This window comes from Caretta caretta, chromosome 6 (genome assembly GCF_965140235.1).
Source record: "Caretta caretta isolate rCarCar2 chromosome 6, rCarCar1.hap1, whole genome shotgun sequence".
NCBI classification, from domain to species: domain Eukaryota; kingdom Metazoa; phylum Chordata; order Testudines; family Cheloniidae; genus Caretta; species Caretta caretta.
In genome coordinates this window covers 76,270,245-76,342,333 of record NC_134211.1, presented here as the reverse complement: position 1 = coordinate 76,342,333, position 72,089 = coordinate 76,270,245, and the positions used below count along the sequence as shown (strand labels likewise).

General features: G+C 41.3%; 1 long non-coding RNA gene across 1 annotated transcript; it reads right to left on the bottom strand.

Moving 5' to 3' along the window:
- Positions 1 to 42,948: 42,948 nt before the first annotated feature.
- On the bottom strand, positions 42,949 to 44,202 carry LOC142072350 (uncharacterized). Its single transcript, XR_012668745.1, has 2 exons — positions 44,092 to 44,202; positions 42,949 to 43,507 (listed from the first exon to the last, which is right to left on the bottom strand). It is a non-coding gene; the product is annotated as an uncharacterized LOC142072350 (long non-coding RNA).
- Positions 44,203 to 72,089: the final 27,887 nt, after the last annotated feature.

Below are 72,089 nucleotides of genomic sequence, written 5' to 3'. Positions count from 1 at the left end.
CTATAATCCTCATGAAGGGACTTAAAACTACATTGTGCAGTGAATTCTAAAGACATGAAACAAGGGTCACATTTAAAAAAAGTATTTAGGTGCCTAAAGATGCAGAGAGGAACTGAGAGGGATTTTCAAAAGAGCCTAAGTACTCATCTCCAATTAAAATCATCTCTGGGCCCCTAAATGCCTTTAAAAATCTGACCCTAACTGTTTGGGAATACGTACACTGAATATTACTTAGCTGAAGTTCCCAAAATCTCTGCCTTCAATTCAGGGGTCATTTATTATTTGTATTACCATTGTGCATAGAAGCCATAGTCACAGACCAGATCCTATTGCACTAGGCAACACAGAACAAAAATGCAGTCCTTGCCTCAAAGAGTTTACAATCTAAGTAGAAAACAAGAGACAGCAGATAGATACAGACCAATGAGGGCGAACAAAGAAACAATAAGACAGTACTGTCTAAATAGACAAGGTAGATCCAGGGTGGGGACAGGGACAGAACATACAAGCAGAGTGTGTGATGATGGCAAATAACACGGTAGTTCCATGTTTGTTTGTTAGAAGTGGGTCAGCTAAATGGAAAGAAAAGGGAAGGAAAGCGAGGGGGACAGTAGAGGAGTGACACTGAGGTGAAAAGACTGATGAAGGGGGTGCAGGGTTGAAGCAAACAGCCAATCAGCACAGGGCAGAGAAAGTCAGAGAACATTGTACATTTTGGACTGAAATGTCTAAAAGATGCCACTTCTTTCTTCCTTTTAATTAATTTAATTAATTTTCTTGATTGCTTTAACAAAGGACAATCTTTGGTTTTAGCCCTGGTACAGACAGATGACTTTTTGAATTTTTTAGAACACTGCTCTCTAGTTTGTCATGTCGTCTGCTTTGTCTGCCCATGTATTTGTATCCTCTGAACTTGAAAATAAAATAAATTAAGCAAGGCAGATTTGTTACTATGCTTACGATCTCATAACTGTACATATAATCAAGGTAGTGCATTACAATATAAGGACCTGATCCTGCAAAGATTTATGCATGTTTTTAACTTTACACATTAAGTATGTGTGTAAGTCTTTCATGTCCAGACCTTAAGGATGTGAGTGGTATGTGTGAGAAGAGCCACAAACACATTCTGCAAATAAGTACAACCTAGCAAGCTAACAACTTCATCAGCCAATGAGGAAATTCCACTTTATTCTAAGAATTACACAAAGGAATTGTTAATACCACAAAGGGGCTTCAGAATGTTGGGGAAACCTGGATAATTAATGGCTGATGTGGGAGTGATTATCCATAAATAACCCAGGACACAGTCATATTGTAATTTCAGAATACATTGGAATTGACTGTGCAAAGAGGAATAAAGATCAGAATATGATCCCCTACACTATGCAATACAGATTCTGTTTGCTCAGTACATTTTACATGTACTGAGATCACCAGATGTCTCAAACGTTCTTACATATAGTATCTCAGTGAGTTAGTCTCAAAAAGACTATCAGTAAATTGCCATGTATTCCAGATGGAAACATTTTCATTGGTTTTGACATAAGCCTACACTTCTGAAGGTTTCAAGGTCAAATCTGCTAGTTTTTCCTCATCCTATGGGTGATTCTTAAGGAATTTTGAGGGAGGATCTCCTAAATAGGTAATGCTGTTTCACTTTCCCCAGAAGCTTTTGAAGAAAACTGTTGAAATGAAAGATGGAGAAATCAAAGCTCTCAGGTCACCTCTATGTATCTTGCATGTACATGCAAGACTATAGCCATCAGAAAATATGGGTACATTTCTTTTAAAATATCCTTTGCATGGTAGTTGTTTGAAACAATGATCTGTTGAATTTAATTCAGAGATCAAAGAGGAAGGAAATTAACCAACACAGTAAATTGATTATTTCATGGGTGACATAACCAAGGCAATGATTTATCTTAATAAAGAGCAACATCCCTCTAGTCCTTAACTGAATTCCAGCCAATGCAATAATACTCAGTTGTTAATGACTTTGATGTTGATGTGGAAAAGTGAATGACTGCATAATCACTGAAATGGGACCTCATCACAGTTGGAAATGTTTAAGCCAAATCATTTTGGACTGTGAAAAGAGCCCTGAGTGGTGGAGATTGGCTCAGTCCCAGGTTTTCAGCCTTAACTAAACAGGGCCTGAAAACTTTATCATACTGCTACACCCCAGGCTGGACTGTAACTCTGACAGCCCCAGAGAATTGAGGTTTAATGTACATGCCCATGGACTCACTGTGGAAAAAAAAATTCAGGACTTAGAGCACCAATAATAAATACATGTCTATCAGCATTCAGCTGAAAGAGTAATTAGTTAAATCCGTCTTTAGGAGAGGGAATAGAAGAAAGGAAACAGAAGTCAAGTAGAAAAAAAAATTGGACTGAAAGCTTATTTTTATACCCCACATTACTAAATATGGCTTAAGAGCCTGAAATACAGCATTAGTCATTCATAGCAGCCTCCAGCTCCTTTCTTCACCCTTCCCCACCAACCCTTAAAATAATGAAACAGGCTAAAATTAGAGCTGCTTTCTAGTATGTTCATTTGATAACCATTGTTTTAGTTCTGACTGAAACGTTCATGCTGAAAGGAAATATCCCACGGGCAATAAGCACAGTTTCCTTGAAACCCACATTTAACTCTCAGATTAGGACATGGAAACCAAGCTTTTCTCTCTGCACATCCCCACTTCATGTTTTCTTTAAAGCTAATCAAATCCTGGATAAGATCAGCTGCCTAGAATTAAGTTCTTGCATAAATTTTTTAAAATCTTTTTTTGGAGGGTGTTAAAGTTTTCATTTCATCCCCTCCTCTCCCTCTCGCCCCTGTGTTCTACAGAAATCAAGGGAAGAGGAAAGAGAGAGGCAGGAGGGAAATAGCAGAAACTCTGAAGCAAGTAGGTTTTCTAACCTTACCAGAAACACAGCTGCAGGTATGGTTGGAGGAATGCCAGGCACTCACCCAGTTTAAATACTACATAGCCCCCAGGCTCCAGAAACATGATACTTCTGATTCTGATCATTTAAAGAAAAAAAGGAGGAGGGGGGCCTAAGGATTGTTAAACTGCTCATCCCAGCCTGCAGCAGAGGTTGACTCAGAGTGCAGAGTTGGAAATATGCCCATGTGGCAAGATTAGAAACTCATTTGTGTAGTTTATGCAGCCTTGCCAGGAGCCTCCCTTTTTTCCAAGCCTCCTTCAGTTTATTAACTTTAAAAGCACTCCTTTCCTGTTGGGGATCTGGCCTGGCTGCAGTGAGGCAACTCTCTCTCTTTTTGCATTAACAACACTTGGAGGCTTTCTTTCCTGTTCAGCAGTCTACTTGTGTGAGATCATCTGTGGAACTTTCAAATGGTCTAGTTCTCCCTCTCTTTATTTTTTTTCATTTCACTTCTTATCCCAAAGTTCAATCTACATCCAAATGCTTTTAAACTTTAACTGTATTAAACAAGCCAGCACTTTCAGGAATATATGTTATGAAAGCAGGAAAAGAAAGGGCCTTCTTGTCATCAAAACCATAATAATTATGTGTCAAAGGTAATTACTGCTCTGTGGATAATACATCTAATACTTAGTGACAGAGAAAGCAGTTTGTAGAAGTAGAGAGTAACTGCTGGCTGGGTGAAATCTGATACAAAATTAACCAGCATACTTAAATATTCTGTCTGCTAAATTCTACCAGTGGAAGCAAACACAGAAAAAAGCCAGACAACCTTTTTGTACATAAACTTCTTAAACTCTCCTCAACTCTGTACACTGAATAACAGTTGTTTTAAAATAAGATATGATATGTGAGATATGTATGGGCCACTAGAAACAAACTCTGGTAAACAAGCCCTTCCAAGATCAAGAGACTAAGGATGGGAGTTTTCCTCCTGTTAAACTGTTAGGCTCCCTCTTTATTATCTTAATATGCAAAGCTGGCTCACATGATAAGAAACTAACTTCCCTCCTCCCCCTCCCCCACCACACACACACACAAAAAGCTATAACAACCCCCAGGATCTTCTACATGCTTCCCAAGATACACAAACAAGGGAACCCAGGCAGCCCCACTACCTCTGGCCATACCATTCTTACTAAAGGAATATCAGGACTAATAGAAACAATCCTCAAACCACTCACCACAAAGTGCCAGCTTCCTGCAGGACACAACAGGCTTCCTCCAGAAACTCTGCAACATTAACAACCTCCCTCAGAACACCATCCTTGCCACCATGGGTGTCACCTCCCTGTACACACCAACATTCCAACAATCACGGCATCACTGCCTGTTTCAAATATCTATAAGACAATGGACAACACTCAGATATCCACCCCAAACACATCACCAAAATCATCAATTTCATTCTCACCCATAACAATTTTAAATTCAACAACAAACGCTTTGTCCAAACCATGAGAACAGACCTGGATATTATGATGGCTACCCAGTATGCCAACATCTTCATGGGCCACCTTGAGGAAGAAATTCTGGACATATGCACCACAAAACCAATGATATATCTGAGATGCATTAATGATATTTTCATCCTGACAGATAACCTAATCCTCTTCATAGATTTCCACCACAACTTCACCAACCATCACCCATCCATTAAACTCTCTAGATTCTAGAACACTCCCACACTAGCATCAATTTCTTGGATAACATGATCAGCTTCAACAATGGAACCCCATAAACAACTATATACGAGGCCCCTACAGACCACCACACCTACATTCGCAGATCCAGTAACCACCCCAAACACACTATGAAATCTGTTAACTATAGCCAGGCACTCAGGTACCATAGGACATGATCTGAGGAGAAAGTCTGGGATATATACCTTAACACACTTAAAATCATCTTCAAACAAGGACACTCCACCGGAGAAGTAGTTAGCATCATGGAATGGGTCACCCAAATACCCCTGATTCAAAACAGAAATAAACCCTGTTCTGACCACACACCCTTTTCTGTCGCCTACCACTTCACATAGGAACCCATTCAGGGTATCATTAAACAATTACAAACCATACTTGATAGGGAACACATTCTGAAAGAAATCTTTCCTGAAATCCCTCTTCTGGCTTTCAGAATCTCCCCTCCCCCATCCCAGCCTTTATAAGCTCATCACAAGAAGCAAGCTCCCCATAGAGCAGGACACACCAACTCAAAGCGGCACCAGACCCTGCCAGAACAACAAATACAAAACCTGTAGACATATCTCCGCTGCTACAGTGATCAACACCTCCTACAATACACCTTTAAATATTCATGGATTCTACACATGCCTATCACAACACATGGTGTACCTCATCCAGTGCACTAAATGCGACCATTAACAACTATGTGGGTGAAAACAGACAATCACTACATTTTCGGATGAACTCACAAAGGAAAATGATAAAAGACAAAAAACACTGTATCACCTGTGGGTGCACGCTTTTCACAAAATGATCACTCTATATCTGAACTCTCAGTCTTCATTTTCAAAGGAAATCTGCACAACATCTTCAAAAGACAAGCCTGGGAGCTTATATTCATAACTTTGCTAGACACTAAAAATCATGGACTAACAACTTATGCTACACAATCTGTTCCACATTGTGTTTAGCTGTGACACTTTGAATACATTTTCCAGACCTAAAGAAGAGCTCTGTGTAGCTCGAAAACTTCTCTCTCTCACCAACAGAAGGTGATCCAATAAAAGATATTACTTTACCCACTTGGTCTCTCTAATAACAATTAACAAGCAATTGGTGGGGCTTATACGCACTGCAAGTTTAAGGGCTACTGAAATGAAAAGTAATATTCTGAAAAGGGAAAATATAATACCTGCATCAAGAACACTCTTCTAAATCTGGCAGTAAATGTTAAGAAATTTGTATCTGTCTTGGTAGGCATGTAACTCAGGTGCACAAGAAAACTTCAGGTCTAAGGAGAAAGAGTATCATTTTGCTAACTTGGGCTCTGATTTTGCAAACACTTATGCCTGTGTTTAACTTTACTACTGTGAGCAGTTTCACTGAAATCAATGCAACTACTCATGGTAGTCAAGTTAAGCACGGCATAAGTGTTCGCAGAACAGAGACTTTATGCATTACTTTATGTGTGAGTACTTCTACTGATTTCAGTATGCTTGGTCACATGTGTCAAGTTAAAAATACGCAGAAGTGCTTGTAGAATTAAGGCCTTAGCACTCTCAGACAGCCCATACATGCTGTAGTGTAGCAAATACAACAGAAACATTTCTGTTGGTTTTCATCTTAATTTTTAAACATATTCACTGATTTGTATTTAAACCTCTTTTGTCTTCATATTCTGAGAATATCCTAGCAAATGAATTTATTAGCAGGAATGTTTAATGAAGTATTTATAAACAAAAGATGGTTGAAAAGTAAGACTATTTTGTGCAAGTTTTCACAAACAGTTGCTCTTGGTTTTTCATTGAAATTTTCAATTTTTTCAACCAGCTCTAATAAATTTTGTGAATTTTGAGTGTAGATTATTTATGTAAAGAGAATTTGAAATTTACAAATGCAATTATTTACACTGGAAACCTGATTCTAGAAGTTAAGGTCATCTAATCAAGCAACAGAAACATACATGTGACCCATGTGGACAGCTTAAATTTTCAATTTCAAAAATCAAATTCTTACAAGGAACTGCTCAAAAATAAACTACAGACTAAAATATTTGTTTATTATTTTGAACAAGAATAATTTGGAGAAAATACCTTTTAGTTCACAGGCAACTTCATTGGATAAATTATTTATTTTGCAGTATTCACTCATCTCTCTCTCACACACACACACACACACAGAGTTTTCTTCCAATTTTGCCTGGGCTAGTGAACACCTACTTTTTGCTCAATGAAGCCAAAAGTTTTGCTCTAACGGGATGTGAGGGAAGAGACAGGCAAATATCAGATTTGGTCTTCTGCTTTACTTGAATCATGATAGCAACCTCCCTCTGTAGTAAATTGCAAAACTCCCATTGATTTCACTGGGCATAGAATTAGGGTCTTAATCTTATTTTACCCAACTGATCAGCAGCTTTTGTGGGATACCAGGAGGAAAAACAAGGAAGAGATGCAGCACAAAGGGCCTCCTGATTCACATTGAGAAAGCAGGGCAATCGGCTAGTTATCTTAGGTGTGTGTACATGAACGCAAGAAGCCTGGGAAACAAGCAGGAAGAATTGGAAGTCCTGGGACAGTCAAAGAACTATGATGTGTTTGGAATAACAGAGACTTGGTGAGGTAGCTCACATGACTGGAGCACTGTCATGGATGAGTATAATTGTTCAGGAAGGACAGGCATCAGAGGAAAGGTGGAGGAGTTGCACTGTATGTAAGAGAGCGGTATGATTACTCCGAGTTCCAGTATGAAACTGGAGAAAAGCCTGTTGAGAGTCTTTGGGTTAAGTTTAGAAGCAACAGCAACAAGGATGATGTCGTGGTGGACCACTGGACCGGGGGATGAGGTAGACAAAGCTTTCTTTGGACAATTAATTGAAGTTTCCAGAAGACAGGCCCCGGTTCTAATGGGGGATTTCAATCACCCTGACATCTGCTGGGAAAGCAATACAGCAATTACAGACAATCCAGGAAGTTTTTGGAGAGTGTTGGGGACAACTTCCTGGTGCAACTATAGAGAAACCAACCAGGGGCCATTCTCCTCTTGACCTGCTGCTTACAAACAGGGAAAAATTGGTAGGGGAAGTAGAAATGGGTGGCAACCCGGGCAGCAGTGACCATGAGATAGTTGAGTTCAGGATCCTCACAAAAGGAAGAAAGGAGAGTAGCAAAATATGGACCCTGGACTTCAGAAAAGCAGACTTTGACTCCCTTAGGGAACTGATGGGCAGGATACACGGGGAGGCTAAAATGAGGGGGAAAGACGTCCAGGAAAGCTGGCTGTATTTTAAAGAAGCCTTATTGAGGGCCCAAGAACAAACCATCCTGATGTGCAGAAAGAATAGCAAATATGGCAGGCAACCAGCTTGGCTTAACAGTGAAATCTTCGGTGAGCTTAAACACAAAAAGGAAGCTTACAAGAAGTGAAAACTTGGCCAGATGACTAGGGAGGAGTATAAAAATATTGCTCGAGCATGCAGGGGTGTAATCAGGAAGGCCAAATCACAACTGGAGTTGCAGCTAGCAAGGGTTGTGAAGGGTAACAAGAAGGGTTTCTACAGGTATATTAGCAACAAGAAGAAGGTCAGGGAAAGTGTGGGACCCTTACTGAATGGGGGAGGCAACCTAGTGACAGATGATGTGGAAGAAGCTGAAGTACTCCATGCTTTTTTTGCCTGGGTCTTCACAGACAAGGTCAGCTCCCATACTGCTGTCCTGGGCAACATAGTATGGGAAGGAGGTGAGCAGCACTCAGTGGTGAAAGAACAGGTTAAGGACTATTTAGAAAAGCTTGCCATGCACAAGTCCATGGGTCCAGATCTAATGCATCTGAGGGTGCTGAGGGAATTGGCTGATGTGATTGCAGAGCCATTGGCCATTATCTTTGAAAACTCATGGCGATCGGGGGGAGGTCCTGGACAATTGGAAATAGGCAAATATAGTGCCCATCTTTAAAAAAGGGAACAAGGAGAACCCAGGGAACTACAGACCGGTCAGCCTCACCTCAGTCCCTGGAAAAATCATGGAGCCAGGTCCTCAAAGGATCCATTTTGAAGCACTTGGAGGAGAGGAAGGTGATCAGGAACAGTCAACATGGATTCACCAAGGGAAAGACATGCATGATCAACCTGATTGCCTTCTATGATGAGATAACTGGCTCTGTGGATATGAGGGAAGCAGGTGGACGTGATATATCTTGAGTTTAGCAAAGCTTTTGATATGGTCTCCCACAGTATTCTTGCCAGCAAGTTAAAGAAGTATGGATTGGATGAATGGAATATAAGGTGGATAGAAAGCTGGCTAGATTGTCAGGCTCAACGGGTAGTGATCAACAGCTCAATGTCTAGTTGGCAGCCGGTATCAAGTGAAGTGCCCCAGGGTCGGTCCTGGGACTGGTTTTGTTCAACATCTTCATTAATGATCTGGATGATGGGATAGATTGCACCCTCAGCAAGTTCACGAATCACACTAAGCTGGGGGAACAGGTAGATATGAGGGAGGGTAGGGATAGGGTCCGGAGTGACCGAGACAAATTGGAGGATTGGGCCAAAAGAAATCTGATGAGGTTCAACAGGGACAAGTGCAGAGTCCTGCACTTAGGATGGAAGAATCTCATGCACTGCTACAGGCTAGGGACTGAGTGGCCAAGCAGCAGTTCTGCAGATAAGGACCTGGGTATTACAGTGGACGAGAAGCTGGATATGAGTCAGAAGTATGCCCTTGTTGCCAAGAAGGCTAATAACATATTGGGCTGCATTAGTGGGAGCATTGCCAGAAGATCGAGGGAAGTGATTATTCCCCTCTATTCGGCACTGGTGAGGCCACATCTGGAGTACTGCATCCAGTTTTGGGCCCCCGACTACAGAAAGAATGTTGAAAAATTGGAGAGAGTCCTGCAGAGGGCAACAAAAATGATAAGGGGATGAGGAGAGGCTGAGGGAACTGGGCTTATTTAGTCTGCAGAAGAGAAGAGTGAGGGAGGATTTGACAGCAGCCTTCAACTACCTGAAGGGGGGTTTCCAAACAGGATGGAGCTAGGCTGTTCTCAGTGGTGGCAGATGACAGAACAAGGAGCAATGGTCTCAAGTTGCAGTGGGGGAGGTCCAGGTTGGATATTAAGAAAAACTATTTTACTAGGAGGGTGGTGTAGCATTGGAATGGGTTACCTAGGGAGGTGGTGGAATCTCCATCCTTAGAGGTTTTTAAGGCCCGGCTTGACATAGCCCTGGCTGGGATGATTTAGTTGGGGTTGGTCCTGCTTTGAGCAGGGGCTTGGACTAGATGATCTCCTGAGGGTTTTCCAACCCTAATCTTCTGTGAGTCTATGATTGCAATGTGTAACTTTAAGTCTCCAGCTGCCTAATGGAATCCATAGTCCTAAATCAGGCACCAGGGCTCCTTATACAATACATCAGAACAGTTAGGCACATAAGAAGGGCATCCACAAAAGCAAGTGAATTAAACCAACAGGAAATGTGGAGGAGAGGGGTGTGGCCTAAGCTTCATTTCCAAAGGAACTTAGGTGCCTAATTCTAAATTGGAGGTAGGTGCCTCTCTCTGCTCAGGAAGATTCAGACATGAACTCTTTCCTGGAGTTTGGCATCTAATCCCTTTCTCACAAAAAGTGGACGTAGCAGTGCCACCCATGATATGGGATACCCATCTTCAAATTCCTTCTCCATCTGATGTGGAGCAGGGATTTGAACCCACATCTCCCAAGGGTGTGCCTGAACCACTGTCCTTTGGGATATTCTGGTGTAGGCTTCTCTGACTCTCCTGGTGACACTGTTCCATTTTATATAGAGAATCATCAGAACAGGGACTTGGATCTCCTCTATTTCCAGTGAGTGCCCTAATCGCTGGATGATAAAGTTATTCTGACTTTTTCTCTGACCCAATGACTAATTATTTATACAGAATGGAATAGCTTCTATAGGGGAGATTTATAAACCCACCCCACTATATCCCATAGGCCAATGGTTAGGGCCTCTCCTGAGAGGAATGAGATGTGGGTTCAAATCCCTCCTCCGTATCAGACAGGGAAATTTAAATCTGGGTCTCCCACATCTTGGATGAGTGTTCTAACCCCTGGGCTACAGGGATGCAGCAGCAGGGGCATTTTTTTGTAGGCTGATCTGTTTGGTGGCCTCTGAGTATGCCTACCAGATTGAGCCCCACAACTGATATAGATGAGGGAATACATATTTTGAGGATCCTCCTGGGGGTTTGATGTGAAATAGGAACTGACTATCAGGACTTAGGCAGGTGTGTGGATGCCTCTAGACAGATTCTTAGGCACCTAGAGGACTTTATTGGTGGAAATTTAGGTGTCTGCAGGGGTAGAGGGCAGCTAAACAGGAGTTTTGAGGATCTAAATTTCAGACTTAAGTGCCTAAAATGGCAGTTAGGTGTCTAAAACCCTAACTATGGATCTAGCTATGTGTATTTAGTTAGTATGAGAGAGCTGAAGAGGATTATGTGGTCTGTTCAAGAACTTCAATAAAAAATCCCTTTTATAGTTTGTGTATCAGAGTCCCGTCTCTTCTGTACCAAGAGGATTCAAGAACAGGCAGAGAGGAGGAATGGCTAAAGGGGAATGAATTAGGGGAGAAATATGATCAGGGGCTGGGGCACACGACTTATGAGGAGAGGCTGAGGGAACTGGGCTTGTTTAGTCTGCAGAAGAGAAGAGTGGTAACTTGTAACTGCTGGCAAATACAACTGTCCATAGCCTTCAAAGAGAAAGCAAAGCACAGACACTGGCCTGTTTAGGCAGTCTGGCTTGCTGGGGATGTCAGTGCAGGCAGTGAACTGGGAAGCCAAGAAAAACTCCAGTCAGGAGGGAGAGAGACATGGGTTTCTTCCCAGGAGAGGTGACACCCGAGGAGATGGGAGTCTAGAGTGGGTGCCCTTGAGGGACCACAGAGCTGAAATATACATGCAGTTGCCTTGAACTGTGACAATCACATGCATGTTAGGTCAACTGACCAGAAATATCACTTTGTATCAAACAGGAATATATCCTGATTCTTTGTAATAAGTCAAGGACATTTGGGAAAATTTATTATTGAAAAATATTTCCTGCCATCAAGCTGTCTTCCCTTTATACTGACCGCTGAAAAATCCCAGAAACATATTTCCCTTGAATGTGGTCTACCTTAATGGCAAAAAGGCAGAGAAGACTCCACACTATTAAGTGTTGTCACTGAAATTCTGGGGCAGCACAACAATAGCCATAAAAGGAGGTTGGGGTGGGAGAAGGCCGAAGAAATGTTTCTTCACTGGAGGTGCTGTTGCTGGATCAGATCCAAAACATAAAGGTAATGTCTGGATTAGCTTGTTCATTGGACATATCTGGGTCTATTGGGGGTGTTTCTGATTTAAATCAAAACCATTTGCCCAATCCTATTGTGTACATCACATAATACAAGCAGTGCTGTCTATATGTATAATTATCAGCACTTATGAAAAACAGGCCCCAAAGTAACCTCTGACCTTATGCTCATAAATATGACTGAAGAAATGAATGGCTCAGAACTGCCAGGCTTGGTTATGGTTTCTGAAAAATTAAGTCAAAGCGAAAGACAAGCAAGCTTCTGACTAGCACAGTTCTCAGTGGACAATACTCTAATCTATTAAACTGTCTGTTCCTTGCATCCCTGGTTCAAGCCCTACTTCTGCTCAGTTACCACTTAGTTCCTTGCACAGAACACCACATTTGTAATTCTCAGCATAACTACAATTAGCTCCTGGAGGAAGGGGAAAAAACGGTTCAAATAGTTCTCGATGGTTTCTAAATCAGAAACACCTGCTAGAGTAGTATTGCTTTTTTATAGAATTTAGTGATGAGGGAGCTCACATGAAAGATGTGGAGAGAAATGAAATCAGTATTAATAAAGCTCTTGCAGGTAACTGAAAAGAAATGCCACTATTGGATAGATATGAGAGACTGGAATACCTGACTTCAGCCTGCTGCCTGTATGTAACACCAAAAGAGATGGCTAGTATCCTTGTGGAATTAAATGAAAAATGACTGCCTGGAGCAAGATCAAATGTCTCATTAGCACTTATAATCACTTCCATAAGATGAAGGTGAAAAGAGAGGAAAGAAGAAAACTAAGCAGTGGGAAGTAAAAAGCCTGATCCCTTCTGTTGTGTGGATTGGGCATTCCCTCCAATGGATTCCTCTTCTAATTAACCTGAAGTCAAACAACAGGCAAAGTCAGCATAAAAAGACAGTTTTAGACATCTTTCTAACCTAAATATTGATGGTGCTTGTACATAAAATTGTGTATAAAATTTGTTAAACTAGCTGTAAACACAGGTAGCTGAAACTCATGGTATTTCCTTAAAAATATTAATAAAAAAGTATCTGTGTGTGTTTCCTCAAAACTGAACATGAATTTTTTACCCATTATTCCCACCTCTCCTGTCCAAAAACTGATGCTATGTAATTGGTGAAAATATTATACAAAGCAGTTGAAAGCAAGTTCTCACATTGCAGCTTCACTGTTTGCTGGGAAACAAATCTGCCTCGATTTTGCCCACTGTTTAAAAAGATGCCTTAGGGTATGTCTACAGTGCAATTAGACACCCATGGCTGACCCGTGCCAGCTGGCTTGGGTTCATGGGGCTCTGGCTAAGGGGCTGTTTAACTGCGGTGTAGACATTCAGGCTTGGGCTGCTGCCGGAGCTCTGGGATGCTCCCACCTCACAGAGTCCTAGAGCCCAGGCTCCAACCCCAGCCTGAACATCTACAGCACAATTAAACAGCCCCTTATCCCAAGCTCCATGAGCCCAGATTAGCTGGCACAGGCCAGCCGCAGGTTTTTAATTGCAGTGTAGACATGCCCTTAGAGCAGTGGTGGGCAACCTGCAGCCTGTTAGAGTAGTCCACTGGCGGGCCATGAGACAGTTTGTTTACATTGACCCTCTGCAGACATGGCTGCCGGCAGCTCCCAGTGGCCGCGGTTTGCTGTTCCTGACCAATGGGAGCTGCGAGAAGTTGCGCGGGCTGCAGGGACCCTAAGACTTCAGCTTAACAGGCAAATTAGAAATTAGTGGATAGCACTAGGCTATACACACTATATACCGTGAGTTGTCTAGACTGTGCATAAGGTACTATGGGAGGTTCACTCCCCTAGAGTGTGTGCAGTTGCTACAGATCTGCTCAGGTTTCTACCTAATCTGCTAAGGATTATGGGGCAAAATCTGTTGCTAGATCAGCAAAGCCAAGAGTTGTAGTATGAGCCAGACTGTTTTCCTGCTTTTACTGTCCTCTAAGATAACTAAGCATTCCCTGACTCCATGAAGATCACAATGGATTTGGAGGACTAGTGGAACTTAGCTTACAACCCTTGAAGAACCTCATAGATACAGTGAGCACCCACTTTCTCCTTGAAGACACTATGGAAGTGGGCTACCATCTCTCAGAAGAGATCAGGGCTAGCCACCAGGTCTCTGAAGTCAAGAAGGGACCCCAATACATGGATGGAAGAAGCAACCACGTGTAGATGCTTTGTCAACAGATTACAACATGTTCTGTTTAGCAGTTAGTGAGCTAGAACAATGCTCAAGGTCTCAAAAGAATGCCCAAACCATCTTGATTCCTGGTGGGTTCAGCATTGAACCTTGCAAACAGTCCTACTTAAAACTCAGAAATAATCCTGACTTTAACTCATTCTTTTCTCCCATTCATAGATTCATAGATATTTAGGTCAGAAGGGACCATTATGATCATCTAGTCTGACCTCCTGCACAACGCAGGCCACAGAATTTCACCCACCATTCCTGCAAAAAACCTCACACCTATATCTGTGCTATTGAAGTCCTCAAATCGTAATTTAAAGACTTCAAGGAGCAGAGAATCCTCCAGCAAGTGACCCGTGCCCCATGCTACAGAGGACCCGTGCCCCATTGCTTTTGTCTCCTTAGACTATCTTTACACATGAGTGATGAAGAGTAATTCAGTGTTCCATTATAAAGCAAGCTCCCTAACCTGCTCAAAAATCCAAGGTATCCCAGGACTATATTGGAAGTAACCTCTCTTGCATAGAGACAGATCCTGAATTAGTTGCAACTCACAAGCAAAAACAAAAATAATAATAAAAAATCTAGGAATCAATGAGACAGCTTGACAAAGACATCTATTCAATGTGTGGCAATGATCAAATAGGCAAATAAGGTATTTGACTGTATTTAGATAAGAATACAATGAAAAACAATATGAGGCAATTATATACATTGAAAGTATGTCCTAGTCTTAAATACCGTGTTCAGTTTTGGCCACTTTGTGTAAAAAAGATATAGCACTAATTACAAGTGACCAGAATGTAACAAAAGTTGTAAGAAAGAGTGTAACCTTCCAAACAGATGAAAAATACCAAAACTATTTCATATGGAAAGAAGAGTAAGGAAAGATACACCAGATATATATGTAATAATGAATAGTACATCAGGAGCTCTTTCTTAAAGTGCACTCGGTGCAGTTAAAAGCAATTGTAAAACAAATATATGAAATATTATTTTATGTAATGTATAATTAACCTATGGAAATGACAGCATAAGGATACTAATCAGACGAATAATGTAGGCGCCTTTGAATAAGAATAGCATATATCCTAGTTATACTAGCTAACATAACATTACAGGGGCTTACAGTCATCATTCTTCAGGAGAGGATAAACTAATCATTAGCTGGTGACACAAAAAAAGGTCCCCTATGATGTAGTATTGCACAAGTAGGTTCATTGTGGGTTTTTCCCCACATTTTTTTTCTTTCACTAGGACATCCAGCAATTAACACAGTCAGAGACAGGTTTCCAGACTAGAGGGACTTTTCTGATATGGATATTATGTTCTTCATAGCTTAGGGCAACTTTTCTACTGCTACAACAATGGCCTTCAAAACTTGTACACTGAATGTTCCAACTGAAAATTAATTCAAATAAAACAGATCTGACATTCATTAATCAGTTAGGCACCCCTTCCTGTTCAAATTGTAATAGGGAATCTTTTACATGGTGATAAAATGCTCAGTGCAGTGTGCACTGTGAGGAAAGAGAAATATATAAATAAGGAGTCTCTTTCCCTCTAGTTTTTCGTGGTCCAGTGCTCACAACATGTTTAGGAAACAATGGGTAAGTCTTTTCTTCTTAAAACTTTTATGTTCTTACATTACATCAAAGTTATAATGTAATCATTTGAGGTTTCTCAACAGCCACTCTAAACATACTAACCTCCATTCCCTAATGTTAAAATTGCTAAGGGTCAGAAATCTTCAAGTTCGGTCCTTGGCCCAAACCCTTAATTATCTTGGACATTACAAGAACTAATTACCATTTTATGTTTTTAAGATGCTGATCTTAGTTACTGTACATCAAGACATTGATCAGTGACTGCTGTGCCAAAACCAGCATGTTATGCATTTTTCTAGTTTTTCTCACTGTAGGGAAGAAGGGTTCCTCTACCAGATCATAAGAGCCAAACGTACTGACTTGAAAAACTGAAAGTACTGTGTATTTGTTTCAGCAGCCTCTGGGACTTCCATTGGATGTAGCTTGTAGCAGAAAAAAGAAAGATTAGAAATACTGTGGGTTTTGAAACATCTTTGTAATTTTCTTTCTTTCCTCTTCAAAGATAGCAACAATATTCTCATGTGAATATTGAGGACACTTATAAGTAAAGTTGGAGGATAACAAGACAGCAGGACTATGAAGACGTAAAATAAGTGATTTGCATTTGTAATGAGTGAAAGGTACTTTCTCTCCCACAACTTGCCACTCAAAAATTGTAGTATTTTCAAGTCACACTTGCCACTTAGATCTTTATAGCTGTTCTGACATCCAACAACATTCCATTCCATGCACAGAACTGAATATGCCACAGTGTGAGCTCCACATATGTTGGAAGGACAGAATATTGGACCCAAATTCTATTGCAAGGCTCTAAAGGAAGGATTTTGCCCTGTTTGTTTATTCGTAGTTTTGGGTAAAGTACATATGTGATGAGCTACCAGAGAAACAGAACTGTGTCTTCTCAAAAAATCCTTTGTGGTGCAGTGGATCATGATTAAATCTTGGTTTCATGATAATGGCTGACTGTAAATGGATGTCTTCATTAGAATTAGAATATTTATTTCTGGCAGAACTTTAAGAAGCAATCAGTAAATTATAAATGTAGTAAGGGCTCTCAGCAAAGAAAATACTGACTTGGCCACATATATTTTGCTGACATCATGATAGAGTCTTTCTTCTGAAGTGGACCGAATGAAATGTTAATGATATGTAAGGTGGCATCTAATAATACTGTGCAAAAGTGATGGCTTTCACTTCATTGAGTATTCACAATGCAAACCCAGAAATTACACAACATTTTAACCAGCCAGTATCATTTAGCAACAGCTGTGAAAAATCCCACCCACTGATGAATGTGCTGGTGAAAATACACAACAGGTTCTCTGGGAGGTTGATGCCTTGTTAATCTTCCCATTTGGCTTTATTGCTTCTGATTGTAAGACAAACATAATACATTCTGTCAACAATGGTTAATAAGATGCTGGCCTTTCGAAGGAAACTGTGTAGTCTTTTCAGCCCTTTTTCTCCAGTGTTTAGCATATCTGGCTAGATTAGATATAGAGCCAGATTCAATTCTACACCAAAGGTTGATGTACTGAATTGGTGCACCTCCTCTCCAGCCTCCACTGGCCCTGCCTACATTGTGGGCTGCTCCAGCTGGCTTCAGTCCTTCAGCCAAGTAGGGGAATGAGAGCAGCTTGCATTGCTGTGCAGGCAAACTATCTTCCCATAAGTAATTAAACTAGCCCATAAAATAGCAAATTCTAACCTCCAATTCTGTAAAATTTTGCCCTCAATGAATTAGCAATGCTGAACCAGTCTCATGGAGACCTTGTTTCTTGAGGCTTACTTGTGACTTGGGTCTGTTGAGTTGTTGCCATAATACAGAGAAATTACTTACCTTAGAGTAATTTGAGTTCTTTGACACGTTTTATCCCTGTAAGGGATCTATCTACTGTAGGATGTGCACACACCCATGTGTTTTCAACTGGAGAATGCAAAGCAGCGTTCTCAGGCCAACATCTGGGTGCAGCAGGACCTCATGCTTTTAATTGAGGACATATAAGGAGGCATGGACTCATCACCACTCAGTTACTTCTTGACCACAAAGCAGAGCCTCCACAGCTGAGAGAAGGTGGTGGAGCACCATATGGATAAAACATCTGAAATAAGCTCTCCTTTTTCTTCAAGTATATGTCCCTCTGGGTGTCCAGCATAGGAGAGGCCCAAGCAGTAACTCAACAAGGAGATGGTTGCTGAGGAAGCAAGTCCAAGATGGTTCAGAGGACTGCATCACCAGAGGTAGTATCATCCCTGGAAGCAGGAAAGATGGTGTAATTCTTGGCAAAAGTAAGATTAGAAGACCAAATTGCAGTCCTACAGATTTTTTTATATGAGAACATCTTTCAGTAGAGCTATACATGTTGACCAAGCTGTAGTGGAGAGTGCTGTGACTCTATGGGGGGCTGCATCCCAGTGGATTCATAAAAGGTTTAAATGTAACCCCAAACCCACCGTGACAGTCTTGGAGTGGAGATAGGTTGTCCCTTCATCTTCTCTGCAAATGATACAAATAATCTAGGAGAGGCCCAGAGGATCTTAGTCCTGTTAGAGTAGAAGGTGAGAGCTCTTCTATGGTCTATTATATGTAGACTGTTCTCCTCTCTGGAGGCATGATGTTTGAGCAGAACACTGTTAGGTGAATCTCTTGATTAATGTGGTATTCCAAAGATACCTTCAGGAGGAAATGATGATGGTGTTACCCGGGGTTCTTTCAACCCAAAGCTCTTGCTAACTTTTCCTCTGTGGGGACACAGTGTAACCTTGTCTTTATAAAAGGTGACATATGGAGGGTCTTTTCTCCTATTTATGTAGCTGAAGTGATGGCTATGAGGAATGAAGTCTTGAGGGAGAGGTGGAGGAGAGAACAAGTAGCCATCTGTTCAAATTGAGGTTTCCTCAGGGCACTAAGAACTAAATTGAGGTCTTGTGGGGGGCCCGGTTCTGTATGGGAGGAACCAAGTTATATAAACCCTTGAGGAATCTAGCACTAGTAGGGTGGGCAAAAACTGAGAGGCCTTCATTGGGTGAGTGGAAGGTAGGAGCCAAATATACTCTGATAGAACTCATTTAAAGACCTTTCATTTTTAAATTCAACAGGTCATCCAGGATTTTGGAGAGCAGAACCTCTGAGGCTTGAGAAGAGTGAAGAGCACTCTTTCCACTTTTGAAGGTAAATTTTGCAAGTCCTAAGTTTCTTAGTAGATAGGAGAACTGAATGGATCTCACCCAAACAGGTTAGTTCCATGCTTGAGAATCATCTAGGAAGCATGCAGTTAGTTTCAAGGAGGAGGGGTTGTGATGGTTCAGGGTCCCTGAATTCTGCAATAGGAGAGCCTTCCTGAGAAGAAGTCAGAAAGGCATTGCCACAGAGAGGTGAAAAAAAGTAAGGGTAAATACAAAGAAAGGTAGGAAGCTGAGAATCAACAGATATGCAATCAAGCTGCTGCTGAGTAGCAGCAGGGAGGTCCGTGCCTCCTGTGGTAAACCCAGGACAAACAGCTACAAAATGGGGGTAGTAATTAGTCCCAGAGGATTAAAAGGCCCCTCCCTATCCACTGAGGAGAGAGAACCAGGGGGCAATAAGGTTCAGCTGGAAAAGGGGTTGCTAGGGAACCAATGAGGTTCAGCTGACTCCAACTACTTGGGACCTTTTTAAACCCTCCCTTGGGTGGTAGGAGTGGGAGAGTGAGGGGAATAGGGAAGTTGCCAGTAGGCTGTTTGCAGCAAGACACTAGACCTTCCTAGTAGGGAGGTTGCACTTCCTCCCCAGAAGGGGAGGAAAACAAGCACAAGGGACTGACTGAGAAGAGGAGTAGCAGGACCCTGTGCCACCTATAGGGATTTGCCTTGCCTCAAACCTGAGTCTCCAAGGCTAAAAAGGACTGAGCCTTCTGAGGCGAACAAGGTATTTTGCCATATTCCTTATACACACTCATCTGTGCAGGACTGGATACAGCTTTGTGTTCTCTGGTTGAGACTGCATGGATTTGCATGTATCTGATGGCAGAGCGCACACAGAGACAGATACATGAAGAACTTTTGAGCTGTTAGCCACAGTGCTATGAATTACATTAATCTGACTCACTACTATTTGGAGGCCTTCTTTTTACTTCTTTGCATGCCTTTATGGCATTGCCAAGGGCTGAGCCTATTTCCCCACACTGACAAAACTGTCGTGGTTATGTGGCGGTTGCAGGATTAGAGGCTGTTGTTTGCTTTTTTCCCCCACTTACAGAAAAAAGAAGCAAGGAGTTTCATACTTTTGTTCCATCCCTCCACCACTCTAAATTTCTGAGAACTTTTGTCTTCTCTGTACATTTCCCATGGAATGTACGTCCACCCACCTTCCCTCCTGCTGCCACAGAAATGACTTTTATAACAAGTGTGATGTATTCAATCACATAACAAAAGTTAAAAATACATCTCAACTGTCATACTAAAAAAAGTTAAAAACATACTTTTAGGATTTTTCTGTCTACATCAGCTACATCCCTTTAAAGCTTTCTCTATTGTGGCAATGAGCTGGTGTTTATATATAACATTCACATCATCTGGCTACATCTCAATCAATTCCTTGCCATTGCAGGGCCCTCTCTCATTGGTGCACATCGGTTCCCCTATTCTCTGCATGTGGCACATAACACTTCAGTTTCCTATGGGCCATAATACTTTGTCCAATTTCAGTTGTTGGTTTTAGTGAATTGGTGGTCTGTGATATGCAGAAGATCAGACTGGTGGTCCCTTCTGGCTTTCAATTCTGTGACTCTATGAGATCAAGATCAGTGGTGCATTGAGAGTATTTCAACTTTGGCCTTTCGCTCCACCTCCCACTCTGCTACACACAATGCAGTTCCAAAAAGCAAAATAAAATTGTTTGCTGGCAGAATTGCCTTATTACTCACTGTAAAACTGACAAACCTATACATGAAAATAATTTTTGCTATTTTGCCGTTCTGAGCCTGTTCAACTGTTATGCAAATTCACTTCTCCTTTACTGTTCACAACACAAATTGATTAGACACACAAAGACAGACACACATCTATATCAATACACATAGCTATATCTCCAGACATATTATCAGTTTGTGGTGTGAGTAGCAAGGGAAAGTGAATTTACATAGTAGCTGACATCCTATTTTATAATGGCAAAACTAAGGTCCCTATTGTTTGTGGTATTCTCAAGAAAGATTTGTGTAATTCTCTGGTTAAAGACAAATAGACAGTTTTTTTTAAAATGTCTTAGTTACTTGATACATTGTCATGAGTTTGCCCCACCTAAACAACGCAGTCTCATGATTCAGAGAGCAACAAAATCTATTTTTTCCCAATGAATTGTACAATGCACAAAAAGACCACAATTTTTATGAAAACCAGAACTAAAAAAAGTCAGGATTACTTAAATAGAGCTAGCAAAAAAATTACTGTCACTGATAGCAAAGATAAAATATGACTACCGTACCTTGTTTTTGTACAACACCATTATATTACATACACATAAAATTAACCAAAACAGGAAGGCAACTTTTACAACAAATCAGGAAAACAAATTCAGACTTATTAATAGCATGATCATGGAGTCATTCAAAACAATGGGTCTTCCTTTCAACTAAGAAAACATTTTTAGATGTCTTTTTAAATTGATCTTCATACGAGCAGACCGAAAACCATGTTCTCAAAAGAAAAAGTAAAAATGTCCTGTCCTGTCTGCACAGCACTCACACACATATCCTACTCCTGCTGGCTTTAACTGTAAACAAAATAAATCAGTAAATACATTTTAAAATGTTACATTCTAGTAAATACAGATGAGGGTGACCAATGGCAAGTTATTAGCGCTCATTATACATAAGCAAAATTCACTGGTGTAGCTTTTTAGTGTGATTACACACACACTTGTATTTCACAGGTGGCTCATCTATCCACCATCTTCAGAAATACACAAATATTGAAATATGTGTGATTAGTGTTCATCAAGTTTGCATAACTTTGTCCTTCTGGAGACCTATAACTTAACTGATACCAGGGTTCCCCTGGCCCCTGCCAAGCAAAGTAGTTTCCTTGCTCTAAATAGGCTCAGAAAGGAAGGATGATCTGGTCATTAGAGTGCCAAATGGAGAGTTGAGACTGGGGTTCAGTTCCCTGCTGTGTGTGTGACCTGGGGCAAGTCTTAAGTCTCTCTGTGCCTCATTCCCCATCAGTAAAATGGGAATAATAGCACGTTCGTACCACAAAGGAGGGTTGTGAGGTTAAATACATTAAGGATTGTGAGGTGCTCAGATATTATTGTAATGGGTGCCTTACAAGATAAACAGAAAGAAGGCTGAGAGGCAGCATCCATTCACTCTCAGTCAGAGGGAATAGCAGAGCATGTATCTGTGTGTATTTAGGGTTTAGCTATAGTCACTCTTAAGGGAAAGAATTAAAAAATAAATTCACTTGCACTGATGCCCCCATGGAAGGTATTGTTGCCTTGAAGATGGACGATATTGACAGCCTTTCTTTCTGGCACTATACATATACTTGTGAAACAGACAATTATTCATGTGAAGAAGAAACAATTATTTCTACCTTTTAATTGCCACATACAGATACAAGTTGCTCATTGTTTCTGAAGTATTTAAACATATCGTCTCTTCTATATGATCAAATTCCCTCCCTTAGAGTCTAAGCAACATCCACCCCCTCTCTAAGTCTGAGTACGTGGGCACTGCAACTGTAGGCAAAGGTGAGAAGGCATCATTTCTGCCATCATCCTTTATCAAACCGGTAGGCATTTCCACATATAAGATAAAGTTGATCTACGTGGGTTCCTTCTCTACTCACTAATACAATATTGTTCCTTATGGGGCAGAGCAGAGCAGCAGGCTGTCGTGTGAAGGCACCAGCCCTCCCCATAAAGGCCCCATACCTGTGGAGATATAACAAGAACCAGAGGATTTGCCAACAGCTCAGGAGTTGTCTCCTGGGGGATCCCTGCCCACGCTGGGGACAGACTGTCTCCCCCAGGGGATAATGCCAAGGAAAATCTGCAGCTGAAATTTATTTTCCCCCTTCCCATACCAATCCATCCACCCAAAGTAGCCTTAATTTTTTTTAACTCAGGCAAAACTCCCATTAAACTTTCAGATAATGAAAATAGCACTAGCGTTAACTCCTTCGTAACAGGACTGAATCTGCAGGTGAACTTGGGTTGGTTCCATGACAATGCCAAACTCTGGAACTTCATAAGTTTTCCATTTTTATAAATGGAGAGATGATTACACCTTCAATAGTTCTCTACTAATGAAGAAAATCATAGCCAAAACATAGGGCCCAGTGCCAATCTCCACACACAAGCTGAACTTTCATTCATAGACGGATTTTGGTCAAATTTCCATTTAGAAACACCAAAAGAATGAAGTCCCAGAGTTTAGGATTGTCATGGTACTACCCCACATTCCTCAGCAATTTCAGCACTGTTATTAGATAGTAAATGGTAGTGCTCTTTTATTACTTGGATAGGCAGAACCGTGACTTTCAATATTTTTGAAAGTTTGCTTGACTGTGTTAGGAGCTCTTAAATCAAAGTCTTTTTGAACTCTAGGGATTTAAAATATTTTTAAGAAACTTATAATGGAGCAGAACCAGGAAGGCAAGGGGTTTAATTTGGTGAGTTGCATTGTACAATTCAGTATATTTATTAACTAAATTAAGTAACTAACCCAGCTTCCAACTGTTCCACCATCCCCGCATTCACTTCCCCAAACCCCCAGAAAAAATATTAATTTCTAATATTCACTCTATGGAACATCTTTAATTAATTAGTATTAGAAGCATTGTTATGATTCTCTGGAACCTGACAGAACTGCATTAATTTGACTCATTCTCTATTTTTTGAAGAGGAAGCTATAGGTAGATAAAAAACCCAAACAAACATCTTAATTAACTTAACCAGTGTTAAAGACTAAGTATTTTCACATCCATATTTGATTCTTCATACACCTCATTGTATCTCAACAACAACAAAGATGGAAAGCGGCCATTTCCATGACCTTCTGTCCCTCCCTAAGAGGAAGAGAGCTGACAGGTAGATATATGGAGAGTTTGTTATTGTAAAGTCCAGATCTTGTGATTATCTCTGACTCAACTCTGGGGTTTTATCTGGAATTCCTGTGAAGGGTCAACCAGTGTATTACCGCCTGTCTTCACCTTATAGCGACCCCAGCTTTAAAAATACACCTTACACAATGCTCTGCCGTTTGCAAAACTTCATCCCAAATGGAGCTAATGAAGGCAAGCTAATGAATTAGACAAATCTGAAAAAAGATACATTTATTATGTACATCCACAAATTTAGACTGTGGCTTACCAATTCAGCTATAAACATTCTAAATTAATGTATACTTCTATTCATTTTTAATTTTAGTTTAAAAGAAAGACTCTGTCCAATGTACTATTATTTATTAACTCTCTACTAGTATTTTTAAATGATTTATGTTTTGTCCATTATCTAAAATCCTATGATAATGACACACCCCTGTACAATACCTGGATGAACAACAAATACATTATCAGAAATCTTTGAAAGTATCATGCCACACCCTTAAACACATACAAAAGGAAAAATGAGGATTCATGTCTAGTGGTTAGAACACTCACCCTATTTGTGAGTCACTTTACCCATCTGTAAAATGGACAAAGTAAATGTGTAGCTCACCAAGCTGTTGAGGCTTATTTAGAATTTGTAAAGCACTTAGAGATCCTCAATAAAGGTGTATTATAAATGTAAGGAGCTATTTTGGAGCCTGATTGTGTCACACATGTCAAAATCGTGTCTAAATCTTGCTGCTTCTCCCTCAATACATCTCCAAGGTTAGACCATACCTCTCTGCCCTCAAGTCAATTCAAAATGCTACTTCTAAAATCATCTTCTTGGCTCATCACTTTAACTATCTCATTCCCTTCTTTCAGTCTGTCCATTAGCTCCCTCTCTCCGACTGAAACAAACACACTTAACCTAATCCTCATAGCCCCATAAAATTTAGCCCCACCTATGTATCCATTTTATTATCCTATTGTGAGGTTGACTCCTGCTTTCACTCTACCAAGCACACCAGCCTTAATAACCTACATATCTTACTTTCCCACGCCTTTATACTTTCTCCTATGCCAAACCTTACATGTTGGAAAAGCTCCCAGTCAAAATCTGAAAAGCCACCACCTTATTTTCCTTCAGTCTCTCCCTTAAAACTCATCTGTGCTGGAATGCATATAGAAAATTGCCATCTGATAACAGTAAATCAGTGAGTGGTGATTGCTGCTACTGATTGGCTACAAAATGTGCACACTGCTAGTCTACACTAAAACTTATTATTATTTTTGTTAATCTCTCCTCTCTGCCCTCCTTGACAGCTGCTTTGTTTATTCCACCTGTTATATCTTGCTTATTTAGCTTGTAAGCACTTTAGGGCAGGGATTGTCATTAAATTTATACAGTGCCTAGCACAATGGAGTCCCTGCCTGGTTGAGTACTGTAAGCATGAACACAATGTATATGTTAAATAACAACATTTCCAATTCACCATGGCAATGAATTAACTCCCCTTTTTTTTCTTCCTACACCGTCATATCTCCTTCCGTTTGATTAGACTGTTTCATGTATTTTACAATGGCACAAAAATGCTTTGATGAAGACTGCTATACCCAAGACTGTAACATTTAAACTATAATTCCCTATATACATTTAGTTGATAGAGTATATCTGAAATATACCTTCTTATTGATGGTAGTTTGTCACTTGACTTCACAATAACAAGCACTAAAATGCCTGAGATTGCTGTTACTTGTGGACAGGAGACATTGTACAGGCTTTACAAGCAGGTGTTCTAACCAACGGTTGGTTGCACCTCGTACAGATAGTACCCAGGAGTGCAGTGAGTGGGTTAGCCCAGAGAGTTGTGAAAATATAATTAAATGTGGTGAAATCAACCGATGTGGAAAAAAATTAGGTGTAACTGGTGTCACAATAGAGTTTGCATTTAAAAAGCAAAATTGCTCCCTGTTATCACAACTTCTTTCCCTGCTGCATTAGCTTATCTGAAGGACCATTACTCTGAAGGATGAAAATTTCTCATCTCTGCCTTTAATCTTTAAACAAGACAACAAAATTATAACAATTCCTTAAAAGTCAAATAAAAAGTTGTTTGTTTTGGAAGAAAGGATGGTAACCAGAGTGCTAAATGCAACAGTCTCTCAATTTCTATTTTTTTTTTTCAAAAAAAAAAGTTAGACTCATAGATGCTAAATTACTCAAAACTGTTTAGAAAAGATAGACTGATAGATGACCTATGAGATTCAGTTGTAGTGGGTATGGCTGTAGAATACATAATTCTGGACTAGAAGTGTTTCTGGCTGACACCATATTTCACTGAAGAAATTAAAGAGCTATAATGTCATGGCTGTTGACATAAGTGTGAAAACGAAAAAGAAAAATTAGCCTATGAAACAAGTTATCTGACATTTAATGCTGAACCTCTAGAATGAAAGGTTAAAGATTGTTAAGATTATTGCTGATAATGGGAGAGTAGAAAACAAAAGGAATAGCGTATGAGCTATAGCTTTTAAACATATGATAGAAAAATAAATCTCTTACTTGAAAGGTTTAATCTCTAGCCCCTTTATATCTTGTAAAGAATGGGGTGCTTATTATTGGACTTTTCAAATCTTCACTGAGATATTCAATAGGCCGACATGCAGTGGATTCAGAAATATGCATCTACTGTCTGAGATTTACTGTGGACTATAAGGATGCCTGTCAGTGCTTGAATGTTATAGATTTCTTTTTAAGCTTATTATTAGTTACATCAATGGAGGGAAAATCTCCTGTTAATGCAACTTATAATTTTCTATACAAATTGTAAACCATGTGTGCCACTCCTGTTGTACAGTGGAATAACTGTTGGCCAAATTCACATCTCATATACAATAGCCTGGAATATGCAATGACTTTTTAAAAATAAAATTTGAAACTAAGTCAAAAATAATTTAGGCTTATGCTAGTTCAAACTTTTTTCTTCAACTATGTGAGTTAATAACCTCTTGTATTAAAAATAGCCTAGGAAGAATTATACTATATGATTGTAAAATGTGATAATGTTAAATTTCCAAAAAGTATGGTAAATTCCAGAAGGAAAAATCTTTGAAGCAACCATGAGGGAAAAAAAAACAACCAAAATAAGATTGACTGTATGCAAGGAAATAAGACTCCTGTAAATAAGAACCATACAATACATTTCTCTTCGTAGCCTGAGTTATTGGTTTTCCTTCATTCATAAAATGTTCGCGCATATAGACTATCCTAATGGGCTGTTTATGGAAGAAATAATTCAACTGACCTCAGACCTGCCAACATCGTTTGACAAATATATATAGGTAATATATTTGTATAAATTTGCATACTGTCAGGAGCAGAACATTAAGGTCCCAGTTCTAGAAAGAATTTAAACATGTATTTAAGGTAATCGCTACTGAGGATATTGACTTCTGTGGGATTTTAAAACATCCTAAGAGTTAACAAATGCTGTTCTGAAAAGGGGTATTTTCCTAAATTGGAGCCTGAAGTGCACGCTTTTCCATTTGAATGTTATGCTGTAACAAACAAACATACAGAGAAAACTGCACGCTTCTTTATTATTATTTGTATTATAGTGGTGCCTAGAGGCACCAGCAGAGACTGAGAACCCATTGTATTAGGTACCATACAAACACAGAGAGAGACAGAAGTGCCCCAAAGAGCTTTCAATCTAAATAGAAAAGACAGAGGAAGAGTGGGAGGAGAAACAGAGGCTCAGTGAGGTAAAGTGACTCTGCCAATGTCACACAGCAAGTCAGTGACAAAGTAAGGAGCAACTGGCTAAGAGTTAGATTCACAAAAAGACTTAGGTGCCTAACTGGCACTGTAGGCAGCTAAATCCCAGAATCAGGACCCAATGGTATTCAAATAACTTCTGATCAGCTGTCCCCAACCCTGTATGTGCCTAAACTCAGCACTTACATTTTTGCAGTAATAATTCCCTAATTCTGCCTGTGCATAAAATGATGGATTAACCACTGGGCCAATGGGGCCCATGCCCAGGGGTCCTGGCCATTTGGGGGGCCCTGGAAAAATGGGCGCCCCCCCATGCCCCAACCTGATCTTCCCTCCGGGTACTCCAGCCAGGGAGCAGGGTTGGGATGCTGGAACTTGCCTCCACACTCCAACCCGTTCCCCAACTGGAGTGCTGGGCAGAGCGGGGCGAGCTCCCACGCTCCAACCCACTCCCTGGCAGAAGCACCAGGCAGAGTGGGGCAAGCCCCAGTGCCCCAACCCCATTTCCCTGGCAGGAATGCCAGGGAGCAGTAGGGACTGCAGGCGGAAGGTGTGGGAGGGGCCCCCATTTGCTCTGGCTCAGGGTCCCACAAAACTGTAATCTTCCCCTGTGTGCATGCGTGCATTCCTGCCACACCCTAGGCATCCAGAAGCCTAAGCCCTAGAGCAATGCATGAACTGGGCAAAGATAGGCATTCTTCTGTCTAACTTGCCACTAAGAATGTTCAGAGCTCACCTATTGGATCAGCCCCCCCTCCCCCCCTAAGAAAACTCATGCCACTGTCACAGTAGCTGCTCCTCCTCATTCATAACTTTTAGCCCAGTGGTTAGGGTACTCAGGTGGGATGTGTGAGGCCCCCAGTTCAAGTTCACCCTCTTCTTGAGGAGGAGAAGGGATTTGGACAAGGATCTGCCATCTCAAGTGAGTTCCATAATCAGTGGGCTGGAAGACATTCTGACATGGGGTTGCCTCAGTCTCCCCTGTTGAATTTTCCACTGTGCATAAATAATTTAAAAAGTCATTGGAGTGAAGGGGATGAAGAGAGAGAGAGAGAGAGAGAGAGCACACAAACCTGAGAGTGACTCTGTAGCCTAGTGATTACAGCCAATGGGAGCTGTGGGAAGTGGTGGGCCGCAGGGATGTGCTGGCTACCACCTCCCGCAGCTCCCATTGCCCGGGAATGGTGAACCGCAGCCATTGGGAGCTGCAGGGGGCCGTGCCTGCAGATGGTCAACAACAGTAGCATGTCTCACAGCCTGCAATCAGCTTACCCTGATGGGCCGCATGTGGGCCACAGGCTGCCCACCACTGATCTAGATAATCTAAATGATGATTTCTCAACATGGGTGGTCACAATGACCAGGGAGGTTGCCAACAGGTCCAGGGCTTGCAGCCAACCTTTCTTTATGACTATATAGAAGGAAGTACCAAAATTAAGGAATATGGGGTCATAGTAATGAAAAGGTTGAGAACACTGATCTAAATTGTGAGTCAAACTTACCAACTTTAGAGGCTTACCTTGTAGGCTATGGGTTTTCCAACCCTCCTCTGGAAGGAAATTGCATTTGTCTACAAGGAGAAAATCTCCTGTTGATTGGCTGCCTTCACTATTATCTCCCCCTTGGGAAGAACAGTCAGTCAGAATTATGGCACTTGCTGACAGACAGCTTCTGCCTTCAGCATGTGCAGCAGGCTTTCCTCCAACTTTTGAAGGCTGGAAATACTCAGTCCTTTCATCTCAGAGCTGGCATGAGAGTTCCTTGCCAACTCTGTAGCTCCCTCACCCCTCTTTTATTTGTACAGCCTTAATGATAATAAGTCAATTGCTACCAACTAGAAGAATATTCAAAGGCTTGTCTCATAAGAAAAAAAGGGTTTCACCAAGTGATGTATATTTTGCAATGAATTATTGGGAGACTGTTCTCTCAATAGACTAACCGACGTATTAGAGCATAAGCTTTTGTGGGTGAATACCCACTTCGTCGGATGCATATTCAGCCACAAAAGCTTATGCTCCAATATATCTGTTAGTCGAAAGGTGCCACAGGACTCTTTGCTGCTTTTACAGCTCCAGAATAACACGGCTACCCCTCTAATACTTGTTCTCTCAATGTGAGAGTGTAACTTATTCAGACTAATGAGAGTTGTGCACTTGCATCCAGGTGAGATTAGATCCCTCTAGTAAGGATTTTCAAAAGTGACTAGTGATTTATGGTGCCCAACTGACATCTTAAAAAGGCCTGATTTCCAGAAAGTATTGAACATACTCTAAAAAAGCATCTTTAAGGTGACTCAGACAGGACACCAACAAAAATTGAGATACACTAAATCACTAGTCATTTCTGAAAATTTTGCCCAAACATTATCTTAATCTTGCCCAAACATTGTCTTAAATGACAAGCTTAAAGTTGAGAGATGGCTAAATTAAGTTCAAATCCCTTGTTAGACCACAAGGTGATACCTGACTGAATTGAATGAAGAAGGAGCTGAATTTTGGACCCTGTAGTTATGTTGAATGCAGTAAAGAAGTTCTATAGTGGCTCCTTTCCAATAATGAAATGTTAGGATTAGTTTATTACTGTATCTCCTTATTTTGCTAAACTACACAATGCCCTATATCTCTAAGGCCACATCTACACTACCCGCCAGATCGGTGGGTAGTGATCGATCTATCGGGGATCGATTTATCACGTCTAGTGTAGACGCGATAAATTGATTCCCCCATTGCTCTGCCGTCGACTCCGGAACTCCACCATGGCGAGAGGCGGAAGCAGAGTCGACGGGGGAGCGGTGGCCGTCGATCCCGCACTGCGAGGACGCGCAGTAAGTGATTCTAAGTCCATCTAAGGTACGTCGACTTCAGCTACGCTATTCTCGTAGCTGCACTTGTGTATCTTAGATTGATTCCCCCTAGTGTAGACCAGGCCTAAAGGAGTGAGTGAGGCTTTAGTAGCACAACTCTCATTGTGACTCGCATAATAATTCATGAATTATTTTGAAAATGTAGGCCTAAACATACATGACCCAAAAGAGTGAGAGAGACAAATGACAAAACACATAGCAAGCCATTAATCAGAGACATTCAAATTATGTGCCTGGAAAACTTTGTCTTTTACATCACAGAAGGAATGAACACTATTGTCAAAAATGTTGTGCATTAGAACACTTTTTAATGGACATCAAAGTAATTAATGAGAGCAGGATTGTGGTGCCTTTTATGTATGTTGAGTAGTAACCTGTTTGTAATGCTACTGGGACTACTGGATGCTACTGGGACTACTGAAGGAGGAAGGTGCAAGTAGGAGTGGCACAATCTGGCCCCCATAAACCACTCAGCACTTGTTAGGTCATTATTCTACCACTTGTAGAAAAGAACAGCACATTCTTTTGAACAGATGCTTTCATACCTAAAGGAACAGTTAACAGGCATACATTTGACATTTCTCTCCTTGTTTATGTGGTAGGTGTACCCTTAGCTGCTATCTTACCAAGCTCTTTTATTATTTATTTGTATTGTAGGGCCCAGTATGGATTGGCTTGGGGAAGATGACGATGTGCAAGCAAATGTAAATACAAATAGTAAGCGACAGTCCCTGTCCCATAACAATTATAATCCAAACAAGACAAAAGGTGATAAGAAACAAACTCCCAAGAGGAAAGGCAAGGTAGCAGTAAAACAATCATATAAACATCAGTCACAGCATGGCCCCTGAGTAGCCATTAGGCTATAGGCTAGGCATGTCTATAGCTCCTGTCCTAATATGACTTAAATGTATGGAAATGGATTCAAAACTCAGAGAAAACTCAGTCCAAATGAAGGACTTAACAATATACTTATATCTTGGGCAGGAATCATATTTATTTGTATAGAACATATAAGCCTGTCATGGGGTGTACCCCATGCTGGCCCAGTATCCAAGGGGTTAATGCAGATACCACGGTCCAGTGCTGACTGACAGCCTCTCAGCAGCTGGAAGGATACAAGGACTGGGAAGCAAAGGGGCGGGGTGGCTGTCAAGGGAATGAGCAGGTTGGAGAAGGGAACTCCTGCCAGCAAACTGCTGAAAAGCTTCTCAGAGACAGCACCATAGGAGGGGATGGACAGACCAGCAGACTGACGAGCCCACAGAAACCAGGGGGAGATAGAAAGGAGCTCAGTACACAGCCAGAGATATTGAATCCTGGTTTGACTTTTCTAGCTTAGGGGCCCTGCGCTGGAACCAGTAGAGTGGGTGGACCTGGGTTCCCCTACGAACCCTCTGAGGGACTTAAGAATCGAGAGATTTTTCAGACCTCCTGAGCACCAGGAATTGACTGACAGGCTGGCCAGACTGAGTGGACTCAAATGCCTGGCCAAGTGTTGTGTCTAGCCAGAGGGGGCACCGTTACACTGACATACCAGCTCACAAAGACAAAATAATTTACGTACTTTATGCAAAATAGAACTTACAAAAACTTTGAAGCATGGAAGACTTATTATTCTTGATAATATGAAATGATAATACATTTTCTGGGAGTATCTCAAATTTCACCTGTCTCCACCAACTTTCTGACTTCCACTCCCTACTTCAAATTCATTCTCTAGCCCACACAAGATTCTCCTTTTTCCCTTCCTCAGCTCTTTCCTTCACCGATATCTACCTCTCTGGCTCTCTTCACTGAATTTCAATTTGTTCTCCCAGTTTCTGGCGCTTTCTCTTCATAAATTCTCAGGGTAGCAGTATCATTCCCCCTGCTCTTGGGTGGGGCAGGAAGTTTTCTCTCCTGTCTCCTTTCTCATAAGGATTGGGGTTAACTGAGTAAATATGTCTCTCCTTCCCTCACTAGATGGTGTAGGTGGCAAAGTCCCATGTCTGCTCCTCTCCAGCTCTACGGTACAGCCAGCAGGAGGGACAGTAATATTTGGATCCCTCTTCTGACTGGTTGAAGTGCAGCTCCTCTCTGTGCTATTGTTGCAGGAGTACCTCAGTTAGGGGTTGGAGAAGTGGTGAGCGTGAGTGCTGCTGGAGATGCTGGGTTCCTCTCCCCTTCCCCCTGACAGAGGTTGAAAGTTAGAGGAAGGAAGAAGCACGTTATCCCCATGAGTTTCAGGTGGTGGTGGCAGGAGGAAACATGCCCCCAGCACTCCTTAAAATGATGTTAATTTAGCCATTTAATCTTAACTTTACATTAATTTAGAATTTTGTATGGAATATGTTATAATATATGAGGTAGAAATGTTGGGTTTAAAGTTATGTTATATATATTCTAATTCCCTCTTCCTCCCTTTACTGGTGTTTATAATTTTTTCAGACACATTCCTTTTGGGCTGACTTTTTCCACATTAGGTGGGTCCAACGGCTAATTAGCCTTGGGTTAAAAATTATACCTTATTTCCAGTCTGAATTTGTCTAGCTTCACAATCCAGCCACTAGATCGTGTTATACCTTTCTCTATTCGATTAAAAGCCCATTATTAAACATTTGTTCTCCATGTAGGTACTCAGATTATAATCAAGTAGCCCCTTAACTTTCTTTTTTGATAAGCTAAGTAGATTGTGCTCCTTGAGTCTATCACTAGAAGGCATGTTTTCTCATCATTTATTCATTCGTGTGGCTCTACTCTGAACCGTCTCGAGTTTATCAACATCTTTCTTGAACTCTGGATAGCAGAACTGGACACACTATTCCAGGAACAGTCACACCAGTGTCAAATACAGAGATAAAATAACCTCTCTACTACTCAAGATTCTCCTGTCTATGCCTCCCAGGTTCACATTACATTTTTTGGCCACAACACCATACTGAGCACTCATGTTCAGCTGATTATTGACCACAACCCCCAAATCTTTTTTTTTTTTTTTCAGAGTTGCTATTTCTCAGGATAGAATCCCCCATCCTGTAAGTATGGCCTACATTCTTTATTCCTAGATAGATATTTACATTTAGCTGTATTAAAACACACATTTTTTGCTTGGGCCCAAGTGATCCAGATAACTCTGAATCAATGACCAGTCCTCTTCATTATTTACCATCCCCTTATTTTTGTGTCATCTGCAAACTTTCAGTGATTTTGTTTTCTTCCATGTCATTGATAAAAACATTGAATAGCATAGGGACAAGAACTGATTACTGCAGGGGACCCCACTGGAAACAGACCCGCTTGATAACCAATTTACATTTTGACACCTATCAGTTAGCCAGTTTTTAGTGCATTTAATGTGTGTTAATTTTAAATCATTCTAGTTTTTAAGCAAATGTAGTTTATCTAGTCAAATGCCTTACAGAAGTCTAAGTATATTACTTCCACACTATTACCTTCATCAACCAAACTTGTAATCTCATAAAAAAATATATCAAGTTAGACAGGATCTATTTTCCATAAATCCATTTTGATTTGCATTCATTATATTACCCTCCTTTAGTTTTTTTTTATTAATCAAGTCCATTATCATCTGTTCCATTATCTTGCCTAGGATCAATGTCAGGCTGACAGGCCTATAACTACCTGGGTCACCTCATTTACCCTATTTAAAAACTGGCATAACATTACCTTTCTTCCAGCCTTCTGGAACTTCCCCAGTGCTCCAAGACTTATTGAAAAATCACTATTAACGGTCCACTAAGCTCCTCATCCAGCTCTCTTAAAACTCTTGGATGCAAGTTACATGGGCCTGCTGACTAAAAAATGTTTAACTTTAGTAGCTTCTGTTTAACATCCTCCACGGATACTAGTGGGATGGAAAGAGTGTAATTATCACCATATGATGAGTCTGTTATTCCCAAATACAGAGCAGAAATATTTATTGAATGCTTCTGCCTTTTCTGCATTATTATTGATAATTCTACCATTTCCATTTAGTAATGGATCAATGCTATTGTCATGATTCTTCTTATACCTAATATATTTTTTAAAAACGTATTCTTACTATCCTTAACTCTGCTGGCCACAGATATCTCCTTGTGTCCCTTGGCTTCCCTTATCATTTTTCTACAATTCTGAACTTCTGGTCTATATGCAATACTGACAACTTCCCCTTTCTTCCACTTGTTATACTTCTTTAAAAAACGTTATAGCTGCCTTCATTTCCCTTCTAAACCAAGTTGATTTTTTAACTATCACAGCCTTCTTCCTTGATTGTGGGATTGTGCCTTTTCAGCCATCGAGTAAGGTGTTCTTTAAATGATTCCCAACATTTTTCTGATTAAATTCTTCCTCGAAGCTTATCTGGCTCATAATTGTTTATCACCTTTGTCGAACTAGTCCTATTAAAGCACCAGGTCTATATATTACTGGTCTGGACTTTATTCTTCCTGCAAATTATAAATGTGATCAAGTCATGACAGCTTGTACCTAGCTACCATTAATGTTTAGTTCTGTGATCAGTTCCTCTTTATCATTTAAAACAAGGTCTAATGCAGAATTCCCCCATTTTGGTGGCAACATTTTTGAGTTAGGAAATTGACATCGCCAATGTTTAGAAATTCCAAGACTGTTGTAGAACTGGAAACATGAGACCTCCAGCATATATCACTCAATTTGTTGTCACCCATGATCACGCAGCTTTTTTTCCTACACACTGTAAATAGGTGCATAAGGAAGCTGTCATCCTGTTCCTTAGTGTAATTTGGTGTTCTGTAGAAGACACCAACTAGTACCCCATATTGTGCTTTATCTGTTAGGACACTGATGCATAAGCATTCAAGATCATTTTCTTCTGAGTTATCAGTGACACAAACAAGTAATAAGAAAAGAAGTACTTGTGGCACCTTAGAGACTAACAAATTTATTTGAGCATAAGCTTTCGCGAGCTTCAGCTCACTTCATCGGATGCATGCCATTTTTCATCAGCATGGATGCATGTCCTCTGGAATGGTGGTTGAAACATGAAGGGACATATGAATCATTAGCGCATCTGGAACGTAAATATCTTGCGACCCCGGCTACAATAGTGCCATGTGAATGCCTTGTTCTCACTTTCAGGTGACGTAAACAAGAAGCAGGCAGCATTATCTCCTGCAAATTGTAACCAAACTTGTTTGTCTGAGTGATTGGCTGAAGTTGGACTGAAAGGACATGTAGGCTCTAAAGTTTCACATAGTTTTATTTTTGAGTGCAGTTGTTTTTTTTTTGGTATAAATTCTACATTTGTAAGTTCAACTTTCATGATAGAGATTGCACTACAGTACTTGTATTAGGTGAATTAAAAAATACTATTTCTTTTGCTTTTTACAGTGAAATATTTGTAATAAAAAATAAAGTGAGCACTGTGCACTTTGTATTCTGTATTGTAATTGAAATCAATATATTTGAAAATGTAGAAAACATCCAAAAATATTTAAATAAATGGTATACTATTATTGTTTAACAGCGCAATTAATCACGATTAATCTTTTTAATCACTTGACAGACCTACTAATTATGTTATAATCATCGAGTTTAACATTCCAGTTGTGTGAATTATCCCACCAGCTTTCAGCAATACAAACTAAATCGAGTTTATGCTCATAAATTAACTATTCCAATTCCTCTTGTTTATTACCCATCAGTTATGGTGGAATTGATGTCTCTCTGATGCCTGTTGAATTACATTACTTCTTGACAACTAGAAATGCCTATGAATCTTTGCAATTTCCCTTCTTACTCTTTACATACTTTTTACTCAGGAATAAGAGTTATAAAGAGACATTGAGAACTTCTTGGAGAATGACTGCACCACAACTAAAGGGGGGCAGAATTTGTCTGGGCTTACCCAAATAAGGGCAGCTCTGCTTTGTGGTTGGGGGGCGGGTGGAGAGGAAGAAGGTAAGAAACTGCTGTAAAAGGTGCTCAGTGGTCAACTCTGCAGCAATGACTCCCCCCCCCCCCCCCAGAAATGTGCATAAAGGTACGAAACCTGGGTGGGGCAAGTCTCCAAACAGCAAGGAAGCTAGCACCCACCCTCCCTCCCCTAGTGGAGGCAAATGGCTGGCTGGGTTAGGACCTGCTGTGGGCATTACACTAGTCGCCCCTTTTAAAGGGGGGCTGAGAAGAAATTTTTCCCGCACCACCAGAATTGGCTTCGATGGAGTGTGGTTTTTTCGCCTTCCTCCTTCCTCACAGTTGGTGTGAGGATGGACCTTTTCTGGTGAATAGAAAGGGTGGTAGGCCATATGTCGCAACTTATTTTGTAAGGCTTGGTGGATGTTCAGTGCAGGTACTCCATAGAGAGGGCAGCCAGTGACCAGATAAATGGCCTGGTAAAGGACTTAAAAGGAGCAGGATACAGATACAGGATACAGAATGGGGGAGGGGGTTCAGGGACTCCTATGATTGGTACAGCAGGGAGACAACCCCCACCCCACCCCCACCATTCTCATAGCCCTCCTTAACCCTCTTACGAGGCTGGTGGAAGGTAAGGTCCAGGCCACGGGTCGAATGGGGGACCTGGATGGAAACAAAAGGGGGCTGGTGAAAGCCCCAGAAAATTTATTTGAATAAGCATGGAGGAAACAAAGAGGGGCTGGTGGAAGCCCCGGAAAACTGATTTGAATAAGCATGGATTTGCCTGCACTGGACACTTTATTTGCCGGGTAGTCCCAGACATCTATATAATAAAGTTGAAGCCTGATTAAAACCGATAATACATCTCCTGTCCTTCTTGTGGTATACCCAGACAAAGGATGATCCTTGCACTGCAATGCGGCCTTCTTATATTAACTATGGTTGCTTTGCATCTGTGGTATAAGATTCATGACCATCTAACTTTCAGTAAGCATGAGGGTTATGCAGCCCAGTGTACATAAACGTATTAATTATAGCAATTTCTCACATATTCAAAACTTCCTTTGACTTCAGTGGAGGGTTGAATGTGAAAAAATGTAGCAGCCAGAAAATGCGGTACAGTAGTTGAAGATATGATTCCCATCTGGCAACACTGAAATTCCTGAGCTTCCAGGACTATTGATAAAGAACGTCTCCCATCACGGATGCAGCTCTCTATTGGATTCTGAATGAATTTGTGTTTTTTTTAATGTGGAGGCCTGATTCAAAGTTTACTGAAGTCAATGGGTTTTGGATCAAACCCTGAGTGTATAAGGTAATATCATAGCATAATGAATCAGGCAGCGATATGTGTTGGGATAAAAGGTGTCCTTATAGATCAGACTATATTTTTTGCACCTGTGTGATTACTCTATTTGGTTTTCACCAAATAAAGTTTATTTAACCTGTTAATTTCTCCAGGTGGATGGGGAAAAAAGCATTTTCAGAGGGGAAAAAAAAGATTATTTGCATCTCCCGAGGCAGATATGTAGGAAAAACTAAAAGAAATGGTGCATTGGTTCTTTATGAACTCAACATTGAAATTTTACAATCAATAAATAAGAAAATCTTCAAGTATCTAAATACTGCTGTGTCTACCTTTTAAAAAGTGTTAAGACTTTTTGTACAATCTAATTAATTTCTAATCTATCTCCAGTAATCCCCACTGACTACAGTGACTCCTAAGGGAAAAACTCAAAAGTCCTTTTGATGTTGAGCCCAACCACCAAGACTTTTTTTTATTTCTTTTTCTTAGGCCTCTCAGAACATTGTGGACCTTCCCTCCACCCACACTGCTATATTATCTCACTGAGCAGAGCAACCATAGCATCTCTCCATTTCTTGTTGCTTGAAATGCATTCTCAATGTACTAATAAAAAAGAAAAGGAGTACTTGTGGCACCTTAGAGACTAATAAATTTATTTGAGCATAGCTCACAAAAGCTTATGCTCAAATAAATGTTAGTCTCTAAGGTGCCACAAGTACTCCTTTTCTTTTCGCGAATACAAACTAACATGGCTGCTACTCTGAAACCTGTCATTAATGTACTAATGGGTAACAAAGCAGCAGCAGTGGTTTAATGCTGAATGTCAGTTGTGTTGCATTAACAATTTTACTCTAATCTCATAAATGTTCAGAACATAAAACAAGATAGGAGGTTACCCTTCAGCCACGAGGACCTTCTTAGGCTATGCAGAAGCTGTTGAACAAATATAGAGTACTCTATAGGCTGGAGAAGGCCTCTCAGCTACATCATCTTTAATCTCATTAGTTGTACAGTCTACTTTTCTATTCCCAGTGGACATTTGTTTTTTCCTTTTCCTCCTCCTATATTTCACCGGTGTTTATGGATTGGATAGAGAACCAGTTTTATACATGGATTGGCATAAACCACTTGAGTTTTGTTTCTCCCATTTTTTATTTTAAAATGCTGTACAAACCTTTATACCTATATGGAACTGCTCACACCCTACATTGAAAGAGTACGGTAGCCAAATCAAGTAATTAATTACTGTGTATGGTTAGAAGATAATATAATTTTGCTAATTACTCACAGCTTGGGGCCGATTTTTTCTGTGCAGCCAACAACTGCATGGTTTTAATCCCCATAATAACGATAATGGCATACATCATTAACCCTATTTTATTCTTTCTTAATTTTTTATAATACCAATAACAAAGATCATTAACCTCTGTTCTGTTTAACATCTAATCAGCCATTTTAGTTAAATAAATATAATAGAAAACATTAAATATCACTTTGCTAAGCTAGATTTGTTCTCAGGAGGAGAATTCTTCCTAATGCATTATATTAACATCAGTTTACTCCACAAGTGTCAAATCATAGTGATAATGAGGAAATAGATACACATAAGATATGGCTTTAATCAAATCAGTTCGATCCTGTCTCTCTCTCTCTCTCTGAATTCTTAGAACTGTACTCTACTCCTACTCTACTGCACAACAATTGAATGGCCTTAATGTCACCTTTTGCTAAAGATATTGATTGAATAATACTGGATCTCTGAGTTTTCATTCAGTTATTAAATTCTGTTGATGCCACAGACTATGAATGGTTGTATTGTACCCTAAATGGTTAAAAGACAGTGGGGAGCCAGTTGAGTTTATAGAAACCAGCAGCTCAATACTCTCTAACTTTGTTACACAATATTTTCAGTAAAAATAACTATCAAGTAAGTTGTGCCCCCATGACCCACGTGTCTCTGTGAAAAGATCTTGTCACCTCCCATTCCCAATGTAACAGTGTCTCGTCCCTGTCGAACGTGCTCCATGGATTTGGGATCCATGAAGACTGGGACTGGGCAAGGCTGAAAGTGGAAATTGGATTGCTCCGTGTTGGCTGTGGCTGAGAGAGAGGTACCATCATGCCACCATAGGACTGCACAGACATTACCTGGGAAAAGCAACACTTCCTGGTGAGTATGTGAAATCCTTGACATTAGTCACATTCAGAGGAATGCTCAGGACAAAAAAAATTCCCTTCAGGCTTTTGAACATGCCGAAAGTTCAGGGTGTTTAGATCTGGGGCTTTGGTTCAGGCCCATCTTTAGCTATATTTTTTTTAAAATAAAGTCTGTCTTGTTGGTGAAGAAAGGTACAAATTATAAATGCCTGCATTGCCTGGCCTGCTGCTTGGATTTAACCAAGATAGTGGTATCACCTCTAACAAGTTACCCTATCTGTTCAGCTGGGGAATTTTCATCAACAGAATTTTCTGTCTAAGGGTATGTCTACACTACGAAATTAGGTCGAATTTATAGAAGTCGGTTTTTTAGAAATCGGTTTTATATATTCGAGTGTGTGTGTCCCCACAGAAAATGCTCTAAGTGCATTAAGTGCATTAACTCGGTGGAGCGCTTCCACAGTACCGAGGCAAGCGTCGACTTCCGGAGCGTTGCACTATGGGTAGCTATCCCACAGTTCCCGCAGTCTCCGCTGCCCATTGGAATTCTGGGTTGAGATCCCAATGCCTGATGGGGCTAAAACATTGTCGCGGGTGGTTCTGGGTACATATCGTCAGCCCCCCGCTCCCTCCCTCCCCCCGTGAAAGCAAGGGCAGATAATCATTTCGCGCCTTTTTTCCTGAGTTACCTGTGCAGATGCCATACCACGGCAAGCATGGAGCCCGCTCAGGTAACCGTCACCCTATGTCTCCTGGGTGCTGGCAGACGCGGTACGGCTTTGCTGCACAGTAGCAGCAACCCATTGCCTTCTGGCAGCAGACGGTGCAATACGACTGGTAGTCGTCCTCGTCGTGTCCGAGGTGCTCCTGGCCACGTCGGCTGGGAGCGCCTGGGCAGACATGGGCGCAGGGACTAAATTTGGAGTGACTTGACCAGGTCATTCTCTTTAGTCCTGCAGTCAGTCCTATTGAACCATCTTATGGTGAGCGGGCAGGCGACACGGACTGCTAGCAGTCGTACTGTACCATCTTCTGCTAGGCAGGCAAGAGATGAGGATTGCTAGCAGTCGTATTGTACCATCTTATGCCAGGCAGACAAGAGATGAAGATGGCTAGCAGTCGTACTGTACCATCTTCTGCCGAGCAGCCATGAGATGTGGATGGCATGCAGTCCTTCTGCACCGTCTGCTGCCAGCCAAAGATGTAAAAGATAGATGGAGTGGGTCAGAACAAGAAATAGACCAGATTTGTTTTGTACTCATTTGCCTCCTCCCCTGTCTAGATCACACTGCAGTCACTCACAGAGAAGGTGCAGCGAGGTAAATCTAGCCATGTATCAATCAGAGGCCAGGCTAACCTCCTTGTTCCAATAACAACGATAACTTAGGTGCACCATTTCTTATTGGAACCCTCCGTGCAGTCCTGCCTGAAATACTCCTTGATGTACAGGCACACCCTTTGTTGATTTTAGCTCCCTGAAGCCAACCCTGTAAGCCGTGTCGTCAGTCGCCCCTCCCTCCGTCAGAGCAACGGCAGACAATCGTTCCGCGCCTTTTTTCTGTGCGGACGCCATACCAAGGCAAGCATGGAGGCCGCTCAGCTCACTTTGGCAATTAGGAGCACATTAACCACCACACGCATTATCCAGAAGTATATGCAGCACCAGAACATGGCAACGCGATACCGGGCGAGGAGGCGACGTCAGCGCGGTCCCGTGAGTGATCAGGACATGGACACAGATTTCTCTGAAAGCATGGGCCCTGACAATGCATGCATCATGGTGCTAATGGGGCAGGTTCATGCTGTGGAACGCCGATTCTGGGCTCGGGAAACAAGCACAGACTAGTGGGACCGCATAGTGTTGCAGGTCTGGGACGATTCCCAGTGGCTGCGAAACTTTCGCATGCGTAGGGGCACTTTCATGGAACTTTGTGACTTGCTTTCCCCTGCCCTGAAGCGCATGAATACCAAGATGAGAGCAGCCCTCACAGTTGAGAAGCGAGTGGCGATAGCCCTGTGGAAGCTTGCAACGCCAGACAGCTACCGGTCAGTTGGGAATCAATTTGGAGTGGGCAAATCTACTGTGGGGGCTGCTGTGATGCAAGTAGCCCACGCAATCAAAGATCTGCTGATATCAAGGGTAGTGACCCTGGGAAATGTGCAGGTCATAGTGGATGGCTTTGCTGCAATGGGATTCCCTAACTGTGGTGGGGCTATAGACGGAACCCATATCCCTATCTTGGCACCGGAGCACCAAGCCGCCGAGTACATAAACCGCAAGGGGTACTTTTCGATAGTGCTGCAAGCTCTGGTGGATCACAAGGGACGTTTCCCCAACATCAACGTGGGATGGCCGGGAAAGGTGCATGATGCTCGCATCTTCAGGAACTCTGGTCTGTTTCAAAAGCTGCAGGAAGGGACTTTATTCCCAGACCAGAAAATAACTGTTGGGGATGTTGAAATGCCTATATGTATCCTTGGGGACCCAGCCTACCCCTTAATGCCATGGCTCATGAAGCCGTACACAGGCAGCCTGGACAGTAGTCAGGAGCTGTTCAACTACAGGCTGAGCAAGTGCAGAATGGTGGTAGAATGTACATTTGGACGTTTAAAGGCGCGCTGGCGCAGTTTACTGACTCGCTTAGACCTCAGCGAAACCAATATTCCCACTGTTATTACTGCTTGCTGTGTGCTCCACAATATCTGTGAGAGTAAGGGGGAGATGTTTATGGCGGGGTGGGAGGTTGAGGCAAATCTCCTGGCTGCTGGTTACACGCAGCCAGACACCAGGGCGGTTAGAAGAGCACAGGAGGGCGCAGTACGCATCAGAGAAGCTTTGAAAACCAGTTTCATGACTGGCCAGGCTACGGTGTGAAAGTTCTATTTGTTTCTCCTTGATGAAACCCCCCGCCCCTTGGTTCACTCTACTTCCCTGTAAGCTAACCACCCTCCCCTCCTCCCTTTAATCATTGCTTGCAGAGGCAATAAAGTCATTGCTGCTTCACAGTCATGCATTCGTTATTCATTCATCACACAAATAGGGGGATGACTACCAAGGTATCCCAGGAGGGGTGGTGGAGGAGGGAAGGAAAATGCCACACAGCACTTTAAGCACAGCACTTTAAAAGTTTACAACTTTAAAATTTATTGAATGACAGCCTTCTTTTTTTGGGGCAATCCTCTGTGGTGGAGTGGCTGGTTGGCCGGAGGCCCCCCCACCGCGTTCTTGGGCGTCTGAGTGTGGAGACTATGGAACTTGGGGAGGAGGGCGGTTGGTTACAGAGGGGCAGCAGTGGCAGTCTGTGCTCCAGCTGCCTTTGCTGCTGCTCAACCATACACTGGAGCATACTGGTTTGGTCCTGCAGCAGCCTCAGCATTGAATCCTGCCTCCTCTCATCACGCTGCCGCCACCTTTGAGCTTCAGCCCTGTCTTCAGCCCGCCACTTACTCTTTTCAGCCCGCCACTTACTCTCTTCAGCCCTCCACCTCTCCTCCCGGTCATTTTGTGCTTTCCTGCACTCTGACATTATTTGCCTCCACGCATTCGTCTGTGCTCTGTCAGTGTGGGAGGACAGCATGAGCTCGGAGAACATTTCATCGCGAGTGCGTTTTTTTTTCTTTCTAAGCTTCACTAGCCTCTGGGAAGGAGAAGATCCTGTGATCATTGAAACACATGCAGCTGGTGGAGAAAAAAAAGGGACAGCGGTATTTAAAAAGACACATTTATAAAACAGTCGCTACAGTCTTTCAGGGTAAACCTTGCTGTTAACATTACATACATAGCACGTGCTTTCGTTACAAGGTCGCATTTTGCCTCCTCCCACCGCGTGACTACCCCCTCAACCTTCTCCCCTCCCTGTGGCTAACAGCGGGGAACATTTCTGTTTAGCCACAGGCAAACAGCCCAGCAGGAATGGGCTCCTCTGAGTGTCCCCTGAAGAAAAGCACTCTATTTCAACCAGGTGACCATGAATTATATCTCACTCTCCTGAGGATAACACAGAGAGATAAAGAACGGATTTTGGTTGAATGCCAGCAAACATACACTGCAATGCTTTGTTCTACAGTGATTCCCGAGTACGTGTTACTGGCCTGGAGTGGTAAAGTGTCCTACCATGAAGGACGAAATAAGGCTGCCCTCCCCAGAAACCTTTTGCAAAGGCTTTAGGACTACATCTAGGAGAACCGCAAATGCCAGGGCAAAGTAATCCTTTCACATGCTTGCTTTTAAACCATGTATAGCATTTTAAAAGGTACACTCACCAGAGGTCCCTTCTCCGCCTGCTGGGTCCAGGAGGCAGCCTTGGGTGGGTTCAGGGGGTACTGGCTCCAGGTCTAGGGTGAGAAACAGTTCCTGGCTGTCGGGAAAACCGGTTTCTCCACTTGCTTGCTGCGAGCTATCTACAACCTCATCATCATCATCTTCTTCGTCCCCAAAACCTACTTCCGTATTGCCTCCATTTCCATTGAAGGAGTCAAACAACACGGCTGGGGTAGTGGTGGCTGAACCCCCTAAAATGGCATGCAGCTCATCATAGAAGCGGCATGTTTGGGGCTCTGACCCAGAGCGGCTGTTCGCCTCTCTGGTTTTCTGGTAGGCTTGCCTCAGCTCCTTCAGTTTCACGCGGCACTCCTTCGGGTACCTGTTATGGCCTCTGTCCTTCATGCCCTGGGAGATTTTCAGAAAGGTTTTGGCATTTCGAAAACTGGAACGGAGTTGTGATAGCACGGATTCCTCTCCCCAAACAGCGATCAGATCCCGTACCTCCTGTTCGGTCCATGCTGGAGCTCTTTTGCGATTCTGGGACTCCATCATGGTCACCTGTGCTGATGAGCTCTGCATGGTCACCTGCAGCTTGCCACGCTGGCCAAACAGGAAATGAGATTCAAAAGTTCACGGTTCTTTTCCTGTCTACCTGGCCAGTGCATCTGAGTTGAGAGCGCTGTCCAGAGCGGTCAGAATGGAGCACTCTGGGATAGCTCCCGGAGGCCAATACCATCGAATTGTGTCCACAGTACCCCAAATTCGAGCCGGCAACGTCGATTTAAGCGCTAATCCACTTGTCAGGGGTGGAGTAAGGAAATCGATTTTAAGAGCCCTTTAAGTCGAAATAAAGGGCTTCATTGTGTGGACGGGTGCAGGTTTAAATCGATTTAACGCTGCTAAATTCGACCTAAAGTCCTAGTGTAGACCAGGGCTAACAGAAGCTCAAAGATCCTGTTGCTACTCCCACTGAAGCACCCACTCAAGTCAATGGGAGTATTCCCATTATTTCAATGGGAGAAAAGGGGCAGATCCCTGAGTAAATAAATAAGAATACATTATTTTTCCTGCTTCTTGCTGTCTTTGAAAATGTTTTATTAAAAATGTGGGTCCAATTACCATTTTATGAGTTGGAGGGGTGTGGAAGGCATTTCTGCTGCTTTTCAACTCTTTAGGCAAATCCTTCATGGAAGCTACCTGAAAAATTGCTCCATAAGATGACTATTTACATGAATTAATCAAAAATTTAGAGACTATATCATTTGTCTTTCTGCTGAACAGAGTTCATTTTGTAGAACCCGCCTGAAAAGCAACACAATAAAATGTTTGAATTAGGAGAATAAATGGGTGGTGATAAAATCATATGGATTTCCTCCTATTTTTTTAAACAGCACTGCTAGTGATTGATAATCATGATGTAATTCAAGAAAGAAAATATTAAATTTGAGGTTTATTATAAATTAAAAGGCATTGTTGGGATTTGACAAGTTTGGTTACCAGAACAGAATAATTGTGTGTTCAATGCTAAGTGATATCTTAAAAAATAAAAGTGGAGGGTAAACGTACTCAGTGAGCAGGAGAGGAGATTTAGAGAGAGACAGGGACAGACTCATGTGAAGTCTTTAAGGTGAGGATAAGGAATTTGACGCAGAATTGGAGAAAAAGCCCTTTCAGGAATTTCAGGAGACAGGCTAGGAGTGGCAAGAGGGAAAGAGGGTCTTAGCAGCAGCAGCATTTTGGATGGAATGGAAGCTCCGGAGGTGAAATGTGGGGAGGCCAGAGAAACAGAAGATGAGATGGAAAAGGTATGGACCAGTCTTTAGCAGTAGGGATGAAGACATTTTGGTGACATTAGAGAAAGAAACAAGATTCTTGCCTTTTCATATTTTTTTTAAGGTTTGATAGGGATTATATGTTCTGTGGATAATATACACAACATACTCTGTGTCTTACAAAACGTTTCTTTACGGCAAGAGATCAAATATTTTTCAACACTGTCATTTGATAGGTAGAACAGACCATTTGTACAGGACTTTGCATCATATACAAAAAGCAGAATGTGGACCTGAGAGAAGAATTGTGCCCATAGCCTGAACGATGTGGAGAAAATTCTCTATATCTTCAGGCAGTGGTCACTAGGGTTGATGTTACTGTCAAACTATTAATAAGAATTTATACTTGGATGGGGAAAGGTCAGAAGAAAGAGTCATTGGGTCAGATTCTCTCAGTTGGTGTAAATTAACACAGCTCTATCGACTGCAAGGGTGAAACACCAATTTATACAAGCTGGCGGATAGGGCCCATTATCTGTAGGGGTAACGTGTGGATGCCGCAGCCTTTATCTATTCTTCTATCTTTGCTCAGGGACACTAGAACTCAGCACACCTGAGAAGACTACACTATTTTCTGTGATATCCTCAGACTAGGTCATCAAAATTTAAAGGCAAGTATTTCTGAAGCTGCACATTTGACAAAAGAGTTATCACATGTAACTTATCTACAAATTATCCAATTTATGCTATATTGTAACATGGTAGAGGCCATGGATTGCCCCCAAATGCTTTTGTGTCTTTGAGCACTTAATGACATTAAAGAGCCTTCTTGATTTTTGATTAAAAGCTTTTGGTTCTGTGTGCGTTATCTCTATTATTTAAATTAAATAAACTTGATATTTTAGCTTTTCATTCATATAGTAAAAGCAATTATTCCATGATATGGGTTGTTGTCCCCTTCCCCCACAAATTAAATTTTAAAAAAATGAAATCAGTTAGAGCAAAGCAAAGAGTAACACACACACAAGTTTCTAAAGTTACAAAACTACTATTTTAGAGCTAGATTCCACTACCATTAGTACTGGGTGGTGAGTAGTACCATACTCTGAGTCATCCTGCTGAAATCGCAGGAATGAGTCAAGAAATAAAGTAAGGGGGCAGAAACTGGCTCTTGCGTGTATATATTACTTTAACTTAAATATAACTGTAATTGATATAAATCTAACTTGGAAAAGTTTTAACCAGGAGCTAATATATATGTTTTAAGTAACTGAAAATAAGAGTTTGGAATGGACATGAAAACAGCTCCTGAATTCTGTCAACATGAGAGGGCACTGCTATAGTTAGATCTCACCCAGAGAACCCATTAATAAGTATGTCACAAACTCTGTAAACTACCACAAATCAGATGAGACAGGAGATACAAGCAAGACTCCGGCTGGAAAAACTCAGAGGTATTGTTCGGTTCAAGCATATCAAGTGTTATTTAAAGGGAGAGTCTAATTCCAGGCGATCTCATATATCCTTACCTGATGTAAAAGGAACCCGATTCCTCCATTAGCCCAATAAGATTCTCCAAGCAAGAATGAAAATTTCATTTTAACATGTCAGTGAACAGCTGGAAAACCAACACAACATTCTACAAATCTAATGTGAAAGCCCAATATTCCAATGTTTTACTAAGTAAAAGTTCATTCCAAGCAGCTGAGGGATCAGAAGTCTGATTGTAGTGTGCCTTTAGAAGGATCAACTGGTTGGGTGTGGCATTGCTGCTCTTCCCTCACTAGCGCCCCCTGTCAGTGGTCACTTCAGTCCCACCGGCATCCACCTTTTTTTGTGACTTTGTCCTCTAGCCAGATCATATTTTAGTCCCAACCTCCTCGGGTAAACAAAGAATCCAACAAGTAACAGCCCAATGTCCTCTCAAAAAGGTCTTTGGCTCCAATTCTGGTAACCATAGTCCACATATCCTTCTTTCACAGCTTTCAGTTGTCCTTGTACACTTTTCAGGGGCTTCATGCCACTATCCCACGCGGCTGATAGGAGAACCCAGGCCTTCCTACTACTCTGGGTTCCAGATCAGAAAACCTATGCCCAGAAACTAAGGTCTGTTCTGTATGACTCCTTGCTGCTGCTTCCCTGGATTTCATCCTATTGTAGCCTCTCTTTTCAGGCCTTCTCCCTACAACCTCTCTAGGTTCTCCCTCCTTTCAGGGCCAGGATTTACAGGGCTCTCCCCTAGAATCCCCCAACAAAGACTACTAACTCAAATCAACTTCTGCCTGCCTCAGACTTGACTTTTCACCCCTCTTACATTTCCATTACTCAGTTCCTCAGCTGAACACCTCCTAGGGCTCTCTCCCTGGAAGTTCCAAACCTATCCTTTTATCATGGCTCGTCATTACAGCCTGCTCCATTCCCAGCAGCTTCTCTGAGTGTCTCCTGGCCTCCAGCCAGACTTCTCTACTTAGGAGAGGATCCCAAGGCCATCTGTCCTCTTGGGCTTCCTCCCTGACTTGACCCTCTCCTCTCCAGTCCTGTCCCATAGAGTGATTTCAGAGTTCTTCACTCTCTCCAGGTAGCCCCCCTTCAAATCTCTACATGCCTACCTTATAGTCACCACACAGCAGGCTTCATTTTTAATTAAATCTGGCCTACCCTCTAGGTGCAGAAGGATAGCATAATTGGCCTCTCTGGCCTAAATTGACCCTTTCATTGCCTGTGTGGACTACACATGCAACTAAAAAGTCCCTAGACAGTGAAAGTCCTTTTCAAGGCCCATGTCATGCCCCCTTAAATTGGTTTGTGGTGGGTCCTCTACTGATGAATCTCCCTTCCTTTGTGGGAAATTGGGGTTCCAGCTTGTCAGCAGTTCTGCTTATTTATCTTTAATTCTCTACATCATGATGGGAAAGAAGTTAGTTGCTAGTTAGTGCAAAATGTGTGTACCTTCTTCTATGGGATAAATGAAGGGAGACAATCAACTTAAATGACACTTAATGCCTGGCAGATCATTTAAGATTATTACTGCTATGCTGAGCCAAATGCCACATTGGCTGATCTGGAGGGGAAATATTCTGCATCTTGTTCCTTAATTTCACTGGGACTTCACATCAACGTAAGGGTCTGTGACACCTTTTGCAGCACAGAGTCTTTATAAACCTCTCTTCATGTGTAGCCCTTGCCCCCCCCCCCCACACACACACACACATGTGTTTGGAGTGCAACACAGTATTTGGAGTGCAACATCAATATTATAATAATGAACAGTCAAATCATGAATCAGGCAATATAAAATACAAATAAATTGCCATGAAGCCAAAACAAAGGGGCATTACTACATTCTGTCTCCTCTCTTTTTCCTGCTTCCCTTTCCCAGTGGCATTTGGAATCTCCATCTTCATCTGGAATCTCTCCAGTGGCTTTTACGGTCTTTGTCTTTGTCAGTAACATGTGTGAAAAGACTAAATAGTGCTTGTGCTACAGACTAAACTACATGTAACAAATGCTCATTTCATATCTTACTAGAACAATACACGAACAAGAAGTTGTTCCAAATAAGAGGAAGAAAGAATATAAACCGCCAAATATTTTGGCATCTGAACCTAAACATTAACCCAACAGTCTGGTTTAGGTTGTAAGGATGGAGACATTTTTGTTGCTGCTGCTGCTGCATTTTTCTACAGCAGTGCACATCTCTTCATTCTCTATTGTTGAGAGCAGATTATGAACACCTGTCTGATTGAAGAGTATGGAATGCTCTGTTTATATTGTATTTCAAAGAAAGAGGAAAGGATTAACAAAGGGCTGTGATTTAATATAACCTCAAACTCTATCAGTCAACATTATTCACTTTTAACATGACAAACCAAAGGCAACAAAGGCCTTTACAATTGGTATGATTTAATTAATCTCTATTTCTTGTAAAAATATCTGTTGCAAGAACTTTTCTGAAAAGCTGAATTTATGAATAAAAGGAAATCCAAACTGTTCCTTAGGCTACAGCACTATCAAAAACCGAGAGAGAGGTCGTAGAGATGTCACATTTACAAAATGGAAAATTCTCTTCTACCTCCAAAAATAATCATAATTTGTAGGTTTACTATTGTAAGTTTAAACATACTATAAGCTGAACTCTGAGAATCACATTTTAAAAATCCTCTGTGCATGCAATTACTGAACATGGGCATGCAAATAAGGCAATTGAACATAATGTTAGATGAGGACATAAATATCTGTGTGTATGAATTATTACCTCATTTGTATATGTGAATGTGAGTGTACATATTTTGCACCTGCAAATAGATATCCACTGTTTCCTCTCTGCTAAGCAGTAGCAGATGTCTGTGGCCTTGCTGTTTGGCTTCCCAGTGAGAAGAAATCAATAATGCAGAGTCTGGGTATATTCTGAGACTAATGTGTTTTATTTGCACATATAAGCCAGTCCTGGAACAGAGATGGTCACACAGTCAAACATCATGCAGACAATTCCTTCTTTCAGGAATCTCAGCCCCATGTGAATGTCTAGTTCTCCGAGAGCAACTCTACCTCAAGAACTATTTGTCTTCAGACACAAGTTAAGTGTTCCTTGATGAGCCATTTAATTTGAATAGTCCCTTCAAGATGTGCAGGCTAAATATCTTGTGGGTGTTACCACAGATGCAAACATATTTGAAATACAGCTATAGAGCCAATACTCGTAACTTCAAATACAAAAATGATAAATGCTTACAAATAGCATAATCATATTCAGTAAATCATAACCTTTCCATACACACCTTACTTGACATACTTTGTATAAGATTTGTTGCAGTTATTAACAGTGGTAGCAACAATGATCTACATGGTCATATTTTAATCAGATAATGTCACAACACCTAAACCAAGTTCCAGTCTGCAAATCTCCATAAAAGACAGCTTTCAGTATTCTACTCCAAGACATACAGACCACAAGACTGCATCATCTTAGCGGCGCTCTCACTATGAAAGCTTTAATGTCTGTGGTATTGCATCACTCCAGAACATTGGTGTTTGGAAATAAATCTTGCCATTTAACTCCCATTATCCACCACTGACATCATAGGTGGAATTGGCCCAAGTGTCTTTTGTGCCATTGATAAGTAGTTCATGAATCGCATGGTGATGACAACAGCAAGGTAAACATCAATTTTTGTTTGCAGTTTGACACCATGTTCATGCCAGAGACACATACGTTTTCCCACAGGCATAACTGGCTGCACCAATGTGCTTGGTAATGTCATTATCAGTCATTGCATCTTGTGAAATGACACTGCTTAGGTAGCAAATTTTGTCAATGACCTTAAGTGGTACATCATCAGTCGACACAACTGAAGTAGCTGCAGTGCTTCTCGATCAAGGCTGGAGCATGAATTCTATCTTATTTAGGATGCTTGTTAAGCCAAAATGCTTTGCTGCACATGCAAAGTAGTCAGTGAATTGAGTGTCCCTGAGGTTATGGGCCAATAAAACACAATTAACAAACAGTAATTTCTGAATAATTGTTCTCATAACTGTTGCCTTCACATGCAATTGATGCAGATTCAAGACACATCCATCCATACAATACTGCATATAAATAGCACAATCAATGTCTCTGAATGCATCTATTAGAACAGCTGCAAACATGATGCTAAATAATGTTGGAGCAAGAACACAGCCTTGTTTTACTCCATTAGTGACAACAAAAGGAGCTGAGAAACAGCATTGGTCAAGGACATGAATCTGCATTGCTGCATAAAAAGATTAATAATGTTGACAAACTTAACAGGGCAACCAAACGTGTGGAGAACTATCCACAGGCCATCTCAATTTAGAGACAAAGGCCTTACTAAGATGGACAAAAACTCTGCTCACACATTTCTCCTGAGTTTGCCAGAATGCATTTCATGTCTGAAATACCATTTCCATAATGGAAGTGACATTTGTGTTTCAGGCAGTATCTTCTCTGCAAGTCAATCTGTTAGCCAGTATAGCATGACTTGGGTATCTTTCCTGCAGTGGCAAGGAGTGAAATGCCACAATGGTTATCACAGGAAGTATGTTTGCCTTTCCTTTTGTAAAGGTGAATAAAGTTATCAACTTTAAGTTAATGTGGCTGTGACATTCTATACCTTGGGGGAGCGTTCTGTAACCCCCATATTCCTCATTTTCATATAATCGTGATCTCACGTCCTTGTAAGATATCAGGGGAAAGGTTATGATCCGCTGAAAGTCATTTCTCTATCCATAAGTGTATATCATTAATACATATGAAGTTATGAGAATTGTGTGGTATGGTTATCACTAAAACATGCTGTAAATTGGGGGAATCAGCCAGATATTAGCTCCCCAGAGGCAACAGCAAGGAAAGTAACCAATGTCCGGGTGGGGTGTCAAACAAACCATCAACAGCCATTGACATGCAGATGTCAAGCTGAGGTGAAGAACCATCAGACAATCATTTATTCCCTTTGATACACAACCAAGTGTGTATGCAATAGATGTCCGAATAGCAACGCCCACCCCAGTTAAACACCCTCTCTTCTGCAGACTTACCTATCCAGTAGAATGTGTATCCAGCCCCAATCTCTTCAAGACAGGACTTGATCGGGAGACATGTTTCAGTCTGCAGCTATTTTGATGTTGTATTCAGCAAGTTCTCTTCTGCTGAGTGCCTTTAAAGCCCACCAGCATCATCAAAAAGAGCGCAGACATTCCAGGATACAAAGTTCCATGTTCTTTGTGTGTGATGTTGCCTTTTATTGCACAGCTGGATGACCAGCTCATCACAGCAGACTAGCAAGTGGATAATGGAGTGAGATCCTTTTCTCCCCCTTCCCTAGACTGCAGAGTGCTGCACTATCCCTAAAGAAGGCTGCTTTGTCACAGGCGAAAAATATGGACACTGATGTCACTACGAGTCAACAACAAGCAATGATCACTGTTGCACCACCTGTGTGCAGGTTTGTGACTAGGGACCCCCAGCAGCATCTGCCTGTCCCTGTCACCACTTGCCCATCACCGTAGAACTTTCAAAGAACAGAATGAGTGAAGAGATAGCAAAGAATAAGGACTGTAGACCAGCACAAATAATTTTTTAAGTGACAGTAGGTTGTGCATGATGAGTTACACTCTCTCGTCCTTGCTGGCCATTTTGTCCGCTGGTGCAGAAGGTTGCAACGGGTGGGCTGGCAAACAAAGATACAGCACTTTACAATGTGACCTGTCCAACTGGAGTGATCCTACCAGGAATTAAACTCCTGCCGGCATTGTTCTCAGGGTCACTGGAGCTCACGAACCTTGCCACACATCAAGGTGCAGCCCCCGAGGAAAGTTCATATAGCAGGTACAAAACTCAGGGACATTATGAAGCTCAAGTGGTGTATGCCTGCTTTACTGTATGTATCTTGCATGTTTTACAATAAGGAACCTGTTAGTAAATCTAGAAAATAACACATTCACATTGATAAAAAAAAGAAGTGTGAGAGGAGGGAGCTAGTGATACCCAAAATTGGTTTAATTGCTAAATGATTGTATTCTTCTTGGGAAGTGGAAAACTTTGAAAGGGAGTGGACGAATGTATGTAAGCGTGTCTGTGTGTTTATGTGGCGGAGCGGGAGAAGGGTATCACAATGACAGAAGATGCAATAAACACCACTAACAACTCCTGCCAAAATAACTTCTCAGAGCAAAGGTGGAATGAATAGGTTTTGAGGTTCTATTATGATTATTATTGTAACTCAATGGGAGAATACCAAAGATACAGAGAAATTAGACAGACACTATAAGCCTATGAAAATGATAACATGAAATTTCCTGCACATTCACACAGCAGAAATAAAATGCTGCTTGAATTTTATTGGTTCAATCTATGCAAGATCATAAGTATGTAATCATGTATTTTTCAATAAGCTATATTTTAAAATGGCATTCTTATTTTATTTGTCTAGTCTCTTATTAAACTCTTAAGTTATTTAAGCACTTGGCTTGAACAATCCACAATTACTGAGGTGTGAATATTTTCCTCCCTGGTGATAAAAATTAGGTATTTCACAAAGGACAACTTCTTATGCATATGTTAGTAGGGATCCCTCTCCAAAATGCAATGCAAAATGATGCAGTCTTCAAGATCCTGCATGGACTTACAAATCTATCCTGCTTGCAACGTGATCCCTTCCTAAAGTCAACATGTTCCATACACGCTTCAAATTCCAGACTGCTTTCTGACACTGTTTCTCTTACTCTGCACAGTAGATGGTAGACCCTGTTCACACCCTCTGCAACAGCCTTTATTTCTCTTTGGACCTCTTGAGAAGGAATAAAAAAAACACATCTTGCTATTTGAGCACTGTTTATTATTTTTAATGAGTTCATATATATTGTGACAAAGTTTCTCCTCTGCCTTGGTGGGTCCTGCGCATATTGGTGGATTTACTCACCTCAGAAATTCACAGCAGCCCTAAGTTTGGCCACTTTTGCTAGTGGCTCAAACCTGCCTTTCACTCAGCTAACCTCATCATGGGCCAGTATGGGGAAACGGAAGGAGAACAATCCCCGCAGTCTCTGCTGATCCACCTAGTGGGTTGGGAGACAGGCCAGGGACCTTCTTCTCTGGTGGGACCCACAGTCCAGGACAACTCCTCCTGCATCCAATAGGGAGTTGGTGGGATGGGGGGAACCCAGGCCCGCCTTCTACTCCAGGTTCAAGCCCAGGGCCCTGTGGATCACAGCTGTCTACAGTGTTTCTTGTAACAGCTGTGTGACAGCTAGAACTCCCTGGGCTTCTTCCCCATGGCCTCCTCCCAATACCTTCTTTATCCTCACTACAGGACCTTCTTCCTGATGCCAGATAGTGTTTGTACTCCTCAGTCCTCCAGCAGCACACCCTCTCACTCTCAGCTCCTTGCGCACCCCTCACTGACTGAAGAGAGCTCCTTTTTAAACCATGTGCCATGATTAGCCTGCCTGTCTTAATTGATTCTAGCAGCTTCTTATTTGGCTCCAGTGTCCTAATTAGCCTGACTGCCTTAATTGTTTCCAGCAAGTTCCTGATTGTTCTGGAACCGCCCCTGTTACCTTACCTAGGGAAAGGGAACCTGCTTAATCTGGGGCTAATATATCTACCTTCTATCACTCTCCTATAGCCATCTGGACCGACCCTGTCACAATATTATATATGTGTGTGTGTGTCCTGAAACCAGAAAGTCCATTGTCCTTTTACTCCACATAGTGGTGTTCTGTGGAGACTTTTGGTTTTGTTTACCTTATGAATAGCTATTGTATACCATTTTCTTTGTATTTTAGTTACTGGTATAATCATTTCATATTTATTTCTCCACAACTTCATATTTTAATACATTCCTCTGTTTACTACTCCCCAAAAAATCAGTTTGAAAAAAGCCAAGTACAATTAATCTCTTATTCTTAAATTCTCTAATCCTCTTCTTCCAGTCTTAATCCCATCTATGTGAGGTTGGCTCTTTGAATCCTTCTTCATTCCAACTTAAATTTCTCTCATAAAACAATATGATTATATTCTGTCACTGTCCTAGTTTTCACTGTGCTCTGTCATTCTCCCTGAAACTTAGTTTCTGCATCTCTCTTTACTCCTACTCATATGCTGTGCTGATACCTACCCACATTACTTTTATTGTGTTTGTATAACCAGACTGCTGTTGGTTTTGATGTATTTTGAAATACTTTTGATTGAAATTGACACCCAAATATTACATTTGATGGCTTGGCTAGAACCAAGACAATTCAAAGGAGTCTTCATTTAATTCTGCCTGTAGATGTCAAAAATCTTACACAGGTCTCTTCACTCCTCAGTCTGGCTTTTTTACCTTAATTTGAAGAGGACCTGTAGCTTTTGATGATTTTTTTAATGTGGCAGGTCCTCAGCAACTCTTAAAAAAGGCACTAGGATTCTCACGTTGGGCACCCAAAAATTGGGGTATCCAAAATTAGAAGCCACTTTTGAAAATTTTAGCCTGTGTGCCTCAGTTTCACCATTTGCAAAACTCACACAAGCATTTTGATAGTTAATTATCTACTGCACAAGGGTTTTGTAAGACTCAATTCACTATTGTATCAGGAGCTCAGATTCTACAGTGATAGAAATGCATTTAAATGGACAAGAAGGGCATCAAAAGGAGAAAAAGTGAAGATGTGGTTTAAAGTAGCTTTCTTTCCTTAGTAACAAAGCAAACAACCCTCCTCATCCTCCACCATCAAGTAAACATAAAATATTGTTTAATAACAAGAATATTAAGTTGAAAGGCTGTTGCTTTGGAGAGGATCTGTGAGCTGAAACTATTCAAGAATGTTCCCCCTCTTCACATATGCTTTTCCTCTTTTCTTTACATGGACAGATAAGTGCTTCATAGTGTTATAGCAATAGATATTTCATTTTTAACTAATATTTTCTTTCTTTCCCACCCCCTGTCATAAATATAAAGGGAAGGGTAAACCCCTTTGAAATCCCTCCTGGCCAGGGGAAAGCTCCTCTCACCTGTAAAGGGTTAAGAAGCTAAAGGTAACCTCGCTGGCACCTGACCAAAATGACCAATGAGGAGACAAGATACTTTCAAAAGCTGGGAGGAGGGAGAGGAACAAAGGGTCTGTCTGTGTGCTGCTCTTGCCAGAGACAGAACAGGAATGGAGTCTTAGAACTTTTAGTAAGTAATCTAGCTAGGTATGTGTTAGATTATGATTCCTTTAAATGGCTGAGAAAAGCATTGTGCTGAATAGAATAACTATTTCTGTCTGTGCATCTTTTTTGTAACTTAAGGTTTTGCCTAGAGGGGTTCTCTATGTTTTTGAATCTAATTACCCTGTAAGATATCTACCATCCTGATTTTACAGGGGGGATTTCTTTATTTCTATTTACTTCTATTTTTTATTAAAAGTCTTCTTGTAAAAACTGAATGCTTTTTCATTGTTCTCAGATCCAAGGGTTTGGGTCTGTGGTCACCTATGCAAATTGGTGAGGCTTTTTATCCAACATTTCCCAGGAAAGGGGGGGTGCAAGTGTTGGGAGGATTGTTCATTGTTCTTAAGATCCAAGGGTCTGGGTCTGTAGTCACCTAGGCAACTTGGTGAGGCTTTTTACCAAACCTTGTCCAGGAAGTGGGGTGCAAGGTTTTGGGAAGTATTTTGGGGGGACAGACGCGTCCAAACAGCTCTTCCCCAGTAACCAGTAATTGTTTGGTGGTGGTAGCGGCCATTCCAAGGATAACGGGTGTAATATTTTGTACCTTGGGGAAGTTTTGACCTAAGCTGGTAAAGATAAGCTTAGGAGGTTTTTCATGCAGGTCCCCACATCTGTACCCTAGAGTTCAGAGTGGGGGAGGAACCTTGACACCCCCCTATTCTACTTCTAAAAGAACATATAGTTCCCATTATGGGCCAGCTTACTGGAGCCTTGGAAAAGTCCACAAAGATGTACTATCCCCCACAGTGTAACCCAAGCAATCTATCACATAGAGCATAGGAAGAGGCATTTTAGTTGGAGAGTGGGCGGAGACCTACCTGAATATGTAACGCCTGTGCGAGCTCCGTTCTACTAACCTACAGTAATTTTTTGACACTCTCTGGTCTTTGAACTCTTCCCCTGACACGAAGATGAATGAATCAGAATTAGGGGTGGAGATCATTTCAATTAAAATGTGGTTTCCAGAAGAAATCTGCAGGCAACACAGAATTTTTAGCTAATCGTTTTTGACTTACCTAGAGTCAACAACGTAAGCAAGTGCAGCCAGATTCATAACAGGAACTATTAACTCTACAGTACATTTTGTAAAAGCCTCATACACCAAATTATATTAGTCTCCCACCAAACTTAACCAAAAGACTAAAGACTACACTTAATTTGAATGTAGTACATTGGTTTTGTTACTCCTTTTGCCTTTGTTTACCAGGAAGACGTAACCGCAAACCAATTCATGATGAATCAGAGAGGAAAAGGAAAGACTGTATCATGGGGAAAAACATATGTCCACAGTGGAAAATTAGTTTAATAAACTTTACTTCAGATATACTAGAAACTATCCCCCCCAAAAGCTGGAACTTTAGTAGCTAACAGAACCTGATGCAACATTTGAGTGATTCTTATCTGGTTTTAGATGGTACTAAATAAGAGTTTGTAAAGTATTTTGCAAATATTTAAATAATTTGCTTAGCAACAAAAACCCTCCTTTTGGGAGCTTTCTGCTACTCATTTTTGGTGAAAGATGGAAGCAGAATTAAATGGAGGAGCATTTGTTATTAACAGCTAAATATAGGATGAGGATGGAATTTTGAAAGACACAGAAACAAATAAAAACTATTTTATTTTAAACTTTGCTTTCCCTATTCTGACTACTTTGCTTAAACTGTAAGCATTTGTAGGGTGGTTGCATAATAAGATGACCTATTATTATATCTACCACAGTAATAGCTAAGTACTTCAGTTAGAAATAAGGAACCCATTGTACCAGGCATGGTACAAACAAATAATGCCAATAGCATATGTGCCATTCCTTATGAGATTATATGTTGTACTCTTTTATGGCTCCACATGTATCTGACTTTGGCCCCAATCCTGCAAGACTTACACATGTGCTTAAATGTATGCTATGTGTGAAGTTGGAGCCTTTGTTTGTACTGTATGTACTCATGCAGCAGAATTTTACCAATGACAAAGTGGCTTCAGGAAAAAGCCGGAGTGGGGAGGAGGAAAGATGAGTGACAGGTGGATAAAAAGGAAGAGGAGACAGACTTACACTTGGGTCTATTGGCTTCAACACTGGTTTAAAACTGCCTTTGGCAGTTTCAGTTTATGCCAGTCATTGTAAATTGTGTGATTGCTTGAAGAGAATATAAGGAACTGTCTCATGAGTAGCTATGGGCAAATCTCAAACAGGCCAGAGATTTGGTTTGTACGAATTTTCTAAACATTATCCAAATTATTCAAATGACTTACATCTGCAAAGATAGGCTTGCAATTTTGTGAGAGCAGACTTTCACATGAGATTTTTAATAATCCCTACTTCCAGCTGGGCCAGAATTAGTGCAAAAACAGACCCTTTCATTATATTTTGGCCCCTTGCCTGCCAGAACTAGGAAGTGAAGAGATGCATGAAAATAAAAACTATTTTTTGAAACTTAAAAAAAGTTCACTTCTCTTTTGGTTTGAATTTTGGACAAAGGTTCAGATCACCTCTTATTTTATCTGAGCTGGTTCTCCAATTCTTCCTAAAGAGGCCAAGTTTCTGCTAGTTTTGTTCAACCTCTGCCCTTTCTTCCTGCCTTGTATCTGTGATTCACACATAGCCTCTGAATCTATTTATACAGCTCTCATTTCCTGATAGGAAAATACTGCATATTCATATAGTAAATTATGGAGTCAGTTAATGCAGCTCCTTCACTTATATTAATATTCCTCTCATTCATACATGCTCATACAGCCCACAACTAGCAGAAGAACTGACCACTCAGCTTTTCATTTAGTTTCTTCTTTAAATTATACACAGCACCACACTGCTCTAACATGAACAATCAAGACACATCATGCCTGTGCATTGACTTTTTTGTTTTACTTAAACTCCTAATGCCTTGGTTGGGTACATCTCAGAATCAGGGAAAGGCAGTGGAAAAGAGAGCCTTTTCTTCTGGAGCTTCCTTCCAAAGGTTTTTAAAACAGCTTTTTGGTGTGAAATAAAATGATGTTACTGCAAAAGCGGTGGAAAGTGAGGCAGGATTTTAATTTACTTTCATGTTGTTTCCCCACTAAGTTCAACCTAAGGTGAAACATCATGTTTATATCAAATTTTGCTTCAAGCAAAACAATAGAGGAGCTCTAAAATTAATGTAGGTGTCCAGTCAAAGGCCATACATAGCCATTAATGGCAGTGCCAGCTTGAGATAATGCATTATAAGCACAAAAAATTTAACAGTAATTGCTGTGTTCTGATCTCCCTCCTATTTTCTTTCTTTACTTTGTTTTCTACAGCATCTGCTGCATGTTCGCAACCTGTTCTTTCTACACGTTTACTCCAGAGCAGTGTACTGGATCTGGAATTAGGGGGTAGCCGTGTTAGTCTGTATCCACAAAAACAACAAGGAGTCCGGTGGCACCTTAAAGACTAACAGATTTATTTGGGCATAAGCTTTCATGGGTAAAAAACTATTTCTTCAGATGCATGCTCAGATGTACTGGATCTGGATCATTATGACTAATGAAACTGCTGAGAAGATGTTGGTGGGTGACTTATTTTTTATTTTTTTGTAAAATGTAATGTCACTGTAGGACTTTCACCACACATTAGGACTATGTAACAAGGACTTCTGGTTGCCCAAGGCACAACTTTGATTCAGCACCTCCCTACCTTGAGCCCCCAGTTCACTACGCTACTGCGAGATGAGTGGAATGTTATAATTCAATACTACTGAGAGACTGCTGCCTCCCTGTTATAGCCCTTATTGTGTAAAATTACAGCAAGTGTTTTGTTAACATCTATCAGCTTGCTCAAAATACAAAGGGTCCCTGAACTCATTTATAACATAAAAACAAATGATAACAGTCTTGAGGCACTGAGTTCTGAGTTACAATAAACTACTGTTCATGTTGTTCTCCACATTCCACTGTAAATTTGCAACCCACATATTATGGTTTAAGATTCAGACCTCTGGACACAATTACGGTTGACCAGTAGGCTTTTTATCTGACAAATGACTTAGCTGACTTAGAAATCAGATCATATAGCCTCCAGAGGACAACATGCTGCTATCCATGAACTTTCAGCTCTTGGATATTTCACATACAGTTTTTACAAAAGAAACACCTAAGGTGTATCAATGCTTCTTGTAATGAAATCTTTCATAACAGCAAACAAAAATATAACTCTTTCTATTCTGGATACATTTGTAGGTAAGAGCACATTTAATTTCAAGTCAATAGGTTTGCAGCACATCAGCACTTAAGGGATTGAAGACCAGAGTAGTTTTGCTTCCTTAAATGTATTGTTATTGTTATCAACTAATGCAGTCTCACAATAAGTTTTCAATAAATCTAAGATTAACTATTTTTCTCATCTATAAATAAAATATAATCATCTTAAAAATCAATGAAGGGAAAACCATCAGATCCATTAACCTGACTAAGAATTCCTTCAGGCTAATAATATGAACCACAGTGCACTGGATATTTCATTTTATTGAGCTATATCTCTTTGTATGGCAACCAGCAGGGAAAAAAATCAAATCTAAAATCAAAGACTAAGGTTTTTTGTTCTGGAAACCAGCGAGGCAGGGACTGAATATTCTTTTATGCCTGGGGTTAATTTTCTTTTCACCTTAATTTGCAATCAGACACAATAAAAAAAAAGACATTGCCTCTGGAAGGAAGCAGCATTATTACCATCTCAACTATATTCTGCACTTACCACTTCCAAATGCTTCACTTTTAAAGTCACCGACCTAACCTTGTCCCACTATAAACACCTTGACTTGCCTTTGCTGACTGTCAGCCACTACCATCTGCTGTTTGGATTCTCAAAATTAGCAGTGTATATGGGGCAAAGCTGCAGTCTCTTGATAAACCATGTAGCATATCCATATAATTTATTTTCCCACAAACTTCACAACACCCAGGAGTGGAGGACATTTCCTTTGTCTCTCTGTGGAGAACACCCATCATAAAACCTGAAATTAACAATAAGGTAATCTCTCAAAGAAAATAACGTTTTACAGACAACCCATTATCAATTAACACACGGGGTGATTAGTTAGCTGCTCTGCTTGAACCTGATACAAAGGCATTTCAAGTCTCTGTTCCACAAACAGAAGTGCGTTCAAGCCATAAAACCAGGAAACTGGGACAAACAATTAGGCTTCTCCTCTTCTTCTTTTTTTAAATTATTTTTAAATGATGGGAGTGGTCTCCTTTGTTCTTGCTTTAAATACCTTTTGACAATGTCACTTCCCCTTCAATACCATTATTCTTCCCTGTCACTTAGACCTGGGATTCATTTTATACTCCTTTCTCTTTTCCCACATATTCAGGCTGAGTCCAAATCTTACTGCTGCTTCCGCAGTAACACGGGATGTTGAACATGGTATGTCATGGTTATCTGCATCAGCTTGATATAATTTATATTACACACACACACAAAATACATTAAAGAATATTAAGGTTGCAAAGTCAAGGACTCAAAAGTTAGGAAATACCAGAATTAATTCAACCCAGTTGTGTTTATACATCATGATACAGCCTTTAATTATATGATCACATACCACATTTTCCACAGGATCCCTACTAATTGAGTACACAGGGTGGGCGGTGCTCACTTAATCAGCAGCTATTCAATATTTTGTTTTATCCTCATTGTTCATTGTGTCACCCTAGGCCTTATTTACTGCACACTATTCAAATGCTGTTCTGAATTATTATTTTCCTCATGGGCTTTTGTATGGCACTCATGACTACAGTATCTGAGTGCTTCACAAATATTAACATCCATCTCCTTGCTTGTCACACTCCATGAGCTTCTGGCCTCAGTCTCTGTCCTTAGTTCCAGTCCCAGGTTCCTTGTTCAACCAGTTCCAGTGTCTCTCCCTCCTCAACTCCCAGTCCCAGTTTCCCTCTCCCCCACCAGCTAGCCCGAAGACCTAGGGCTTGTTGTCTAAATCTACCGCCCTGCCTCTTCATTTTAATCACAAAGCTTCCTTCTCCATGTTGTCTGGGCCCAGCTGGGGAGGGAGAGGGTTCACTGAGAGCACAGAAGAGACAATCTCCCTGCTCTCAGTTCAGGTGCCTGGACCTGGTCCTAGCTCAACCCACAACAGCCCAGAACTGCAACTGCAAGGAAAGTCCTGCTCAGCCATGGGCTGCAGCATGTCCACTGCGGAATCTTAAGGGAATGTAGCTTCTAAAATCTAATAAGTCAAGACCATGTGCAAACTACAATTTATAAGTTGGCCAAATTTGGGTGGATTTTCAAGGGGATGGCAAAGGTACATTCCTGATACAAAGAATCTCCACCACTACCAAATTTCAAGTCCCTACCCCAAAGCATGGGAGTGCAAGATCTTTTCAAAAGAGAGGTCACCAGAATTTTTTAAGATGAGCAAAACAATGTATTGTTCTCTAGCCTCATTCTTAGAAATGGCTGCTTTGATTTGATTTCATTTCATTTTTGAAAATCAGCCTTAGGCAGACATCGAGCATGAAAAATTTCAGCCCAAAGGTTAAAGTCTGTCAAAGTTATAAGCAACTGAAGTTTTATAAAGGCAACCTTAATAATAGGCAGTACTACCAGCCCTGCCCCTAGTAACTGTGTGACTTAGGATATGTCTACACTGCCAAAAAAAAGAGAGAGAACCATGGCAATGAGTCTCACACCCTGCATCAACTGAGAGGAGGGTTTCAGAACCCAAGTGGGAAAGTCTCCATTGTTATTTTTAGCCGCAAAAACCAAGCCCAAGTTAGTTGACCTGGGCTCTGAGACTGCTAAGGAGTTGGGGGTGGTTTTGCAGTGTAGACGTACCCTTAATGTTCCTCGCCAGTTACACCAGTAGAATGGAGAGTAAAGCTAAGTCAGCGGGCATGACATGACCCCCCGGTTTCTGCAGCATTTGGGTGTGGCAGACTAGAAATTCTGTGGCTGCTTCATTTAAAATAAAGTAAAAAAAGAAATCAAATTAAATACAAAATTGAATAATTCAATCACTAAAGTAGCCCCTGTGTTATACAGAGATCACCTTTTTTCCCATAGTATACTGCCAGAGATGAGGTGCTCACACTCAAGTTTTCTCCATATAACTGAGAAGGAGCTGCTGATAAAGTATTTTCTGACAGGGATCTTGCTCTGGACCTCACTCTCTACCTTGGTCCACCACAGCCCAGTTCTGTTAATCTTCCAGCACTCTGCCAAGGCTGTGGGCTGAGATGGACATATTTATAGGCAGCTCTTCATTTGTTTAGGTTGTGATTTTTAATGGGGAAAGTTCCCAGAATATGGGATAGATATATTTGAATAAATGGGTAAATAAAATATATTTTGATAAGAATTTCAATTTATTTTATGTTGTCTCCATTTCTTCCATTTTCAACAAGCTGCTGATTTTGGATTTGACAACTCAAAACTGTGTTATAGAAGTAGTTGTAATGGGAGCAGCTGCACACAATCCCGAGATTCTTCTGTGAAAACAATAAACAGCAAAAATATAATTCAGTGTTGGTTAGAGGGGTTTGGAAAAGAGAATTTCCATCCCATGGAAAATTCTGATATCTGTAATAAGGACAAAAAGTCAAAATATCAAAATTTTGCACAGAACAATTTTCTGAAAATAATAATTATAAAAATAAAAAATCAATTAGAAAATATCAAAACAAAAATGTCCACTTTTGATGGAAATTAAACAATTTGGTGCATCAAGACAAAATTTCTCATTTAGAAATGTTTATTCAAAACCAAACAAAAGTGGTCTAGCTTTTCCTGATGGAAAATTTCGTTCAAAAGAAGATTTAAAAAATCAATCTTTTCTCATGAAAAATGTTGGATTTCAAATAAACCAGATTTTCTGAGAGGACCATTCTTTTGGTTGAAAAATTCTGACTTGCTCTAGTATTGACGGAGCTTGCAGACTCCTAGAGCTATGGTTTTAAGCTGTCTGAAGACTCAGGTGAACAACATTGTATTGGTTTACATTTGGTTGATGTGATGAAGCATTTCAGACAAGCGCTTTCTACATAATTTTTTTTAAAATAAAACCTGAGATTTTGGAGAACACTTCTGCTGCAAGTGATGGGACCTGTGGCAAATGTGCTGGCTCTATAATTGTAGTATATATGGAACCCTGACCCTAGCAAAGTGCATAGAGTAAATCTATAGCATCCTCCCTCACCGTCACCTCTTCCACCTGGATTGTGACAGCTGCTCCACACCCATGCAGCATGTGTGGGACTCCAGAAATAGTCGAGGATCTGTTCCAGGGTGGGAGGGATTCAATAAGAAGCCTCTCAGCACAGGATGCTCTCTTTGGTTCACAGTAGTTCACTGGTGGGAAATCTTCCTGGATGTTAATATTGCACTAAGCAGCATTAACTTCCAGATCTATGACTTTTACCTCCTTATTCCTTTAGGCCAGTTTTGGTCACTGAGATACTGGCACAGAAATATGGCACCACCTGACAGGGAGCTCTCAGAAGCATTCATTTGCATGGTATGACTTCATTGCAGAGTTAACTTGAGTTATCTTCCCCTGAACTATTTCAAGTGAGAGCAGCCACACTGCAAAATAACACTTCAGCTGTTGTGTGCACACTAGTGTTGCACTCACTCATGTGCCTCGGTAAGACTTTTGCGGATATCCCATGGACCTCAGTGCTGCAGTAGGCTAAGCAACTCTGAATTCTTTCCCAGTGAATTGTGGGACAACTTGTGTGTCCTTTATGGGCACATAGGGGGTATTGTGGGAAGGCACTGGAAGACTAGTTTCAGAGTAGCAGCCGTGTTAGTCTGTATCCACAAAAAGAAAAGGAGGACTTGTGGCACCTTCGAGACTAACAAATTTATTTGAGCATGAGCTTTTGTGAGCTACAGCTCACTTCATCGGATGCATTCAGTGAAAAATACAGTGGGGAGATTTATATACACAGAAGACATGAAACAATGGGTGTTACCATACACACTGTAACAAGAGTGATCAAGTAAGGTGAGCTATTACCAGCAGGAGAGCGGGGGGGGGGGAGGAACCTTTTGTAATGATAATCAAGGTGGGCCATTTCCAGCAGTTGACAAGAACGTCTGAGGAACAGCGGGGAAGTGAGGGGGGAATAAACATGGGGAAATAGTTTTACTTTGTGTAATGACCCATCCACTCCCAGTCTTTATTCAAGCCTAAGTTAAATGTATCCAGTTTGCAAATTAATTCCAATTCAGCAGTATCTCGTTGGAGTCTGTTTTTGAAGTTTTTTTGTTGAAGAATTGCCACTTTTAGGTCTGTAATTGAGTGACCAAAGATACTGAAGTGTTCTCCAATTGGTTTTTGAATGTTATAATTCTTGACATCTGATTTGTGTCCATTTATTCTTTTATGTAGAGACTGTCCAGTTTGGCCAATGTACATGGCAGAGGGGCATTGCTGGCACATGATGGCATATATCACATTGGTAGATGTGCAGGTGAACAAGCCTCTGATAGTGTGGCTGATGTGATTAGGCCCTGTGATGGTGTCCCCTGAATAGATATGTGGGCACAGTTGGCAACGGGCTTTGTTGCAAGGATAGGTTCCTGGGTTAGTGGTTCTGTTGTGTGGTGTGTGATTGCTGGTGAGTATTCGCTTCAGGTTGGGGGGTTGTCTGTATGCAAGGACTGGCCTGTCTCCCAAGATCTGTGAGAGTGATGGATTGTCCTTCAGGATAGGGTGTAGTCCTTGATGATGCATTGGAGAGGTTTTAGTTGGGGGCTGAAGGTGATGGCTAGTGGTGTTCTGTTATTTTCTTTGTTGGGTCTCTCCTGTAGTAGGTAACTTCTGGGTACTCTTCTGGCTCTGTCAATCTGTTTCTTCACTTCAGCAGGTTAGTATTGTAGTTGTAAGAATGCTTGATAGAGATCTTGTAGGTGTTTGTCTCTTTCTGAGGGGTTGGAGTAAATGTGGTTGTATCGAAGAGCTTGGCTGTAGACAATGGATCATGTGGTGTGGTCTGGATGAAAGCTGGAGACATGTAGGTAGGTATAGCGGTCAGTAGGTTTCCGGTATAGGGTGGTGTTTATGTGACCATCGCTTTTTAGCACCGTAGTGTCCAGGAAGTGGATCTCTTGCGTGGACTGGTCCAGGCTGAGGTTGATGGTGGGATGGAAATTGTTGAAATCATGGTGGAATTCCTCAAGGGCTTCTTTTCCATGGGTCCAGATGATGAAGATGTCATCAATGTAGCGCAAGTAGAGTAGGGGCATTAGGGGACGAGAGCTGAGGAAGCGTTGTTCTAAGTCAGCCATAAAAATGTTGGCATACTGTGGGGCCATGCGGGTACCCATAGCAGTCCCACTGACTTGAAGGTATACATTGTCCCCAAATGTGAAGTAGTTACGGGTGAGGACAAAGTCAAAAAGCTCAGCCATCAGGTTTGCCGTGAAATTATTGCAGATACTGTTCCTGATAGCTTGTAGTCCATCTTTGTGTGGAATGTCTGTGTAGAGGGCTTCTACATCCATAGTGGCTAGGATGGTGTTTTCAGGAAGATCACCGATGGATTGTAGTTTCCTCAGGAAGTCAGTGGTGTCTTGAAGATAGCTGGGAGTGCTGGTAGCGTAGGGCCTGAGGAGGGACTCTATATAGCCAGACAATCCTGCTGTCAGGGTGCCAATGCCTGAGATGATGGGGCATCCAGGATTTCCAGGTTTATGGATCTTGGGTAGCAGATAGAATACCCCTGGTCAGGGTTCCAGGGTGTGTCTGTGCGGATTTGTTCTTGTGCTTTTTCAGGGAGTTTCTTAAGCAAATGTTGTAGTTTCTTTTGGTAACCTGCAGTGGGATCAGAGGGTAATGGCTTGTAGAAAGTGGTGTTGGAGAGCTGCCTAGCAGCCTCTTGTTCATATTCTGACCTATTCATGATGATGACAGCACCTCCTTTGTCAGCCTTTTTGATTATGATGTCAGAGTTGTTTCTGAGGCTGTGGATGGCATTGTGTTCTGCATGGCTGAAGTTATGGGGCAAGTGTTGCTGCTTTTCCACAATTTCAGCCTGTGCACATCGGCGGAAGCACTCTCTGTAGAAGTCCAGTCTGTTGTTTCGACCTTCAGGAGGAGTCCACCCAGAATCCTTCTTTTTGTAGTCTTGGTAGGAAGGTCTGTGTGGGTTAGTATGTTGTTCAGAGGTGTGTTGGAAATACTTCTTGAGTCGGAGATGTCGAAAATAGGATTCTAGGTCACCAGAGAACTGTATCATATGGGTGGAGGTGGAGGGGCAGAAGAAGAGGCCCTGAGATAGGACAGATTCTTCTGCTGGGCTAAGAGTATAGTTGAATAGATTAACAATATTGGTGGGCGGGTTGAGGGAACCACTGTTGTGGCCCCTTGTGGCATGTAGTAGTTTAGATAGTTTAGTGTCCTTTTTCTTTTGTAGAGAAGCAAAGTGTGTGTTGTAAATGGCTTGTGTAGTTTTTGTAAAGTCCAGCCATGAGGAAGTTTGTGTGGAAGACTACTGGCACTCAAGTGGTGCTAACCTTTGCCCACACTGCAGACTTTTAGCAGCTGACAAATTGTGCTAACTCAAGCTTTAGCCTATCTCCTCTAACAGGCCAGCCAACTTGAGTAAAAAGCAACTCTGCACTCCAGGTGAAGTGTTTTGCCTGTATGAGACTCCAATTAGGAGCAAGACTCCAGATAAAACTTAAGATAACTTGGCAGTTATCCAGAGGAATAGTGCCTCCTGGATCAGACTGGGAGAGCATTCTTTGCATAGTTGCAAGGGACATGAATAATATGTCATTTAATTAAAATAAAGAACCACATTTGTGAAATAATAAATATGGGAATAAAAGTGTCAAAACTATTGATGTCATAACTGTCCTCAATCTCTCATACCTGTCCTCTGTACACCTGCTACTAAAAGAGGATTTAGCTGATAAAATGCCAATTTACTGTTCTTGTGGCACCCACAGAACAAATCTTTGAGAATTTAAGCATGTAAACACATATCAGATAGCAGAGATACTACTTCCTTCACTTGCATAGTTCAAAATTCTACCTTTTGGCCTAAGAGCACTATCTTATAAGGGCTGTTGAACAAATTTTCCTGTCTGTTATGGGGATATAAATATGGAATAATTCCAGTAAGTCATGGATTTATTCTGAGCAGAATTTGGCTCTTAGCTCTTGGAGAAGGGTTTCTATTTGCTCTTTCCTGATGCATTTAAATGAGTCATGTTCAACGGTTTCACTATAATCATCCTGATTTTGGTTTCTCTCCTCTCCTCTTTTGCCCTCAATGTTTTTTATCCTTCAGTTAATGTAAATCTCATAATTCCCTCTTGTAAGAGTAGTCCTCTATTTTCTTTGATTTGTACTTCAAAATCTGACAAGTCTGTACTATATGAGTTAATCTTTTCTTAAGCAAAGCATGAACAATTTGAAGTACTCAGGAGTATTTATTTACCCCAAAAAAGCTCAGCTCAGATGTGGTAACGTCTGCTTTACAGTGAAGTCCTGCTGTTTTACCCATTTTTCCAGCAGAGTTGGCCAAGTCTGAAAGAGGTTAAATTACTTGCCCAAATATCACATATTAAGTAACTGGATCTCCCAGATTAAAAGTTCAATTTAGAGCTCCTTCTGGGTTTGAGCTGGTCTCTTCAACTACTGGACTACATGGCTTTCCTTTCCCATCAGTGCTTATGTTCAGCTGCTTCTGGATTTATCTCTCTTTTGTTTTCAGGCTTGAAAGATTTTTTTCAGGAAGGAGAAGTGGGGAGAAGAAGAGGAAACAAAGCTGAAATGGCTATAAATTATGCTTAGTGGGGTCAAAAGTATTTAATTTAACAGCACCATAAACCAACATAATCCTCAGTCAACAAGTACCAGAAAGATATGCCCTTTTTTATAACATAAATAATCTCACAGTTGTTTGAAAGTATGTCTACAATGACCTTGTTTTGTCACAGAAATTGACAAATGCATTTGTAACCCTTCTGCCCGTCAGAATTGGCAGCAACAAGGGCCGGGTTCAATATCTAGGGGATCCATTCCAATAACACAATGCAAACCGGCTCGAGCCCCCACCCAGTGACCTGGGACAAATATATACCACCCCCGCTGGGCGCCTCCAAGAGGCAATACTTCCCCTCTCGCAAGCACATAGTCTGAGTGTAGCAAAAGCCTTTTAATAACAGAGAGAAACAATGTGGCATTATGTTTGGGAAACACCACCAACAGGATTCATAACAAAACCCATGAGCAAAAACCCACCCCAAGCAAATTGGGGCATGCCCTTTTCCCTTTGGTTCTTGAGTCCAGCAACCCCAAATCACTCAAAGTCCCAAAAGTCCAATGCCCCAAAAGTCTCTGTCCCTGGTCAGGGCCGCCCCAGAGTTCGAAAGTTTATCTGCGGAGCTTTACCTCCCAACCTGGGTGGAAATGGGATGGGGGTAAGAGGCACCTTACATGATCTGAAGCTGACCGCCCCACGAACTCCTTCACTCAGCTGCGCTCCGCTCCGCCAGCCGCCCCACGAACTCCTTCGCTCAGCTGCGCTCCGCTCCGCCAGCCGCCCCATGAACTCCTTCGCTCAGCTCCACGGCCCACAAGCAGCTCCTGCCATCCACACACTGCTCCGCGTCGAACTTCTCCACAATATATCTTCAGGCTCCCCCACTACTTAACACAACACTCAGTGATTTCAGCTCTTAGGTGAATTCAGCTTGTAGTAGGGGAGCCCCAGTGCTGGTGCACTGTCAGCCCAAAGTGAGCTCAGCAGCCTATAACTAGACTTCTAATGAAATCAAAATTAGCTCTGATATTCCACAGTGGAGAGAGGAGGAAGTGCAATTAGCATGTAAGGCCCTCACCAAGGGGCCCATGCCACCAAGTATTAATACTTGTCCCCAGCCTCTCTCCCTTCACACAGTTTTGGAATCCATGACCCTTGCCTAGCGAGTGCTACTTAGTTGATGGTGAATCCCTCCATCATAACAAAAGGCCACGTACAGTTCCAAGCACAGTTCCCATAATCAGGGTAATAACAATTTATTCTTCCTGCCCCAATAACAGAGACACTGGGGATCCCACAGCAGCCAAAGTGACCATTTGGGCAGCTATGGTCTCATTCTAGGCGGGGTGGGTGTGCCTATGCAAATGAGATTGGCCCCTGAAGTTCTTTTCCACAACTTGCCACACCTCACCACCAGATGTCAGGGTGGAGCTCATCCTGACACTGCTTACACATTCATACACAGCAAAGCCCCCATCCTGGAACTGGATTTGCACAGGCACAAGGTTCACCTGCATATGTCTGATTGCAGGACTGGGGCCCAAAGAATGGGACCACCATTTGACTACATGTTTGTATTTGACTACATGTTTAATTCTTCAAACTGCTGCTGATTTTTTCCCTTCAAATTAACATTCAACATCCTAAAACAAGATCAACTCCCAGCAAAACTAAGGTAAACTGGGAAATTAAACTGTCAAAATCACTTACAATTATGGGATAATAAGTGAAAGATTCTCAATATTTAAATACTAAAACTGGAATCAGTAAAAACAAACAAACATTTCCTTATGTCCTTTGGAGCAACATTACCCTCTCTCTTGTCAAAGATACTCAGATATATAACTATACATAATTATTTGGGCTAATATGAGAGCTGCCCAGTGAAGTCCTGTCCCTTTCTGAAAATGTAGGGCTACGGTCCTGAAACTCTACTTGATATACTATTAGACAATATCAAGACATTTAAATAAAATATCTTCATTACTCAAATACATTCTAGATTTTCAGTTCTCCAAACAGAACCTTCCTTGACTTCCAATACACCATCACATGAAAGATACAGGGAGTTGTGGTTGGGGAAGGGATAGGGAAGAAACCTAATTAAAAATGAGATGTTTCTACTTTTAAAGATACACATATAATTTTTTTCCCTTTGTGTCTATTAAAAAAATAAAACCTGCTGACAAATTACATGACCTAATGCTGTCAATGTCTATCTCCTAACTAAGTATCTGTACAAATATAAAGTTTCCCTAGTACTCACTATACAAAATATGGCATCAAAACCACCAACATGCTCATACAAATAGCAAAATCTAAAACAATGGCCCATGCCTATCACAATGGGGATGGAGGATGGACTCTTGATCAGTCTGACATAGGATTTGTAATCCTTTTGGTCTTGAAAACAGTACAGGAGAGGGGGGCGGGCTTAGCTTCTCTGGAACCTTGCCGCCCACCCCACCAAGATAACCAGGGAGACTGTGCTTCCGTGAAGAAAGAGGGGAGAGATTTCTCTGCCTTCCCCTGCTGACCACTGGCCAGGCTATAATGGGGACAGGAAAGCCAACTAGCTCTTGCTGGCCCTCTCTCCCTGCTGTATGTACCTCCCACCTTGCCAATTAAAGTAAAAAGTGCATCCTAATGCCTTAAAATCCATCACTGTGTTTCCTTCATTCTCCTACTATTCCTAATCAGAAAGTATTTCTTAATAGCATTATTCCCTTTAAGGGCCTGATCCTGTGAGGAACAGACT